Source organism: Drosophila rhopaloa, unplaced genomic scaffold (genome assembly GCF_018152115.1).
Source record: "Drosophila rhopaloa isolate 14029-0021.01 unplaced genomic scaffold, ASM1815211v1 contig_167, whole genome shotgun sequence".
Lineage (NCBI taxonomy): Eukaryota > Metazoa > Arthropoda > Insecta > Diptera > Drosophilidae > Drosophila > Drosophila rhopaloa.
In genome coordinates this window covers 3,466,980-3,526,333 of record NW_025335047.1, presented here as the reverse complement: position 1 = coordinate 3,526,333, position 59,354 = coordinate 3,466,980, and the positions used below count along the sequence as shown (strand labels likewise).

General features: G+C 40.9%; 4 protein-coding genes across 6 annotated transcripts; 2 read left to right on the top strand and 2 right to left on the bottom strand.

The window, feature by feature from the left end:
- Nucleotides 1–17,126: 17,126 nt before the first annotated feature.
- On the bottom strand, nt 17,127–36,169 carry LOC108047422 (la-related protein 1). 3 transcript variants are annotated; one of them, XM_017127584.2, is made up of 7 exons: nt 35,766–36,169; nt 33,232–34,219; nt 24,212–24,536; nt 23,479–23,546; nt 22,083–23,095; nt 19,623–21,754; nt 17,127–19,538 (listed from the first exon to the last, which is right to left on the bottom strand). In XM_017127584.2, the coding sequence occupies exons 2-7, from the start codon at nt 34,024–34,026 to the stop codon at nt 18,826–18,828; spliced, it is 5,046 nt and encodes a 1,681-aa protein (XP_016983073.1). In that variant the 5' UTR covers nt 34,027–34,219; nt 35,766–36,169; the 3' UTR covers nt 17,127–18,825. The 3 variants fall into 3 exon arrangements, with proteins under 3 accessions (XP_016983073.1, XP_016983074.1, XP_016983075.1); XM_017127585.2 differs by lacking the exon at nt 35,766–36,169 and adding an exon at nt 35,038–35,312; XM_017127586.2 differs by lacking the exons at nt 33,232–34,219; nt 35,766–36,169 and adding an exon at nt 29,918–30,071.
- Nucleotides 36,170–37,107: 938 nt separating this feature from the next.
- Nucleotides 37,108–40,161, bottom strand: LOC108047439 (glutamine--fructose-6-phosphate aminotransferase [isomerizing] 2). The gene is made up of 2 exons (XM_017127616.2): nt 38,237–40,161; nt 37,108–37,763 (listed from the first exon to the last, which is right to left on the bottom strand). Exons 1-2 carry the CDS (start codon nt 39,911–39,913, stop codon nt 37,389–37,391), a joined length of 2,052 nt encoding a protein of 683 aa, XP_016983105.2. The 5' UTR covers nt 39,914–40,161; the 3' UTR covers nt 37,108–37,388.
- Nucleotides 40,162–40,479: 318 nt separating this feature from the next.
- On the top strand, nt 40,480–45,897 carry LOC108047437 (peptidyl-prolyl cis-trans isomerase G). The gene is made up of 8 exons (XM_017127612.1): nt 40,480–40,877; nt 41,584–41,671; nt 42,370–42,399; nt 42,640–42,779; nt 42,836–42,980; nt 43,043–43,172; nt 43,400–43,594; nt 43,653–45,897. The coding sequence occupies exons 1-8, from the start codon at nt 40,574–40,576 to the stop codon at nt 45,735–45,737; spliced, it is 3,117 nt and encodes a 1,038-aa protein (XP_016983101.1). The 5' UTR covers nt 40,480–40,573; the 3' UTR covers nt 45,738–45,897.
- Nucleotides 45,898–53,310: 7,413 nt separating this feature from the next.
- On the top strand, nt 53,311–57,457 carry LOC108047412 (putative odorant receptor 98b). Its single transcript, XM_017127566.1, has 4 exons — nt 53,311–53,620; nt 56,191–56,377; nt 56,431–57,037; nt 57,407–57,457. Exons 1-4 carry the CDS (start codon nt 53,311–53,313, stop codon nt 57,455–57,457), a joined length of 1,155 nt encoding a protein of 384 aa, XP_016983055.1.
- The last annotated feature ends 1,897 nt before the right edge of the window (nt 57,458–59,354 follow it).

Here is a 59,354-nt window from a genome sequence, read left to right as displayed (position 1 = left end):
TGGCATATGAATTTGCGATTTTTCGACAATAACCAGCCAGCGGCAGTAAGCAAATCACCTGCTAACTCGCATGTATGACATGGGTTTTTGGCCTCCGGCAAATAAATATTAATGAAATGCATTTCATCAGCGATACCAAATTACAAAATGTGACTCCACTCGAAGCAGACCTAAGGCCAAGTTAATTCTTGACCGGACTTCACAAAATCTTAAATGCAATTACGTTTAGAATTTGTCGGATCTGCTTTTTGGTTTTGAGCTCCAAGACCAGTTAAGCTCAAGTTGACCCATTGTCAACTAATTGACAAATGAATGACTTGATTTGCTTGACAGCATTTGATTCTATGCTGCTGCCGAAATCGCAGCCAGGTCCTGAAGACTGAGTATGAGATTGTCCTGAGCCAGGACATGAGCATTTTACACTCATTAAGCTTAATTACATATTTTGCAGGGCCGGCTTGGGCATTCGAGGTTGAAGTGCCTGCAGATGGATGAAGACCATCTCAGTTGAGTGGAACAATGGAGCTCCTTTGTGTCTGACTAAATTCAAAACTTAATCAACCCTCTACACTTTTGCAGAGCGGCATGAACGCTTTGTCTAGAAATGAGTACGAACTTATAAAACCTGATAATCTTTATAATATTGTGGATTTCCCTGCCTAACAGTATCCTTAGTATCATTTTATTTACCTGTTCAGTTTCAAGACCAAACTATTTCTCGGAATTGAATTACTGCTCCCCATTTTCGTTGATGTGCATAAATTATAGTTTATCATTGATATAATTAAGTGTGACGGCATTAATTAAGTTTCGAATGATCAATTGTCTGGTTACAATATAGTACAACACCCATAATTTAACCCCTTTAATGTGTACCTCTTTAGGCATATAAAACCAAAAGATATAACAAATCATTAAACGTCCATTTTGCTTAACGTTTGGGAAACTCGAAAGATTCCAAAGGGAACCGCAGTTCTTTTCGGTTACCCCTTACTACCAATTTTTTTCTTTTTGGGTTCGATGTCAGGCAGTAGGATCGTAAAAACGATGCTCGTTAGAGGCAAAGTTTTATGCGTTTTATTACACGACCCGAGGAGGCATGTTGCGACCTCAATGTCGCCACATGGAACCAAGTTGAGTGTTGCCAAGTTGGCTATAATTTTAAGCAAAATCTGTTAGTATTTAGTGGTAAAAAGGCGACTTTTTAATAAAATGCTAGAATACGATTGTTAATTATACATTTATAAAGCAATAAAATAACTAAAAATAAAAGAATATATAACAAATTAATTTATATCTTTAATTTTTCAAAATAATATGTGTTAAACAAATATTTATTCTAACCAAGACACTACTCTTGATACACTTTTTAATTTTCTCAATGTTTTTGATGGGCTTACAAACTTTTTGCAATCTTTTTCGGCAGCACTGTGCAGAACCCCCAAAATCTCTCGACGCACGTAAAACCAAATCAGGCGAATGGACAAAACGTAAGGCTATAGCTAGTAGATTTTTATCCAGACCAAGCTGCATGATTGCATTTTATGTTTGTCTTAATTTTTTATGTCTACTTTGCGAGTGCGAGGCCATAAATAAAGCAACAATCAATTTTCATACGCACTCTTGTGCGACATCGCACGCAACTGGAGTCGTAAAAAGGCAGGGAAACCGAGAATTGTAATCGTATATTTTAACATAATATTATTGCACACCCAGATGCGAACAAAACTGGCATTTGCACACATCTCCCCCCACTTCGCTCCAGAGTTCCCTACGATCCAGCCCCCCCACTTAAACATCATTAAATATGAAAATTCATCTGCAATTTATCAATTATTTATTTATGGCAATGTTCCTTTTGCATTTTACGCATGTGTTAATGAATAATTTTCTCGTTTTCCCCGTTGCTTGGGCCTTTCCCTGCCCCCTTTTCACCATTGTGCGTGTCTGAATGTAAGTATGTGTCCTGTCCGGTTCTGTTCAATCAATTCGAATTCGCTTTTGCATTTTTATCGCACTTTGCCGGTATACAAAAAGTAATGGGAAAAATAGATAGTAATGCGACTATGAGATACCCGGCATATTGCATTGTTACAGTTAGTATTTTCAGCCCAAATTGTTGGCTTTTGCATAATATTTACCTAAGAGATGAACTTACTTCTAAAAAAAGAATCAGAAATTTATTTTAAAAAACTTTCTTTTGATAAACCGAATGAGAAATATATTTATGATAACAAATTTCAAGCAGTTGTGTTGATTGTAGAATAAATATTTCGTATAACTTAAAAGCTTTTTTTTGTTGCAAAAGTTATATTGAAGACTATGTATCTAAGTACTCGACAAACACCGTGGAAAGTTTAAAAATATGTGCATATATGAAAATCAAGCTGAGACCGAGTTCCCAGGCCCCATTTCTCAAATGTCGCACATTAATGCGCATGAAATTTTCGTTGTTGTTCGTTATTTTTATTGCACAAAAGAGCAGCAAATTGCATGCGGGCGATGTGTGAAGACAGCAGATGCCAACGAGTACAGTAAAACAAACCAAACTCGACCATTGTTATATCGTATTTCTGCACCTCTCCACCAGTCAGTCAGTGTATCTGTACTGGGGATGGGTCGTCAGCGCGGCATTTTTCAATCAAAATACACACAATTTGCAATTTAAATGTTGATTTCGTTAATGCGGCGAATAACTCAATGCAATGAACACATATGGGCGCTGCTTCGGGCTTTGGCACCGGCTTTGTTATTGAACTGAAATGAATAGTTTATGTAGAGTCCGCACTTGTGGGTCTGCGGGTGATTTTGGATGGCTTGGGTTTGAGTGCGGGTTTGGATAAGTGCCGCGAAATTCGCTGCCTGGCTGCGCTTTATAACGAAGATGAATTGTAAATTGCATAGCAAATGAAATCAATTTTAATGGACATTGCTTATGTATTCGACAAATGCTTATTAAGCATTCATTATAAGCGAACCGCACTTTTATGTGTGCACGCGCGCATCGGAGCCATAAATTGTGAGAAAAGTATGGCCAGTTAAGCGGCTTATCAATGTTTGCAGATGCGTTGGCAATGGTAATTGAGTGCTGTTAAATCCGTTTCAAATCCATGTCAACTCAAAATGAATTAAAGCAGGCCTTGATTAAGGTTTTCCATTTTTCCACAATTTATTTTACCTCAATACAAATCACACAAAACTTACTAATTATTAAAATGGTTTCAATTGAAATATTTAAGAGCCACATAGCTTAACTAGGAAACAATAAAGAAACAAGTCTTTGTTTTTTTCATTATTGTCAAATAAAAGGGTGAAATTTCGTAATAAGTGTTGTTTGTGATCTTTATATTTTATATAATGTTATTTAGGGTTCAACCCAATGTAAGTGAAATATAAATTAGTTAACATTTGCAGTGAACCTCTGATTCTACGCCTGCACTTGCATATTCGGAGCTACCTTCTTCTCCAGAATACTCCACCCTTCCGCAATTATTAGTCAGTCAGAGCCTTTCAGTGTTCCATCAGCCATCACAGACCATTTGAAAACTTGCTCAACACTTTCCGTCGCAACTGCGCAACTTGACGCGTGGGCAAGTGAGTGGGTGACTGGATGACTGGATGACGGGATGACTGAGTGGTGCAGCGAGTGGTGCAGTGGGTAAGCCGGGGAGTTGGCCAAAGCCAGGACCAGGGCCAGGCCATGTCTTCTGCGTCGGCAGCCATCAGCCAGTCAGGCAGCAAATGAGCAAAGGGAAAATTACATTTGGGACGCCGGCGTGTCGCCTCCATTGGCATGCAGCGCCAATGCACAATTTTTTTCCGCTCTCCCACTGCCAGCCATCGAGTGCAAATTAAACCGAGCAGCGCACGGGGTTAATTTCACATGCATTTCACTGGCAATCAGTGCGTGCTCCACTCAACGGGTAATGCTACACGGCGAGAAAAACTTGGACAGCCCAATTTTATTTCGGTGACTTATCAAAAGTGCATTTGGAAGATGAAGCGGATATTTGGTTTAAGAGGTTATTACAAATTATAAATTCTTTTTAAGACCCACTGGAAATATTTCTATCGATATAGACATGTTTACCCATATAATTTTAAAAAGTGCGTTTTGTTGATGTCAGACTTTAATATCGTATAATTAAGTTTGATTTATATTATTACATTTGGATCATCAATATGCTGACACAGGTTACCCATATTTACTACATTCAATAAAATCAAGATCATTTTATTCTCGATCTTATGCAAATTCATACCCTTTTTTCTGAAGATGAAGTCTTTTTTTGACTCATTTTAATTTTACTAACCTATTATTAATGTGAATACCAAACGAAAATAATGACGATAGATTTAAATAAAAAACACACATTTACTATTTTCTCATATAATAAATATGACAGCGAAATGAGAAGTATATTTAAGTCTAATATTTCGCCAAGTGTACGACTAGTATTGGTAGTGCCAACCCCGGGTGACGATGGTGGTGCTGTTGGTGGCACTTAGCCCAAGCTACTTACACTGCGCTTTGACTGCCTGATGACTGGGGGAGGGGTGAACGGTGATGGCGGGGTCGTGCTCTAATCCGAAACTCATTTCCCACCCCACGACACTCCCCCTTTTCTTTGGGCGGAAACGAAACTCTATCGGAGGACAGGGACTGAGGGCCCAAAGTGCAGTCCGCCCGAAGTTTCTTCCTGGCCCGTGGTTGAGATAATTGCGTGTAACAGGTGTGAAAGACGGAATTTACAATGGAGATAGTGCTCGAGAGAGCTTGAGAGGTTTCCAGCAGCTACACAAATTAACTTCAAGTTGTCGCATTTCTTTGGGAGGCTACACAGAGGGAAAACGATTCGAATTAGTAGCTCCAGATGTGATAATTGACAGGAATTGATGTTCTATGGAATTTACACTATTCTATTTGGAGGGATATGTTACTAAATATAAAAAATATGCCACAGAAATCACATATAAAAGTGTCTAAAAGTATGCAGTACAAAAGAAACTCCTTATTTCATAATGAATCCATCGAACTTTAGAGATGATAATGTATTGTTGCATACTTTTAGACACCTTTAAAAGTGATTTCAAAACTCTGTTGATTTCTGTCTCAAGCATAAGCACAATTCCAATAAAATAAAAACCATTATTTTCTCAGTGGAGAAAAGGGTGCGCAAAAGCCATCAGAAGGACCTCAAGTTTTGGAGGACAATCTTAATGGAAATTATTATTCATGCACGTTACGCGAAAAACGCTATCTGGACTCGCCCAGGATTCGTTCATCTACATATCTACAATTCATTTTGCAGCACCACCTCGAGGGCCGCAAATTCCGTTTGTGTCATGAGTTTTGCCTTTTAATTAACACCGCGCCGTACAACAACAACAAGGGGTTCCGGCCAAAGTCGTCGCAACTCAAAAAGTTCGTAGCTTATGCGTTTTTAGTGTCCTTTTGCCGACTGGCTGGTGTCCTGGCACTACATTCTCATTAGGCGCTAGGTGAAACGAAGAAAAATTGCTCTAGACTCTCCCTTTTGGCCCGCTTTTTCATTTCGTATCTTGTGGATACACGCAGTGCGCATGGTCCAATTAAATTATTGCCAGTGCTGTCGGCTAATAGAATAAGAAATCTTCTTTCTGCCAGCGCCACGCAAAAAGCATATGTTAATTTGCTGCCCGGGTGGAAGGCGGGGGGTGGGGAACGGGGGCGATAAGGTCCTGGGGCTCATTAGGATGCCCTTGCCACGACACTTGAAAGGGAATTTTTAATCCCAGCGTGTGAGTAATCTCCGTAGAAAACGGGCCTGGCAGTGGGACAAAGTTTGCCATTAGGTAAATGTGCATTGCCGCTCCAACAAATCGCAACAACTGTTAATGTTAATTATATTATATTTTCCCCAGCCCCCCAATCCTCTGCCCCCACCCCTCACACACACGTACACAAAGCAGCCTTGGACCGGTTAAAACTTTAGAGCCCTTTTAATGATCTTGCTGCCGAAGGTTCCAGTCAGAACAAATAAAAGGGCGCAAACTTTTCCAGCACCTGACCCGCAGGAAAATGGCAAGAAAGTGAAGACCACGTCATTGTGTTTAACCAGGTCACAAGACACAGAAAAAACTAAGGACTACAAAAAGTATTTTTTAGGCAAAAAAAATTAGTTATTTTGATATAAAAACATTTTAAAATAAATCATTTTTATAAAAAAATAAAATAAATAAATAAATAAATAAAAAATGGTAAGCATTATTTATTATGAACTTATTTCTCTAATATCTTTTTAAGATCTAGTTTTTTTTAATGAAAACATCCAATAGATCTAACAGAACTTCAATTTTTTTAGAAAAAGTTTCTATGCACCTCAGAAAAAAAATGTTCTACTCTTTCAAATTTATGTTCTCTTGAATTAGGATATTTTCAAACAATAAATTATATCGAAGAAGTTAGTATAACTAATGTGAAGAAGAGTTTTACTTATTTAGCTAAGGAGTTCCATTGAGATTTTCTTTTAAAATAACCTTTTCTAATTTCTGACTAAACTTTTTCTTTATATTTTTTACTGCAATGATAACGCAAGGCATTTAATCACAAGTTGGAACATGGGTCTTGAAGAAACCTTCGAGCTGCATCATTACGGATATGTTGTTTCGACTTGGTTACGCGCAACGAGAGGCGTGTCACGTTTGCATGCAACGTCGCGATGCAAATGAAACATAATGAAATTGTAAAAGTTAGTTCCAGCGAAAGATAAAATTTACATTTCTCAAGAAAAGGAAAGATCAGGGGGTGTTACCCCGTCACCGGGCGTTTGCCAAAACTTTGACATTTTTATGTGGTTTGCATTGCATTTGGTGCGATTTGCTTAGAAATTGGCTTTAGCGTTGCGTACTTGACATTTAAACGTGTGACAAACATTTCGTGGAACAAGTTTATCGAGGCCAGGGAAAAGGGAAACCAGAGGGCAGAGGTTGAAGGCAGCGAAACTTTTGTATTTGTAAATGCAAATACGCAGTGACAGTTTGAGATGCATTGGAGCATGTGGTGGACGGAAGCGAAGCGTGAACCTTCCGGAATATTTAGCGGAGACATCCACGGGAAATGAAGAACGTGTTCGGAATGAGTTGATCAAACAATGTTGGTTTTCCCAAAGTTTTTGACTTGCAAGCTAAAAATACTAGTACAAGATTAGGCGACTTATGCAAACAAATGGCGACTAATTGTAAATTGTAATACTCTTTGAAAAATAAAACTTGTCATATAACGAAATTGAAATTTTTCTAGGTACAACTTTATATGTCGATGATTATTAATAATCTTTAATTAACTTTTCCAAGTTTCCGAAAGAATTATTTTTTTTTGATTGATTAATTCATGTAAATTGCAATTCCAACCGAAAAGCTTAATAAAACTCGCAATAAATCCAAAGAGCGGCTGTTCGTTTGTGGAATTTACATAACAGATAGACTTTTATTGACTTTCCACGCCATTTGGCAAGTTAATACGGTTTCCTGAATTCCGTAAACTATATTCAAAATTAATAAGTTCCCGTGGAAGCGCTTATGGAAATGTTTGCATGCGAAGGAAAATGCGTATAATTTGTTAATTGCGAAAAATATAATAATATTTAACGCTTAACAGCAAGAGGATATGGCGGAATATGATTGAATGTGTCCGAATGCAAATTTAATACTTTTTAGTCGTGGGTCGTGGGTCGTGAATCGTGCATTGTGAATCTCCCGCCGATGGCGGCTACAGTGCTTAATATCCGTTTCAATTCCGAGGCTGCACTTTATTCAGTATTATGGCGCATAAATAAAATCACAGCAAGAGGCCAAAAATGTCGGATGTCGACACGGACCGAAAGTGACCTCAGAGAAACAGAGAGGGCAAGCGAAATACAGTGCGAAAAATTGTGCACATAATTTTTAGCAGTTGCACAATTTATTGTCGCATGCAATTAGGCAAACTCGTAAATTCTCCGAGACTGTCGCAACGCACAGGAAAATAAATAAAATTAAAGAACAGCTAACGGAAAAGCGGAGCACAAGAAATTTATTTAAAGGAAACTATAATTCATAATTTGCTGTGGGCAAGCCATGCTTTCTGCTGTTGCTGTTGCCGTTGGCCATTTGTGAGCAATTGCCGGGACGTGGCAAAGATTCACGAAAGGATTCTTAAGATCCGCCAGCAATAAACATCGCCCGATAAATAAATACACTCACGCCCCGAGTGCGAATATCAAGAGGCAAAATGTGTAAATATGCTTATTGTAAGCCCGAGCATGTTTGAAAATCTTAAAGTATTCAACTTTATATGGCGGCTGGGTGGTGAGTGGTGCCGAGAATGCAACACTCAGGGATTCAATTGGGGATCTAAGTCGGTGTGTTTGTGGGGCCAGTTTACCTCTTCAACGGCATCAGACGAGAATCGTGCATTAGCGAAACAGTTTTGTGGCATAAAGAAAACTCCCTCCACATATGTGTGTGGGCTGCTTGTATCAAAGCACCCGACGCAAACAACAAAACGGCCATTAGGTTGCACAATAAAAATGTTTAAAATACTATATGTGTGGGAGAATGCTGTTTGTGTATGGAGAAAATGAAGCCATGTTGAGCTCAAACTGAAGTGAAAAGACGAATGGTAAATGTTCTGCCGGTTTTTAATCCGCTGACTGTAATAATATTAAATTTAAACCTTATAAATGGTTCCAAGGCAATTAGATATATTTTGATTATATTATGAGAAAGGTTAATAAAGAAAAAAAATTACGAAAGATTATTAGTACTTCTTTGAGGATAACTACTTAAATAATAATAATGTAGCTATTAAATATTTATTTTAACAAAAACTAAATAAAGAATGTAACCTTTTCTTTAATCTCAAACGAAATATAGAGTGTTTTCCGAGTCCAGTGGACCCCAGTTTCACCTATTGTTGCCGACAACAATTCGTGGCATTTTGTTGTGCATAAATAGCCAGACTGTTTGCACTTTTAGACGCCCGGTACGTGTCTTGTGGCATGCCTCGCCGGCTTAAAGCCCGCCTCAAGCTGGCGAGTCAGGTCAGAGCGGCTTTAACGCGACCACGCTGCGTATACGCAACGAGCGACCAGGGGCCAAGTCGGGTCGTCTATTTTGCATTGCCGTCAATATAGACGCGCCATCGTTGAAAGCCTGCCATCGCAACTACACATTTATGACAGGCGGCTCTTTTTTTGCCATTAACCAAATGCGACGCTGATGAGCGGGACACAACAAGAAAAAAAAAAGGACAGAGACACTGCACTTGGAGGCAGCGCACTTAGCGGGAGTATACTGTCAGAAAAGGGGGATTTTAAATTGTGTTGTCATTGCATAACTTTCATATTTTATTCTGTACGAACTTTCTGTTATTAAAAATATGTCCCCAAACAAAAAAACAATTATAATAAAGTATGAAAGGATGGTAAATTACTCAATTTTGTATTATATTTATTGAACTTATAAGTTTAAATGATTATGTGCGCAATTAAAGATTCATTTGATATGTTCGCAATATATATAATAACTTAACTTGAATATAATATACCTTTATTTCTCGAAAATCCTACTTTTTAACCACAAACAACAAAGGAATATTAATAACCCATTTTCTTAATATTTTCTAGCTGTGCAAGAGGGCCAGAAGCGGCGGTAGAAGGACAACTAGAATGGCTGCACGGCTGGATGGCAGGCAAACCAATGAGTGTCCTTTGCTGGCAGGATGGCAGGATGGCAGGATGGCCGGATGGCTTGCTGGCATAGCAATTGAAGTCGAGTTTGAAGTAGCATCTCGTTGGGCTATCAACGCCATCATTGCCATCATCATCAACGCCAGGACGAAGCCGCTGTCGCCGTGGCAAAGGGCAAGCCGGGATGGATCCTTGTTGTTGCCAGTGGCTCTGCTGTTGCCTCTGCCGATGCAGCTGCTGTTTTTATTATTGTTATGGGCCCATAACTGTCAGCGCAATAAATTTTCCATTTTGCTCAAGCACCACTCTCATTACAAATGCATCGTTGTCGTTGTTGTTGCCATTGCTGTCCCTGCTGAAGGATATTTAAGGAGCTGGCTGACTGGCTGGCTGGCTATTTGCAGCGGGCGTGACAATGTCCTTCAGCCAAGGCCAAGGGTTAATTAGAATGCGCCAAATCAGCGCCATTAGCGCCTTCAATTTGCTGGCCCCGTCATAGTCAAGTCCAGATTCTGCCACGAACTTAGTTTTGTCACATTTTCGTAGATGAAAGGTGCTTTCCTGGCAGCAATTTTAATTTAATTGCAACCCGACAGCGGAAGTGGGCGGGGCAGGTGGTGGGCGAAAGGGTCCTGCCGGAAATGCTCGAAGCGTTGCAGCTTTTGTGTATTTAATTGCAGCGGCTGTTACTCTTATTTAAACCACAAACTAGGGATGAGCATACCACTTCAACAAAGATAAGCTCTTAAATTATTCGTATAAAAACAATCACAAACATAATAACTTTTTACAAAAATGAACAGGTAAAGAACGTTTTTAATGTTAAAACTTTGGAATAATAGTTTTATAGTTTTTGTTTAAAGATATATTTTCAATATATGTATATACTATAGCTTATTGTTCTTTTGGGCCCAATAAAAGTGTTGCCTTTTCGCCTGGAAAATTTTTGAGCCCCAGTCACGCTGCCATCTTCAAGAGGGTTTTTTAAACCCCGACTTCTTTATTTGTCCAGCTGCTTTTGATCCTGCTGCTGCAGTTGTTGTTGTTTTGCCGAAATTCTGCCATGTCCCGGTTGTTTGCTCTGGTTTTGGCCGCTGGTCAGCCGGCCAACCCACCTTTTATCTACCCATCCCTTTTCCACTGGCCGGCGGCATTTGGCATCCGAGGAAAACATGTTTGCTTGCACAGGTGCAAGTATGTGTGTGTATGTGTGTGTGATGGCGGCATGTTTTTTGGCCAAACACACACACAGATGGAGAAGCGGCACATCTAAAATTCATTGTTCATAAGACATGAACGCATTTTGCATGGCCCAACGCATTCCCGTGTCGCCTGCAGGTGTCTCTCCGGCCCCGCCCCCCGAATCCTCCGCCTTTCCTGCCGGAGTCTGTTGTACTTTTGCCGTATTCCGGCTGTGTGTTCACGGGGATGTGTGTGTGTGTATGTGTGGTAGTGTGTGTCTTTGCCCAGCGACTCATACAAAATGGCGTCATTTGGCTGCAGGCGCATTAATTAATGTTTTGAGCCGCAGCAACATCAGCATCAGCAAACAACAACATCACCGGTCCGGATAACAATTCAAAACAACGCCAGTGCACAAACACACACGAAAATGCACTTAAAAAAAACATTCAGAAATTAAATAGTTTTAGACAAGGCCTATTTAACAGATATTTATTTAAAATGCAGTCTTTCTTTTCGGCAGCAACAGCAAACTTAAAAGTTCCCTTAAGCCAAGTTTTCCTAAGTTGATTAAAAAATGAATGTTTAATTTATAGTCAAATCAAAAATTGGCAATTGCCAAATCACACAATAGGCAATTTATTTTAGGCAAAATTAAACACTAAGCAATGCATTTCTTAAGTTTCAAATATTTTTGTTTTTTAATATTTATTTATGATATTATTTATTGTCATTATAAACTTGAGGAAGTAAGGTCATTGTAATCTATTATACAATTTTGAATACTTCCTTATCAAATATCTTTAATATCCGAATTTTGTGAAAATTGTTTGGGTATAATAAATTCTAGTTTAGACCCAGCAAAACCTATATATATTAGCTGGATTTCGACGGTCAACATGAGAAACCTTGAAAGAATATCATAGAGCACAATTCAAGGGATCACGCTTAGCATCCTAATTGCCAGCTTAGCTGGGACAAGGAAGTGGCCACAACTCACTGAGGCGATTTCCATTAGATACATTATATAGAACACCCCACACACACACACACACGACGGCAGACTTTCAATTTAATTGCCACAGGTGAGCAGGGCAACCGATTGGAGTTGCCAATGTCTTCGACACTCAGTCAGGTCCTTGTGGTCCTACGTCCTTCGTCCCCTTTCCCATTCCCCCGATTGCAATCGCAAAATGCTGGCTCATGCCTGCGGAGCAAAGTCGCAGGATAAGACCCGACGAACGCACACAATATTTCTTCATCAACAGCTTAAGGCGGCGGGCAGGCAATAAATTTTGCGCTGTTAATTTGTCACATGATTTTAGTTGGCCAATTACAACTATCGGACAACAACAGTGCGCTCCTTTGACAGGACGCACACACAAAGGATGGCCACAATGCCAGCTTAACGGACTGGCCGGGAAAGGTCCTGGGGTCAGGGGTCAGAGAGTGTACAAAAATGCCAACGGGGCAGAAAAAAAACAAAAGGAATGGGGCGGAAAAAAACAGCAGACGACAGGAGCTAGTGGCTGTGCGTGTCTTGGTATTTATCTAATTGTCCCTTCCCACACACTCTTGGCAGGTCTTTAAGGACATTTTTGGCTCGCTCAATTCCTCGGCTAGATAAATGTTTGTGCGTTCATAAAAATGCGAATCTAATGCGCCGTTTGTATGAGTCTAATTGCACAATGTGTGGGTGGGCAATTGATCCTGGCCATCCTGACGTTTAATAAATATCCGACTAGTAGCAAGTACCGCTGACTCACTTCCGTTTCCTGTTTATTGGCCCAAAACTCAACGGACGACATTTTCAATACCCAAATTATGTGTTCGCTAGTGTTGTTCTTTTGGATATTTTCAGGTTTTAATATACAAAGTTCAGTGAGCTACCCGAATAAATTAATTCTTTAAATTTTGTTAACTAATTTTAAAAAATAAATTACTAAATCGTACAAGGAATAGGTTTTTACCTAAGTCAGATTCATATAAAATATGATATTTTGAAGCTCTCTAGATTGCCGATATGAAATATGAAGTTACATCTTCCCAATCACAGAAAATGTTTAATGATTTAAACATTTAGCCAATGATAAAAGTTTTGGATTTAAGGAGAAAATGCTAGTATATTCCCAAAACAATAACACCTTTTCTTCAGATTCAAACTGCTTTGTGTTCTCCGAATTGGCAACACTAATCGGACCTCGTCGCAATATGGTCGACAGGAGGCAGAACTTGCGTTAATGTCCTTAAATAAGAAATTCATATCATTAATTTGATTTTGGCCCCCAGTCGTTGGGCCCTCGACTCGCCCAGTGACAATTTGTCAAGTCCGGAGTGTGTGTGCCGGGTACTTGTGCAGTGCATTTCAAATGAAATGTAATTGCTGTGTAAGCCCTACCCATTAAGGTCCTGGCTAAAGTGCGTGGGCTACATAATGGCAATGCAAATAGTTTGAGTAGACCGAAACAGAGCGAAGCCGAGTCGGAATTAATGGAATTGCATTCCTGCAGCAGATCCTCGAATTTGCGGGCTATTCCTAAGCGGACAGCGAGCCAACTCAGCTAATTGGGCATGTGAAACATGGCACAAAGTATTTCACCAAGAAACAAGGAATCTTTAGAGTTCACAATTGTGTAACAAAAGAAATGGCTAGTGTCTTTAAGGTCTTAGTATAATATATTAGTAAAAAGTATTTACTAATATACTAAAGGTATATTATTATTTGATATATATACATATAACCATTTAAATGTCCCCATACTTTGTTTGTTATTAATGATAAAACGCAGATATCGCTTTAAATGCAATTAAGTCTTCCGTTCGAATGTCCAACTTTGTATCCAGAAACATTTGTTTATGAACAATTCGTGCATGCTACGCTTTCATTGAGTTCAAAGGAAAACAGTTGAAATTTATTGCCAGTCTGCAAATTCTATATATGTAAACTTTATTTACCTTTATTACCAACAGCGTTGGTGGATTTCACCAGGCATGGAAGACCCTAAAATATAATTAGTTTTTGGACAGTAGCTGGGACGCAACCGGAAACCATTTTATGAAATATTTTATTTAATTATTTCGAATATTGGAATTATTTTTTGCCCTGCTACGCCCATCTCCCACGGAGACGGTCCGTATTTATTCCGTGTTCCGGCCATTTCTGTTGTGGTGATCAAATTTTGACAGAGGTTTTGTGGGCTGCTGCCACGCCCCCTCGTTCCTGAATTCCCCGACCGGGTCGAACTAATTAGACGGGGCACCAAAGCGAAAATTTCGGTATTAAAATTGTTGAAAGCTCAAAATTATATTTATGGATCGCGGCAATAATTACGCTAAGCCAATGTGCAAATTGTTATGCCTGTGGTTTTCCCAGGCCCATCACATGTCGAATGTTTGTTCAGATTGTGGAAAGGGGTGTGCCCCCTAGTTGTGTAATCTTTATCATGATATAGTGTGTGGATAGGCAGACAGGTGGGAAATACTGACAATTTGTAACAGGTTTTATGGGAGGTTCGCCACAAAATTTCAAGTAAGCAAAATTAAAGAAATCAAAAAAACTGTCACTACCTTAAAATATGGTTCAGCTGATAAATAAATTATTTAGTAGAGAAAATGAGTAAATATGTTAATTTTAATGTTACGGCAAATAGGATTTGCTTTTGAAAATTGCATAAAACTCCTTGGACTCGCTTTTGGATGTTAGTTCAATCGCCCAATTAATACGAAGTCGTGTGGGCAGACGACGCTCAATGGAGTCGCTGATTATTAGAAGAAATGCCAATAAATTGCAGCATTGACGTGTGTCCCAATCCCCGGGATCCACCCATTTCTACGCCGGAAGCATGTGCGTGAGCTAAGTGCGGGCAAAGTTCAAAGGCGAGTCGCACGTTAAACGCCCATTAAATTTAGCTTCGATATGAATGCGATATGTGACCCCGACACGGACCCCTCCCCTTCCCGAGAAGGGGTCACATGTGATTAGACCTGGTCGCGGTCACGCCAGCCGAAAGCCCTTATCCCCATTGAGCCATAAATATTGGTAACACAATCTAAGCTCTGTCGGGGTCAGGACTTGCGCTTGAGGTGCGAAAAGTCGCACTGCCAGTCGGCAGTCGCCGCCAACACACACGCCATCTGCCGGCCCGCACCGCACCTCATTTCGTAACGCCCTCCGAGACCCCAACTTTTGCCCCCACTCCACTATCGTCTGCCTTAAATCGCTACAAAATTGGTTTTCAATTTTTAAACGCCTCTCCAGGCTATCGTCTGCGAGGTGCCAGGTCTAGGACCGCCAGTTCAGGTCCTTGCGTGCCTCTGCGTCTTGTCCTTTGTCGACATAAAGCCACCCAACCACCCCATTTAGTACACTCAGAATTGAAAAGTTATTGCCTCAGTAAAATAATTATTTGGGAGACTACTAATAGGATTTGAAATTTACACGTAATTTAAAAGATAGATCATAAGAAGTTTAACCAGCTTAAACTTAAGAATGTCGTTGAACAATATAAAATGATAAGTTAAAAAGCTTTAATAGAAAAAATTAAGAGATTTAAAAGTAATATTTATTAGTTATAATATTAGTTAATTGCATGCTACTTTAGGACTTAGTGATGACAATTATTAAATTCATATTTTCATATTTTATAGGAGATTTAATAGTAATCTTATTGTTAATTGCATGATACTTTGGGACTTAGTGATGCCATTATTATTAAATTCATATTTTATTGGATAATCAAATTAAATGCATACATTTGTTTTACTTAAGGACTTACTTAAAATGGTTCGATAGAGTATTAAGTGAAGACTGCCTTGCAATAATTTTTACCACTCTAAAGTAAAAATACTTATTATCAGTCAGGCTGTGAGCAATAACCAAATGTGGCATAATTAAATTTATGGGATCTTTTTTCAAATCATTTTTTAGTGTATCAACTCTGCAGTATGTCTGTGTGTCGCTCTTATGTTTTATACATGATTTTTCCACGCGCTCGCCCGGATTTTGTGGAGTAGTTTGCTCCGGTGTCGGGACCCGGGCCATAATTCAAGCAAGGCGTTAATCTGTGACACCCAATGCTCTGCAAAGCCAACAACATGTGTCGGGGATGGAGATCACAGCTGGTGTATGAGAAGATGTTTGTAGTTGGGGCCCTTGCATTTTGTCGTCGGGTGAAAAATGGCACACACACTTTAAAGGGTTAATTACTCAAGGGGTCAATCGATTCGGCTTTTTGATTCCAAAAGGCATTTTCGTTTTTGATTCGACTACGTCCCTTTTTTGACAATTTCTGCTTTGACAAAGGCTATCTTTTCTTGAATGATTGAACATCTAAATCTGAAGAATTCATCTTTTGGAGAAAGACACAACAGGATTTTATTTTTATATTTATATTTATTTTACTCATTTATTCGTAATTAAAAGGTCCAAATAAAACAACTATTTGTATTTAATTCAGGAAGAAATGGTGCCCAACAAAAATGTTCAATAACGCAGCGCCATCTGCATGAAAACGGCGGAAACACCCTCAATTTCCTTAAGTTTCCACAACCCACAAAAAAGACCAAGTGTTGGTTTTTTCAAGTTTTTTTTTATTCATTTTTTTGTTTTAGTTTTTCTACTCATTGTTTTTAACATTTTTTTGTGTTGGTAATTTTAAAAAAATTTTTTACTTTTTTTGTTTACGTTAGTTTAGAAATTTTTGTGGTTTTCCGTTTTACATATACATATCCATATATATGCATCGTATAATTAATTATTAATATAATAATAGTAGTAAATATTACTCTTTATGGTTTAAACTATCACGTTTTTCACAATAATCATTTCTTTCGTTTTGCTTAGTTTTCCTCTCGCATTTTCCATATTTAAGTAGCTTACAAAATTACTTTTAATAGAAATTCCATTATGTTCATTTCGTAGGTCTGTGTGTGTGTATCGTATCATATTCGTAGAGTTAAATTTAAATTATTCATATAAAAGTTGCAAACTTAAAGGGCACATAAAAGGTCAATAATCAAACGTGTGTTCTTGTGGTATCATAAACTAAAGTCAACACTTCATGTGAAAAACAAAATAGTTGTGGCAGAACTATGTATAATTACGCAACAGCCGATTGAATTGTCGTCGGACATCTCTCATTTTATAATATCTTAATATGGTTAAGCTCATACAGAAGCGTCTGGCCAATGTGGGTGTGATTGTGTTTATGTGTGGATAAAATTGATAAGGCGACATTTTAAAAAAGAAGCAGAGAAATATATTTACAGATATTTAATGATTACAAAATAATATTTAATGAAACGTTTTTTGCACTTTTCGTGTTTGTGTGGTGTGTGCTGTGTATGCTTGCTTAGGCTAGATGAGCGAAGCAAAATCGAGGAGCTTAAGGACCTTGAGAGAGTTTGGCAAACTGCTCGACATCAGCCGGCATCGAACAACTTCACCGTTCGCCCCTTATTTAGTTATAGTATGTTCAAATTGCAGTCACGCTTTCAAGTCTCTCTATATGTGTGTTTGGATATATGCAGATATATATAGTTAATATCCATATTAAGCTTAGATTTGATTTCTCACATATGTTTTAAATTTAGATCTATTCACTAAGCGAAACAAACTTCATTATCTCTTAATGCTTTTTTTTCGTTTGCAAATCATGCCTTTTGTTTTTTATAAAGTTTTAAACTTTTTTTGGACTTGACAATTTTTTGTGTGATTTTAATTTTTTTTTTTTGTTTTTCTAGCTTTTCTTTATAGTCGTAATTTTCTCAAATCAAAAAGTAACAAGTGCAAAAACTAAAGGTTAAAAATTAATGGTTTTTGACATGCTTCTAAATGCTTGGCGGGGTACGAAGTTTTAAGGTTTTCGGGGGTAGACCAATTCGAAAGATCGGATCGATATAGACGGGGGCAGTGCTGTGCGACAAGGGAAGCTTTGGACCCGAGTCCGAATCGGATTCCTATTTCTATTCTGCTGGCGATTGCGCTGGACTGGCTTGTGGTAAATGCTTAAATAACTAAAATTCGCTGGCACTTGAGCCCCGTTTGCCTCAATTGGGTTTAAGGATTACAAGTTCTCGCTGCCTCTTAAACAATTACATTTTACATTTGCGCTTAGGTCACACACAAAAAAATAATAATCATAATAATAGTTTAGTAATCATATTCATATAGACGCGTATTCTGGCTTCACTGTACCTTTGCATATATAGGCATTGGTATATATATATTTATGTATATATATTCTTTTGTAATTTACAAAATTTATTTGCATTAAGATCATTTGGTTTTTGTTGTGTATCAATTTCGTTTGATTTGTATTCAGTTTTCGTTAGGTAATATTTGCATAGGTTATATCGTTATCGTTATGGTTATTATCTTTAATCGTATAGTACAACAGTTCATGGCATTACGTCAACTTCAACGCTGCTCTAAGTAGGAAAATTTGCCTTGGTTTTCGTTTTGCATTAAAGAGTAAGGAGAATAATCAACAGAACAAAAAATGTAAGGGCAATCGTTTCGTTAACTTTCCAAGATCATGGCTGGTTGGCACTGGTACAAAGCAGACAGACCCCGCTGTGTGTTGTTGGTGTGTGTATGGTGGTGTGTTTTTGTGTGAGCATTGAGCATTTCGAAAGCAACCATTTTTCAGTTTTTTGTCGAGGGTATGCGAGAAACAAACATTTAGAATCGTAACTACTAAACCAACGCGCGCTAGGCAAATTGCAATAAACAAATTTCAAAAATTTCACTTAATTATGCTAAACGCTAACGACTGTTCCCACTTTACGCTTGACTCGAATACTACAAAAGAATAATAAGAATGAATAAACAAAAGAGTGTGGCGGGCAATCAAATGCGAGTGCCCCCATGAAAACTAAGTCGTAGATATTAACTTAAGCCTAATCCAAAAAGTGTTTCTGCATTATCGGGTAACTACTTCTGCGACGATGACGAACCCGATACCGTTACCGCTGGCGTTGCTGCCGCTGTTGATGTTGCTGCTGCTGCCGATGATGTTGCTGCTGATGCTGCTGCTGCTGCCGCTGATGTGGTGGCACGTGCTGTATTTGTCTGTGATCCTGCGCCAGGCTTCGGTTTCTGCTGCTGCTGTTGTCGCTTGTGTGGCGCCAGGCCTGTATTGCTGCCGCCACGTCGGAGTTCGTGCTGCGATCCCTGATTGCGATTGGCCACCTGCGGCTTGTTGCCCAGGGATCCGCTGCGAATGCGCACTGTACTGCTGCCAAAGGAGCCTGTGCGTCTGCGGTTCTGATTGTAGCCACCGTATCCCTGCTGATGCTGGTGGTGTTGCTGCTGCTGCTGTTGCTGTTGTTGTTGCTGTTGCTGCAGCAACCTGCCCACGTAGTCGCTGCGATTGGTGATGGTGGTGTTGAGGCGACGGCCACCGGCCGTAATAACAGCCGTGCCATCGCTCTCGGACACGCTGCGGTGTCGGTTAAGCTGGCGTCCGGGATTCAGACTACCCACTCCCTGCAGCATCTCATTGATTTCAGGCTCCACCACGCGGAAGTCTTCAATGTTCTTGAAGCTCTTCAGGTACTCGGCCAGCTTGGGCTGTACCTCCAATTTTTCGCCGTTCTTGTAGTACTTAAGGAAGGCCCAGAACTTTTCGAGACCGTACAGTTGACCTGGTGAAAGAATACAACATTAGTTATTGATCATATTCTCGGTCTCTCGGTATTTTAGTTTTTATAAATTCAATCGATTCTTACCTGTCTCATAGTCGTCAACCGTCTCGTCCTGGAAATCCTGATACACATTCGGCCTGAATTTCTTCTCCAGGCCGTATGAGAAGAACCGGAAGAGGCACTCCAGACCGTAGCGGAAACCATTGCCAGCATCCTCCAAGGCCAGTGTGCGGAACTCGTTGTACATGCTCTTGTTGAAGTTCTCGCGGAGGAAGAACGACCAGAAGCGGTACAGGGTGTTCATCTCCTGCGACTGACCGAAGCCCAAACGGCGGCGCTCCTTGAGGCAGCGCGAATGGTACTTGTGGTAGGCTTGTTGGGTGAAGTTGTTCTCCTTGAGTAGCGCATGCGATGGATGCTGGAATATGGGCAGCGACTGTGGCACCGAGGAGCCAAACGATCCGTAAGATGAGGTGGTGGGCGAAGTGCCCGCCGAGGAACCCATCGAGGTGGTACGCGGCCGGTGCTCCACGGTGTCGAGCAGCCATCCGACGTGAGCCTCCACTGGCGGATTGGAAGTGTGGCGAAGCTTCCTCTTCCTCGGCGTTCGGGGATCAATCGAGTGGGAGTTGGGAGCAGCATAAAAGCGGGCACGTCGGGATTTGAGAGTGTTGTTGAGCGTGGAGTTGAGGGTAGTATCACCCACAAGGGTTTCATCAAGATCCTGCTCCTCAAATGGCGGCGGTGGTGGCACCACCTGTTGCGGGAGCACAGATTTGTTTCGACTACCTGCCAGCTTCTCAAAGTCCGCCTGGGAAATCACATTGACAGTCTTGTAATCGGTCACTATGTTGGTGGTGGTCCACAGATCCTCTTCGTAGTTAACCAGCCCGTCGTTGATGATGTTCTCCAGATCCTGGGTGATTTTCGTGCGCGATGTAAAGTCGGCGGTGCGATCGTAGCCCTCGTGTTTTGGTGCCCGACCCACTTGGGCCACAATCAGCAGCTTGTTAATGTCACGGTCGGCAAACTCGTAGTCAGACTCGTCGTCGTCGGAGAAGTTTTCGGTGAAGTTGTTGACGCGTCCGGTTCCGGGGGGTAGGGGGTCCATAAGCTCCTCGTCAAACTGGAAGTCTAGTTCTTCCTTTTCGGCATGGCACTGAGCGGATGGCGGAGCAGCTGTTTTGGATGAGGATTTGGAGTGGGTTTTGGAGTAAGCAGCATTGCCAGATTTAATGTTGTTGTTCGTGGTGGTAGTGGCGGTGGAGGTGGTTGTGGTTTTGGTGGCATTGGTGGTTGCTTTGGTGGCTGAGGAAGCATTTTTGGTGGTTACACACACAGTGGCTGATGATGAGGCGTTGGATGGGGCGTTGTTGGACGTGGACTTGGACGAGGACGTGGACGAGGTGTTGTTCGTTTTGACATTATCGTTATTATTGTTGTTGAGCGTTTGTGAAAGCGGTGGCTGTTGTTGTTGTTGTGGTGTAGTAGCGTTTTCTTTGATAGCATTTGTTTTGGAGCGTCTCTTTACCTCTTTCCACATGCCCTCCGGCTCCGCCACCAAAGCAGCTGCTGCCCCAGCTCCCTTGCCCGCTGCAGCAGCAGACCTCTTGTCCGGCGTCGATGTGGACTTGGGCTTCACACTCTCCGCCAGTCCACTCAAATGTCCAGCCAGCTCGGCGGCACCGCCCTCCACTTGCTGGGTCAGCGCACTGATCGCGTTAACCGAGTTGAGGGCCGCAATGGACCTTTGCTGCTGCTGTTTTTCCTGCAGCATCTTGGGCACCTGGTTCTGCGACTTGCGCGGCACCGGTGGCGGCGGAATGCTGCTCAGCGGCTTCGTGGCCATCGCCGATGTGAGAATGGGCGGCGGCGAACCGACCTCAGTCTGCTCCTCCAGTTTCTCCTGATCTCCCTGCTTCTCCGACTGATCCTGCTCCAGCTGGTCGGCAGCATTAAGGTCCCCTTCCTGAGCCTCCGGCACATCGGTGATGGGCCAAGTGGTCGGTGTCGTCTTGGTGCGCACCTTGTAGCCCTCGAAGAGCTCCAGTTTATCCGATTCCTTGATGGCGTTCACTATCAAAGCCACATCGGTGGTCAGTGCGAGAACGCGATGGAACGAGGCGATCAGGGTGACTGGGATATAGCCCTCGGGGTCCATTTTGCGGCGCAAAAAGAAGTCGCCGGTAAGATTGTCGGCGCTGAAATAGTATTCACTATGGGGGATCGAGAGGAGAGAAAGTGCGGGTCAAAAAAAAGGTTCTTAAATACAACGCATATAATGCCTTAAGCTTTACAGATGGGAAAAATCAAATCGTATTTAAAAGGAAATAATGTAAATTTGTAAAATTATGTTCGATATTATTTAAACTTAGAATAATTTGTCTTAGCAGAAGTTGTGAATGTATTAATTTCTTTGAAAATATTTTTAAGTTACTTTTTTTAACTAATAATTCATTTAATTGTGAACTTTTTTAATTTAGTGCTAGTAATTATAATTCCAGCAAAAGGCATTAGATATATATCGTAATGGGCTGCACTTACACTTGCTTCTTGATGGCCTCCTTGATGCTGGTGGCGTCCATTTCGATGTAGGCAGCGGGCACGTTGCCAAAGTAGTGGGTGCCCATGAGCACATACGACGACTGCGAGGAGTCGGCGCCGGCGGCGTCCGCCGGCAGATAGTTGGCATACTCGCCCGAAGCTAGCAGATGGCGTGGTATGCGATGAGTCGGGCGACCTGGTCCCTGTCGGGAGAATCCGCCCCGGCCTTGCCGACCGCCGCGGTACGGCGTCCGGTAGCGACGCGTCCCGCGCGCTGCTGATCCAGCTCCCGCTCCCGCTGCTGCTGACCCGGCACCACCCGCTGCTCCAGAGCGCTGCTCATCGAGCGCAGCGGTGGTGGTGCTGCTGCTGCTACGCCAGGAATCCACGCGCTCGGACGCAGCAGTCGCTGAGCGTGCACCGTACGGATGCCGGCCAGCGTGTGGGTACCGCGACTCGCCTCCCGCTCCTCCAGCACCTGGCTGGCGGTCATGGTAGACGCGCGGCGGACGGCGCTGGTCGGCGCCATCGTCGCTGAGCCGCCGATTTGGCCGGCCGCCAATCGGCTTGGGGCGACTGGACTTAGCCAGATCGATGGGCAGCGGACGCCACTTGTGCTTGGGTAGCTTCTTGGTGATGGCAGGCCCGGCAGAGGTGCCAGCAGTTCCTGCAGCAGAATTGGCCGCTGGCTCAGCGTCTCGCTGGGCTTTGGCATCATGACTCGTGCTGGCAACAGGTGCAGTTGTGGCCTGGCTGCTGCTATTGTTGCTGCTGGTGGTGCTACTGGGATTTGGATTGCTTGTGTTGCTGCTGCTGCTGGTGGGTGCGACGTTAGACTCTGTGGCAACTTCACTTGAAGTGGTATTGCTGCTGGCTGCTACTGCGGCTGCTGATTTGGCTGGCTGCTGTTTTTTCGTTGGGTTGCGCTTGGGTTCGTTGCTGGTGGCTTTGCCACTGTTAGAAATTCCGCCAATTAGCGTCGGCCAGTCACCAACGTTGCTAAAGTCGCTGGCCTGTAAAATATATAGTTTAAATTATATACTGACTATCGATGTTGTTAGTCTTGATTAATGCTAAATCTAAAATGCGTATCTTACAACAAAAAACGCATAATAAAAAAGGGCCTGAAACTAACAATGATTTTGGTTACATTTATAAATTTATAGTCATTTCAATGCCTACTAGTGTTAAAGTCAAGAGAATATTTTAAAGAGCAGGAATTTAATTTGTAGCCGCCTTTTAAAATGTAGAAGCTTTTTAACTTAACTAGGATGCAAAAATATGATATATCTGCTGGCATGGAAACTTTAAACTTATTTGGTTTTGTAAGACATTAAATGTTGTATTTACAATTTCGTTGGCTTTATTTAAGTACCTAAATTAACTGATTTCTCACCTTTTGGTTGACCTTCTTTTTGTCCTTTACCACGACTTTGGCAAGCGCATCTGCCTGACTGGCATCAACTGTAAAATGAAACAAGCAGTTCTGGGGTAAGTATATTGAAGTACAAGAACAGTGTTTTAAAAATAAGAAATCAGGCCATGCCACGCCATATGCGTCGCCAAAAAATGAGATTCTCTCTCGGAGCATCAGGTCAACAGAGAACAGGGAAAAGCAAGAGAACGGGAGGCACGTGAGAAAACTGAGAGCAAGTGCAGGAGAGCTTAGTCACATGGTGGTCAGGTTCTCATCTTGTTGTATCAAAACAACTCCATGGGGGGTAGCAAAATATATATGTAGGAACTAACAAAAAAATGAATCCAAGAGGCAAAATTCCATTAAACTATACAGAACTAAAAATTGAAATAAATTTGTATGATATATTCTCACAAAAAGAATTGGGAAATAATGCCGAGTCTTGGTGTAAATTGGAAAAACTATATTGGCTCATGCTTTTATGAGCAAAATATATATATAAAATTTAAAACAAATGATAAATAATATTAAATATATATATCCTAAAGTAGTAGCTAGTTATTTATAGTCTGTCCATTGAAAATGATGGAATTGGACCAATAAAATTGTTGACTGGGGTCTAGTTATATTTAGTTGTGTCTTTTTTTTCTAGTTCACTTGAGATTAATTGAGTTTTATATTTGGAAAATTTTCCATCATCCACGGCACTCACCAGTTGTTGTTGTTGCTGTTTCAGTTGTTGCTGCTGCTGCTGCTGATGTTGTTGCTGTGACTACTGCGGATGATGTTGTTGCTGCTGCTGCTGTGCTTGCTGCTGCTGTTGTTGTCTGTGTAGTTGTTGTTGCTGCTACTGCTCCCTGTTGAGGTTGCGGTTGTTGTTGCTGCTGTTGTGTCTTTTTGTTGCTGGCGGTGTTCTGTGCGTTGTTGTTGCTGGCAGTCTGCTTGGTTTGTTGTTGCTGCTGTGTCTTGGGCTGCAAAACACGTTTGTCCAATGGAGAAGTACCTGCCTTCGGACTGCCGGATTGTTTTGCCGATATCTAGAAGTATAACCCAAAAGAAATGGTAATATGAGTTAAATTTCTTATAGGAGACTTCCACCTAAAACTGGGTAAAAATCAATGCAACTCCAACTTCCACTCCCTATGCGCAGTGTCCCTAACCCAGATTTAGTTCACGACAGGGGTGGCTATATATATTCGTTCTAGAGAGCGGTTACTTTTTCGATCTGGCCCTGGAAAATTACCTCGTTTTTGTACAAGAACTTTTAGTTTCTTAGCTTTTGATCACTTTTAATCAGTCTTTACACTGCGGGTTTCTCTTATCTTTGTTTGATTTGCTTTTCATATAACACTTTTGCTAAAATAGCAGTGCTTGTTGTTGCTGTTGCCGCTTTTATTTTTATTGGGGCTTTGGCTTTATTTAAACAAATGCCTGGTAATTCTAAACTGGCGATTGCGTCCGTTCTCTCGAAACGTTGGATGAGTTCTGTGCGATAGCGACAGTTTTTCGATTCGAACATGCCTCTTTATCGCTGCCTCGCCTCTTCTCTCTTTGTCCCTCTCCCTTTCTCTTCTACAGTTTTTGCTGTCCACGCGTTGGCTACGTGAGCAAAAACGAAGAAAACAACAAAGGCAGAGGAGGCGGGGGCATAAAGCACAATAACAACAACTGGTTTTACAGCGCAACATAAAAAAAGATACACAGTGAAGCTTTTAAATCGCATCTTAAAAAAATGCACTTCATTTAAAAAAAAGCAAGGTAGCGAACAATTTTACCATAGGTTTTTATTTATAAATTATATTTAAATTGCAGCTAAGTAACATTTTTTATAATTCAAATATCTTTTTATTTAAGTAGACTTCAAAAATGTATTTAAAATAATGCTCCTAAAGCTTTCATCTTTATATTCCATATTTTTAAGGTGGTTTCAATGTATACAATTGTATCTTTAAGATACAATTTGAAGAAGTACCACTGTGGACCCAGACCCAAAACAAAAACAAAACAGAAAACAGCCGATGCGCCGGTTCATGGATGCGTGAGAGAGAAAAAGAGAAGAGAGATTTACCGGCGAGAGAAACAGCGCAGGGCACCCTGTATCTGTATCTTTTTGTGTATGCAATGGATACAGGTTTTCGCTCAGTGTGCGTACGTGCGTTTATTTTATCGGTTTGTTTTTGTACGCATTTTCTATAAGCGTTGTTTTGATTCGCTGCGAAAGTTCACACACCCACAACCCATACAATATCGATCAAAACAGGTGATACGCATATCTCCAAATTAAACAAAAACCTAACGATTATAAACATAAACATTTGCCATCTCGCTCAGACATGAGGCTACTCTGTAAGGGAGCATAAAAAAGATCCAAAACAAAACAACATGTGATTTTCGGCACGTAGGCCATTCGAAAAAGAGCGGAAAATGGAGAGAGACGTGGTTGGAAAACTTCAAAACAAAAAGAGAGGATGTAAAAAGAGAGGAAGACTAAAGATGTATCTTAAATGCTCCAATAAAAAGATATTGTACAAGAAAAATGTACAGATAAAAAATAATTTCTGAAATTAAATTATTTATTTAACATAAAAAATAATGTTATAAATTATTATTTGTATTACTACTTTATTTTATTAGGGTTTATTTTTCAATATCATTAAGGAAAGATTATGTTTCGTCCTTCACACCTTATCAATCCATACATCAAATCATAAAGCTGATTTGGCTTATCATAACCAAAAACTTTATAATTTTCCTCATTTAATGTTCAAATTTACAATTTAATTTGAATAAGTAAAAAAGATATTATTGAGCTGTAGTTAAGCCTCAAAACAAATATTTTGGTTAGTGTATTTCGTTGTGTCACACTTATGCTATATATTTTAACACTTTCCATGCAGTTGATCACGTATTCATCTAAATTCTCAAGGAAAATTGCATGATGTGTGCGAATAAACTATCATCGATTGCAGTCATTAAGTCATTTCAAATAAATTTATAGGGAAAATGACCGTGACTCTATTAAGTTGGAAGGACAAGGAATTTTAGTTTCTTTATGACTCATATTGTAACTGTAAGGAATAAAAGTCGCGCATTAAATTACGAAAAATGCTTTTTCGCAAACAAAGGACATTTTTTCCCGTGAGTCATAAAGTAAATGTTAAGGTCTGTAGTTTTCCATTCAAAGAACTTATAAGAAGTATTTTCCCACAAACATTCGATGAACGTGTGCCACTGGCCAAGCACATGTTTTGAATTCTATATTTATACGGGCATGTTTCTTATCACTTTTAGACATTTTGAACCCCCACATAATTGCTGACGTACTTAGGTGTTTGTCATTAAATTTTGAGTACTATAATGCCTATGGGTAAGGTTTTCAAACAAAGATTAATGCCATTGAATAAGATGGATGGTTCAAGGTCATTGATAGTAAAAAACATGGTGCCTTAACTTGGTTTTAAGTCTAAACAATGATTCATAAAGAACTTGATTGTTAATTCTGTCCCTTTAAATAAAAAAAACAAAACAAACTTGAACTTGCCTATAAATAAAGTTTTAAGAATCCAAAGTTTTAAGGTTTTGTTTATTTTTTTAGCACTTTTCAAGAATATCTCTGGTTTTTTTGTAAATGCACCACTTCGAGCGATCGCCAAAAGACAACTGAGTCGCTTGCAATGCAAAATGACTATTTTAAATGGCATTAGAATCGGGCTAGCACGATAGCAACAACTGAAATCGTATAAAAATACGACAAAGAGAAGTAAAAATATAGGCAAACAGTGACCGAGAGCCGGGTAAACGTGCAAAAAGACCCACATTCAGCGATTCTGGCATTCTCCGCGTTCTCTAAGTCAACAGTCGAATCGCTCGTAATCAGTTTTGAGGTTATAGTGCAGGCGGGGTTGGGGTGGCATACCCCTTTTTGAGGTTGCGAGGCGACTCTATTTGCGTCTTAGCAAATTGTAAAATACGAGCAGAATGCAAAAACCGGTCAATAATGCCGGCCGCAAAAGACGTTATGTAAAATATTGTAAAAATAAATCCAAAATAAAACCAGAAAACGTGCTCAGCCAATCGAATGACCAGAAAAAAAGATAGCGATACGCGAGCAAAAAAATGTATATATGGAGAACAAGTACCCACAATCAGCTCAGCTTACATGAATAATAAGTATAATAATACAAAATAGATTGCTGAAGTCGAAATGCTAGACTATATAATACCCCGATCACCAAATTACCATAAGCCACAAATAATATATCATTCATATTATTTCATATCAGAAATGTATAACATATAACATTTCTTATATAGACCATTAAGGAGTACCATATCGTAAAATAGCATCTAATAAGATAAAACAAAACAAAAGTAAACTGATAACAGAAAATTCTAAAATAAAAATAATTGTTTTTGAAAACCCTAGACAGAATTTTTTTAAGAACACAGCATACCCTTTTTGCACTAACCAATTAATGGGTACTAAAAAGGTCGTCCAGCTTTAAACACAAACAAGTTAATGACTATAATACATTTTACTTTTTTTCTATTTATAGTTTTATTCGTGATTAAATTAAGCGATTAGACCAGCAGTCAATTGCTTTGTAAGGCGAGGTGAGGAGAGTCGTATTATTTGGATCCGTGGCGACGAACTCCATCGACACTCATCGCACAAACGCAATTATTGCTTTGAATTTATGGGGGGGTGTGTGCGAAAAGTTGTTTACGTTCAACACGGTCGAGCAACTTTATTTAATGCGTAGCAGGCTTAGGAACATAACTCTTATCGAGGCCCCAAGAGAGAGGTAAACAAGCCGAAAACAAATATGCATAATTCTGGAATTCGTCATTTATTTGTGAAAGTAAAACAGCTGCATCTTGCGGGTTTTCTATAATTTTTGAATTAATATTTGAGGTAGTCTCTATCACCTCATGGTTTTATAATCAGTCTCATTTGTCACGTCTCATTATCGCTTAAATATATAGAGTAAACCCCATAGATTACTTCGATCAGTAGCTTGAATAACTGAGTGACACTTATATAAAAACCGTTTTCACTGTGACCTTCACTGAACTTTCATATTCTACGTTGTAATTATCTGCGAATCCATTGAAATTGTTGAGCAAATAATTAGATGGGTCACTTTTTTTTAAAGCAAATAATGAGTTAAAACATCAACACGCAAATAACCGATAAGAATTTGAGGTAGCGCTTTACGACTGTCAAGATAAATAAGAAAATAAATAAATAAGTAAAGTAAAGGAACACATGGTAAACAGAAGTTTAAATATTCTTCAAAATTTGGGCTATGTTAACCAAATGTTGATACTTTATAAAGGATTATTATTTAATCTCTAAGAATAAACAAACTGTATCCAATAGGTTCCGAAGTAAATCTTATCAGTGATTAAATAATTTAATAGGTGTTACAACACTATTCAGATAAAGCTGTAATATTACATATTGGCTCAAATCCATTATACTTGGAGAGTTGAGATAATAAAACAAACAATGTTATGGCTAACCTTGTTTTGCTTGGGTAACATCTATTATATGATTACAAATAGAGTGAGATTTTCAATTTGTGAACCAATCAAGATCTTAAAAAAATCTCTTTACAGCACAGAAACGATAAATAAGTATATATGTTAATACATATTTTGTGATCTTCCTCTTGACGACAAGGAAAAATATCTTGAAAGATTTTCTCATGCACAAAGAAATGGGAATTCGTATGTATTTCTCTGGCTATGAGAGAACGAAGAAAAATCTGATATAAAGACACAGAACAGAGCCCATTGATAATAATAACAAAGATGACAGCAACAAGGGAAATATTCGGATTTTCCGAAAACAATGTGAATGGAAAAGTACTACGTTACTTTCAACAAATCTGATACCTTGATAAGAAGCTTATGAAGGGTGGGAGCTTATTTTCCCCGTCATAGCTTTCAACTTCACATATCGCTTTAGTTTGGAATACGAATGCAATGCAACGTGATATCTGACAAAAGAAAAAACCCACAACGAAACGCCAACGTAATTGAGACAAATTAATGTTATTAATCTCCGGTTGCAACTGAATGCCTAAAAATAGAACGTTGTATTGCAAAAACTCTGGGGTCAACATTAACAATGCAAATATCGAAGATCATTGCAGTGCAGTGTGTCTTACTGAAAATTAAAAATTATTTTTGATTCTTTCTTTAAGAATAACTAAACTTCAATATAAAAATGTTTATTTTCGATTTGTCTATACTTAATACTTATAAATTATTTAACCATTTTCTTGACATTTAGCCAATATTCACTGTACTTTGAATGACACATATTTAATTTCTCAATTGGCTTAAATGTCTCTTTTTCTTTGTACCCATAAACTTAAATTATAAGTTGTTAAGATGATTGCATATTTACTTTCGTTTTCATGTTTGTTATTGTTTTGTGCCGCTCAAAGAAGAAGAAAGAGGGAGAGAAAGCGCGAGAGAGAGTTCTTATCACTCTCTTTGCGAATCGGCCTTACGCTACGTAAGGCAAACGTTACGTTAACGGGAGAGAGAGAGAGATAGAGCGTAAGGCAGGGCGCTTTCCACTCGAGCCGCTATAAAATATCAACAAGTTTATCAAGTTTTACTTCCACGTCGGCGGTATACACGATTTTCAGCCTTCCGGCTGTATATTATTATTATTCTAATTTCGTTATTTTTTCTGGTTCATCGCCTCGCAACAGCACCGCACTGGCATTATTCACCACGTGGTGACTTCGATAACACGTGCCGTTCCAGCTGTTTACGTTTCAACTTTTGAATTTTGTTTCCCGATCATTCGAGCCCACTTGCTAATCGAAAGAAGCACTGGAAAATAGTGGGAGTGGGCTTTTTTTCATCCGCGAACTCTTCCAGGGCACACGTCAACGGCAACTGGCGTGGAAAAATAAATACAAATTTGAATGTGAATAGCTGCCCTGCAATTCTGCCGCTGCGCAGTTGCAGTGCTGCCGACGTCGCCGTTATGGTTAAAAAACAAGAATCGAAGCTAACCCATTTCAAGTCACACTTTTAACCCACTAATTAGGCTTGCAGCACATGCTGACCCTCATATCTCTAAGTTTATTTACATTTTAATAGGGAGCTAAAGACAAATAATAAAATGTTTATTAAACTTCTTTTTGGCAAACATTATTTTAAATTTAATCTAAATTTTTTGTTTACTCAAATCCAATCTGAACTTAAAACTATTTTGATGTGCACTAAATAAAATTACATTCAAATATAATTTATAGCTCAAACCATTAAAAAAATTCGCATAACTAAATTTGTAGTTTAAAGACATGTAATGTTAGTTTACCTAGAGTGTACTCTCTACATATGTAAATACGAGTACTGCGATAATATTTTGCATCAGAACCGGAAAACCAAATTTGAAACGGTTGACAAACTGAAGTTCTATTTCACAAGATTTCGAAAATTTGCACAAAGGCTAAATATATAATTTTTAAAAAGAAATAATTTTCAAAATATAAAATTTACAAATATTCATCAAAGTTATTTCAAAAATATTATCAAAGCTGACGAAAAATTAAAATAAAATTATTTTCTTGTTGAAAAAAGTAATGTTCCTTTATTTCCAATATAAAAGTGTTAAAAGTCTCCCAGATTCAGATCTTAACTGCCTAATCAGTACGATTTGCATATGCAAAGAATGTCAAAAGTGAGCGAGATGTTTGCATATCCATTTAAAGTAGCACAAAACGCTTTCGAAAGCGAGCCGAATTTAAAACTCCCGCTTGACAACAAGTAAAGTTAAACGTGTAAACTTTTGGCTTCTAGCTTTTTCCACAGAAAGAAAATTAGCCACACCTTTTAGTTGTATGTTTGTGTGATTTTTTTTTCTTTCGCCGTTTTTTGCTTTTCGTTCGCTGTTGATTTTGTTCCCTCTTTTGTGTTCGCTTTCGTTGTTTGGGGTCTGGGATGTGGGCGGTGGGAGGAAAAGGGGGATTGGATAGATAGACGACAAGCGGCTGACCTTGACATTTATTTTTAGTAGAGAAATATTTAACTTTTTCTCTCGTTTGTTGCGACACCCCAAACAGATGTGCCATTTTGGATATAGAAAAAAGTAATTGGAAATAGAGAAGAAAATACATGGGCATGCATAAAACAAAACGAATAAACAATAGAATAAATTAGAGTATTTTTGTTATCTTTATCTCAGCAACCAACCATATTAACATAACTTCCTATTTTGGAGCAAGTTATAAGTGTTCAAGGAAACCAAATAATTAAGACATTTTTAAATATTAATTCAACTTTAAAGAAATCTAAATTAATAAATATTTTTTCCTATTAAAATCATAAAAGTTTAAACAGATAAATGTAATCCATAAATCAAATATTATTTTTTGTCTTTCTAGAGTGTTTATATTCTCTCGAGAGTGTACTGTATTCAAGCAAGAGCAAATAATTGTTATCCAAAATATTGGCATAGAAAAGACCAAATTGTTTTTATTTGCAAAAACACAAAAACCTTTTGCTTTCAGAGAAACAAAAAATAAACCGCAGAAACGCCGGCAATTTTCGCTAGTATTGCGTAATAAAAAACAGCCAAGAGCAAATAAAAATAAGTACAATTAAATGTTTGGTTGTTTTGCTTCTCGTGTTTCGCTTTGTTTTGATGACAAATGTTTGCTTCTTGCCAGATATTATGCAATTGCAATTGTGTATCTATGAGATACAATTTTGTAATCGTCGCGCTGTTGTTGGTATTAGCATAACGATGATAACAGCAGGAAAAACCACAACAAAAAGTAGAAAACGTGTTTTCATTACGCCGCGTGTTTGTTGTCTTTTCGCCTTGCATTCGTGTTTATCACCCGCCCTGCTTTGCTCTCTGTCTTCGTGTCCCTCATTCTACGCACATTTGTTTACCAACAAGCAATCGCATACATGCAAACATATATGGGCATGTTTTTCCATCATTTTTTAAGACGCAATTTGGACACAACGAAATGAAGGGGAAACCAAAATACTAGTAACAACAAAAAACGTGCACTTAATTTGGGGATTCCTCAACAGCAATATCTCATCAGTTTTTACAGTGGATATTCGCTTTCTGTCGCAAATCAGTTATAGATTGATTATCAGTATCATTCCTCACATCATATCTTATTTTTCAAGATTATATTGGTAATCCTTATCTTGAATTTATTTGCCCTTATAAGCAAAGTATCTACACCTCAGTTCCCAGAACCCATTAAAAAAGGCCTGCACCTTTTTAGTTTCTGTAACATGCGCATTCATTTCTCAATAGATTCATTTTTTTTAAAGCCCTTTTCTTATTTGCATTTCCCTAGGTTTTTATTATTATATGAATTACTTGCTGTCAAACTCATTTAAAGTTATCTCCAATTTTAATTTTAAGGTTGCTTATGGATCTATTTTACTATATTTCTATTTCAACACATTACGGTGAACCATTTCAAACAAATAATTTGAATACAAGGAAATTGGAATGTTTACCCTTTCTGTAAATATAATCCATGTAAAATATGCATATTAAGAGGTCATTAAAATATGCTTATATAGTCTCCTAATTAATCGTCCTATCCCAATCTAAAATACCTTCTTGAAGCACAAACAAAATCGATATTCCCGATTAACAAAAGTTTGTCCTATCCCATTCACCCTTTAAGGATTTATGAATAATCAATAAAACGTAGTGTAATCACTCACCTTCCAGGCGTTGACCTTCGGAGGTGGTGCGGCAATGAATCGCTTGGGTGGCGGAGCCGCTCCTGCTGCCCCCTTCTCGCCCGCCTGCTGATCCCCGTCCCCGGACTTGGCCTCGTTGCCGCTGCTTCCTGCGCCTTCGATGCTGGCACTCGGTGAGGTGTCTTTGCGGTCCTTGTGTACTTTCGGTCCTCCTGGGACAGCAGGAGCAGCTGCTCCAGCATTGGATCCTGCGGCGCCAGCGGATCCCGGTGCAGATTTCCTGGGACTGCCGCCACGTGGAGCACGGGGCCTCACTGACTGCTTGCGGTCCGAATCGGAGGATCCGGCGACACGTCGGCCACCAGCCTGCTGGGATTTCTGACCATCGCCACGTCCTCCGGTCTGCGGTTGATCGCGCGGCTTCTCCTTGCGCGCCTTTTTGCGATCGCGGCGGTGGTGGGATAGTACCGGCACAAAGTCATTGTTGTCGTCCAGTTCCGAAGAGTTCTCGGCGGTGTTATCTCCGCCCGAGGCGGCGGCACGTTTCTCCCCAGTTTGGGCCAGGCTAACGCTGCTGGCAAGTGGGGATTCCCCGGCGGCTGCCTCGGCTGCGGCGGTCTCCTCGCTCCACGACTTCAAGCTCTTCAAATTGGGCTGGTTCTCTTTATTGTCCACGGTGGCGGTGCTGGCACCCTTCTTGGTCTCCAGGTTCTGCACCACATTGGCGTACGACGTGGTGGCGCTGCCCGAAGTGGCGACGACGGCCACGGGAGCGGCTCCTCCCGCGGACGATGGCGTCTCCTCCTTGCTGGACATGCTCCTCAGTTGTGGCTGCTACTCCTGCGGTTGCTGGACTGCGGTTTCTGCTCTCCAGAGTGGGCAGCAGATCTCCTGCTGCTCCTGCTCCGGCTTCGTCAGCGGCTGATCCTCGTTGTCGGGTCGGGGAAACTCTTGGCTGCTTCCTTGCCTGCTCAACGGGATGCGGGTGCTCGAGAGATCGGCTTCCAAGCTGCAAAGGTCGCCAACAGTGAAATCGGGTTAGTTATGCGTCACAGTCGAACTTTATTTACTCTAATCAGCATACAGTACACGGGTAGGTTTCTAAAGTTTTAGTTATGCAGATTCTCCTAGCCATAGTATATAAGAATATAGCCCTAGTAAGCATTTTCTTTGATATAAAAGTAAGTCAAAAACCCCACTAAGGGCGAATAAATGCATGTGAATGATAATACTGATAAGTATCTAATTTTGAAATAAAACATTTTTAAATAGTTTTCTATGTTTTTATAGTTTACGTAATCTAGTTATTAAAAAAATATATAAATTTAAAAAATGAAATAACACTCAGAGACATTTGTCATTGATAAAGAATAGCGATGATTATGTAGGCAGCAACTATTTTCTAGAAGCTATGTAAATAGTTAAAACTGTAGTGGCAATAGGAGCTTTTCTAATTTAATTTTAAGTAAGAAATTATAGAACTGCAGCCATTCCATTTAAGGATAGATTGACTTTATATGTAATACATATATATATAATATATCTATGCAAATGCGAGTGAGGACAACTGCTTGACTGTATTTAACAGCAAAAATTAAATAAAAAGTTTACAGAAAGTAAATTGTTGGAAGTTATGAAACTTTTAAGAACTCAAAATTTCCCTCATAGGCTGGTTTGACTGTATTTAGTTCGGTTTTTTCTATGCAATTGTGAGTTTAGAGAAGTAAAGGTGTTTCTTGCTCAATTAAAGCGATAAATATCAAGTTTGCTTGGCTTGCAACATTATTTATTTACTTAATGCAACTATTACAACACACGCACACATACACTGCACTTTGAACTTGTGTATTTCGTTATACGGGGATTATTTTTCTGGGACTGCGGAAGAGCCTCCCGAGGAGTGCGGCGATTTTTTAAGAACTGGCCATCGGAAAAAGCCTCTCCCCTTTTCCACGATTTTCGGCTCAACGAATTGGATTTACGGACACCGATTTGCACGATTATACTATATGGAAGCGGAGAAAATCCTCGCTAGCACGACCAATCGAGAATTGAGAGGTATTATATTATTATGCAGCAGCCACACAGCAGTACTCAAAAAGAAGAAGAAGAAGTGAGGTTAGATTTTTGCCCCACACAAGAGGAAGAGGAAGAGCGAAACGAATAAGAAGAAGAGGCAATACAACGCTAAGCGACCAGGGCTGCAAGAACAGAGCTGTCCACTTGCCAAGCTAGGCCTTACGTGGTCGTCTTACGTTTGTACGTTGAGAGATTTATGACAGGAAATTAAAGAGAGTGGGCCAGATATAATAAACAACAATTAAAGCGTAACCAATGTTGTTATAATATTGTTCTGTAAACAACAAATATTTAGTTTTTCCTTAGCCAAAGATTATGCAATAACAAATGCACTCGCTTAACGGCTGCATTGTTGTCGTTCCCGCCCTGGTTCGGTTTTAAAAAACAGCTGATTTGCGCCTGCAACTCGCCTTCAATTTCAACAAAAAGATGCACGCGGTCACACACACTAGTAGAGTTTACGTTTAAATACGCACCAGAAAATGATATGAAATCCAGAATTTACACACAAAATCCGTTCACTACGCACTTTCCGCTCCTCGCGTGTATGTGTGTGTGCGCGTACGTGTGTTGTTATTGTTGCTTTGCTTTTGCTTTTGCGGGATTCCTCGCACACACACTTTCGCACTCTCGTTGCTTCTCGCTCGCACTCACTCACGCGCTGGTGGGCAGAACGTTACGAATATTATTTATCGCGATTTTTATGCGATTGCACACACACTTGACTTGTTGTTGGTAGCACTGATCTTACGCCGTTTACTGAAGTTGTCAATTAACCGAATTTAATCAATTAATTGGAGCATTATACCGCCGAAAAGAAAATCAAAATCTCGGTTACCAGACATGTGGTTCTACGGGTCCAAAAGAAAAAGAGCAGGGTTGTTGTTCCATTCCTTCGCGTTGCGTTGCGATATATATCGGCTGCAGGGATGGATACGTTTTTTTTAGGGATGGATAAGAAATAGTTGAACGTTTTTTATATTGGTTGCCTTTTCAAAAACTGTATTAAAGAATTTTTGAGAGCAATCATTGCATATTTGCTTTACTTCATTTACCCGCTCGAAATTTAATAGAAAATTTAAATTTATTTCTTGCAAAATATCGATAAAGCCCCACCAATATATTGGGTCTTTAAATTTTTTTCAAGAGATCTATCTATTTAAGATACTCAAAAGTTAAGAAACAATTGCTATAAGAAAGGATGCTGATGATTTGTTTAGTTTAAGTATCTATGTAAAACGTGTTCGACGTAACGTAAGCCGAAATTGGTTACGTATTACAGAAAGAACACAACGTGGCTGAGCTTGTTTTAAAAATAACTGATATTTAATTTAAATTCTTTCAGCGTGCACTTATGAACTTATCATGAACATAACATAAACAACTAGTATTTACTGTATAAATTTGTAACGATTTATATTTTCAAAAATAAATCTATTATTATTATGGTCCAATTGTTATATTTTTTAAATATCAAATATTGTTCATTTTTTTGTTTTACAAATGACATGCATACAAAAAAGTTTTGAACGATAAGTATTAAAAGTAACCAGAATAGAAAATGGTGAAGCCAAAAAAATTATTGGTAAACGTTTTTTAAATCAAAATCCTTTTATTTTTATATTGTTGGAAATTAGATTTCCTTATTTGAAAAACAACTAATCTGAACTTTGATAAGCTTTAACTTATAATGACTAAAACCGATCCGAGTGGGTTTATAAATAGATTCCGCTTGAAAAATGCTGAAAAGTGCGACGCTCAATCTGAAATGAAGCAAATTAATCCCTGAACTTAATTTTATTTTATATTAAAAAAACATTTTTAAAGAAATATGGAAATATTTATATTTCAATTGCACATTCACAAAAAGTAATAGTTTCACAACACAAAATAGGGGTCAGTGGGGCTACAACATGCATGTGGCTAATAGATCCGGCTTTAGCCGTTTGGGGCACATGGGGTTAAATGGTGTAAGATCGGTTTTCAATCCGCGAGAATACCAAAAGATTTCAACTTAAGTCCTAGGGTGTATTTTGCTTTTCTTAGGCAGATACTAAAATGGAATTCTTGATGCGGTCCATGCCAAATGCTGGTGGTGCCTACTCCACGGTCACCGACTTGGCCAGATTCCTGGGGCAGTCCACGTCGCATCCTCGCAAAACGGCGATGTGGTAGGACAGCAGCTGGAGCGGGATAACCGTGAGCACGCCCTGCAGGCAGTCCACGGTCCTGGGAATCTGCAGCGATCGGGTGGAGAAGGCCATCGTCTCGGAGTCGCCCTCCTGGCAAATCAGGATGGGTCTGCCCTTGCGAGAGGTAACCTGCTGCAGGGCGTTCATGCACTTCGTGTAGACGGGATCCCGCAGGACGATCATCAGCACGGGCATCTCCTTGTCCACGAGGGCCAGGGGTCCGTGTTTCAGTTCTCCGGCAAGGATTCCCTCGCTGTGCATGTACGTCAGCTCCTTGACTTTCTGCAAGGCGGAAGATTTGGAATTAGATTGAATATTTAGTGGTCACAGGGAAAATATTTATCAGGAAATTAAGTTTGAATAACAATTTAATTAATACAATTGCTGGCAGCCAAGAGATCCGCATTATTTCAATTTAGCACTAAACATAATGTTAAATTAAAGTGCACACGGCAAATGTAGCAATAAAACTGCAATAAACAAGTTAATTGAATTGTTGACATCGGGGTTTTTTAAATTGCCTTTATGATAAAGATCTCATCAAATTATGTAGAGATTAAGGTATATTAAGATAAATAAAACACTTGTCAAAAGTGAGTTATGGAATTAACTGATAAAAACGGTACGGAAAAAGGTGCATTGTTAGTGGGTGTGGAATATTTTTGATACCCAACTAATTGTTTACAAACATTTAAGAAATCAATAAAAAAAATTCTTTTCTTTTTCTTTTATCCTTAAAAACTAGAATATCTTACCAGTGCTCCCTCCAAACAGGTGGCGAAGTTGAAGCCCCTGCCCATGATGAGCAGCGACTTGTGCTGGTACAGCTCCTTGGCAAGCTCCTGCACCTGTGAGTTCAGCTTCAAGACAGTTCGGATGTGCTCGTCCAGCTGGGACAGGCCATCGATGATCTCCAGCCGCCGCTGCTGCAGGGACAGACGGTCCTCCGACATGACCAAGGCGAACATAACCAGCGAGATGAACTGCGAGGTGTAGGCCTTGGTGGAGGCCACTCCGATCTCGGGACCGGCGTTGATGTGCACTCCACAGTGCGACTCCCGGCAGATGCTGCTGCCCACTGTGTTCGTGACGCCCACGATGAGGGCTCCTCTCTGCTTGCAATACCGCAGGGCCATCAGGGTATCCGCCGTCTCTCCCGATTGGGAGATGAAGAAGCACACGTCATCCCGAAAGATGGGTGTGTTCCTGTCCAGGAAGTCGGAGGCTAGTTCCACCATCACAGGCAGTTCGGTGAGTTCCTCCAGCAGCTGCCGGGTGGCCACTGCACTGTGGTAGGATGTGCCACACGCTATCAGCATCAAACGCCGGCAACGCTTGATCTCCGGTATGTACTCCTTGATTCCTCCCAGCACCACGCTCTGCGTATCGAACCTCATCCTTCCGCGCATGGTATTCACCACTGATTCCGGCTGCTCGAAGATCTCCTTGAGCATGAAGTAGTCGTAGTTGCCCTTCATGATCTGCTGGATCTCCATCTTGAGGGTGATGATCTCCCTGGCGTGCGGATCGTCAGAGGACTTGTTCAGGCGGTGAATGCTGAGCGTGCCATCGCTCTTCACGGCGGCCACATCATCATCTTCCAGGTAAATCACCCTGTTCGTGTGCTCTATGACGGCTGAGGCATCGGAGGCGAAGAAGTACTCCACTTCCTTGCGCTCCAGAGGCTGGAATTCCGCACTGCAATCGCCGGGGGGCAGGACTGGGAAGGCCTGCTGCTGCGGCTGACCATGTGGCCGGTGTGCCTTGGCGTACAGGATGGGTATGTGATCCGTGGCCAGCTTGGTTTTGGCTTTGATGCCCACCAGGAGCGGGGATCCCCTACGCGAGGCCACACACTCCCCTGGGAAATGCTTCGATTTGAAGGCGATGGCGAAGGCGCCCTCCAGTTGCTGGATAGCCTGCTCCACAAGTTCCCCGAAAGTATAGCCAGGATGCTGTTGCCACAGGTGGTGAACTAGTTTAGCTATCACCTCCGTATCGGTGTCCGACTCAAAGACATAGCCCCTCTTCACCAGCAGGGTCTTCACATCCTTGTAGTTTGTGATGATGCCGTTGTGGACCACTACGAAGCTGTTCTGCTCATCGGATCGCTGGGGATGCGAGTTGACCACGGAGGGCACACCGTGGGTGGCCCATCGCGTGTGGGCTATGCCTATGTGGGTGTCTATGGGCAGGGAGTAGTCCTGACCCAGACAAACCTCGGCCACCGCATCTTCCAGGACCTTCACTTTGCCAGTTCTTTTTATCAGGAGTATGGCCTGTTCTTCCCCGGAGTTCAAGGCATCGATGGCAATACCCGTGGAGTCGTAGCCACGGTATTCCAATCTTTTGAGGCCCTGCAGCAGGAGATCCAAGACATCCTGTCGCGATTTGGGCGTCAAATAATTCAAGTATGCGAATATGCCACACATTCTGAAATTCTGAGAAATACTCTAGTTCTCTGGTGATTTTCCACGTCGCAAGTGAACTTTCCGGTCAGCTGAGGCTGATTTTTCGGTCTGTCGCGGCTGCAATGCGATTGTCGTGTTTTTATCGCCGACAGTTGCTGGAATTTTTTTGTTTTTCTCTGATAAAACAAATTATTTGCTTTTTGGGCAAAAGAACACGTCTTCGTCTTGCTCTCCCGCTCGCACTCACACATGCGCCGGATTGCGCGCTCACTTACACATACACAGGCAGCATGTAAACATTGGCTGTGGTGTGACCGTACACGAGCGAGGGCTGGAAAGCGTTCGAAGGGCTCAGGAAATTCAAATACTAAATGTCATTTTTGAATGTACTTTACTTTCTTGAAATAAAACTGACTCAAAAGTCTTTAAATGTATTAATTATTTATTTTTAAAATTAAAATTTACCTAAAAATAAAATATATATTTATGGTACATAATAGAGCTCAGTATATTTAACGATTTTCGAGTTAGTAGTATGTTTAGTATTTATGTTTAATCCTCGCACGGTCTCACTGAACCCTTTGCATTCGAAACGAGTTGGCAACGCCAACATTGTGCAACGCGAAAACGGGAATAAATCACGTATTTAATTGCATTTAGCGGCAAAAAGCGGTGAAAAAAATGACGGTAAACAAGCGCGACGCGAGCGCATCGCGGTCGCGATGCTTTTTCGACATTTCGCTGGGCGGCTTGGCCGTAGGCCGCATTGTTTTCGAACTTTACGGCGATGTGGCGCCGAAGACGGCTGAGAACTTCCGGGCATTGTGCACGGGCGAAAAGGGATTTGGCCTGACCACCGGCAAGAAGCTCCACTACAAGGGGGTGATCTTCCACCGCGTGGTCAAGGACTTCATGGTGCAGGCGGGCGACTTCTCCGCGGGCAACGGCACCGGCGGCGAGTCCATTTACGGCGGAACTTTCGAGGGTGAGTTTGCCGGAACGGGCCCTCATATTGTATGTACATATTCATATGTACCGTTGCTTGTGGTTGGGAAAAAATCAATACAGTGGGAATCCGATAAGGTGAACACAGAAAAAGCATTTTATGCATGGTATGGGCACAATCGGAAAAGTATGACCGCACTAGATTTATTGCGTATAAATAATTATTTGTCGACCAGATCCGAGCTTTTTTTTTAGGAAATTCTTAAAGTTTTAGAGGTTTGGCTGTACTTATATGCATTGGTTGAGGTCGTCCTGAAAAAAAGCCAAACATTAATACATAATTCAGTGAAGAAAATCCTTCGGGTCTTCCTCTGATCTAACCGGTTCTTTAACTTTTAGCTTGTATCCAAGTGTCCACTGTTCATCCCCCTCTTTTTCAAGAATGGCTTGCCAATTAAAGTTATTTATTTAAATGCTACGCTCACAACAATCATACACTTAAATTTAACAAGGTTGGTTGAATGGAAACCTCAATCGAAAATGGGTTCTAATTTCTAATAGCCATTTAAATTATACAATTTTGATTGTAATTTGCATTGCATTAGGAATGGGTTCAAAAGGTAAGAATTCATCTACATAGAATTAGAATATAGGTAAGAATATAGGTAACCTCTACTTTTTTATGGAAATAACTTATTCATAACTAATTAACTAACGCAACTGACTCAATTTAAATCCTATTTCAGACGAATGCTTTGAGAAGAAGCACGATCGCCCGTTCCTGCTGTCGATGGCCAACCGGGGCAAGAACACCAACGGCTCGCAGTTCTTTATGTAAGTGCGCTCGTTCGAGAGCCGTAACCGGCAGAGTCCGGAATAACCCCGCCGTAAATTTAGTTTCAGTTCTGTTGCAGGCACCGATTATTCAGCTAAACTCTCTTCGCCTTCTAATTTATCTTTATATTTACCCGTCTGTTGTTGTTCATTAATCTATTGCCATTTAGCCGTAGCCCGTGGGTAGTAGAGCGTGCCTGCGTCCCACTGACCAGCGGCTGATGCACCACCACCACATCCACCAACCCAAATGCATTCGGTCTGTGGGCCCAGAAACCAAGGGAAAGACGGAGCCGGGCTGGCTTGGTTCTCACTCTCTCTGCTCCCGTGGTCTTTGGTCCTTGGTCTCTGTGTGTGTGTGTCTCTCTCTCTCCCGGCTCTTCCTGGATCTTTGCCGGGATCTGGATCTGGACCTCTAGTTGGTTCTGCTGGATCTTCCGTGTTGGCCATGGCCAACGGCAGCGGCTCTTGTGGTTGGTGGCTTGCCAAAATCCTGTGTGCCACCTACTTCACCTTGAAACCTTTTAAACTTTGTTGCACATGACATTGTCTCCACCAACCACCTCCACGACAACAACAACAAACGACAACAACTGAACCAACAACATCGATTTCAACTACAACTGCCTACTGCAGCCCAACAACCAGTTAGCCAAAGTGTAAAGAATATTTTTCTCTTCTTCTGTTTCTCATTGTAGTACAACACAGCCTGCGCCACATTTGGACAAGTAAGTACACTTAGAATAAACCAAGGGAAAGTACATATTGCTTGTAATCTTTTAACTAATAGTCATTATTTAATTACAAACAAAGTATCTTACTACTCTATCAAAACATGGGGTTTCTTCTTAAAGCTTTGAAATATAAATAAAAACATTTGTGTTAAATAATTGTAATGTTATGTACATTCCCTATTCTTTAATTCCTTATAGATCCAAATTATTAATTGTCATTTTTTCTTATCGCAGTATCCATGTTGTATTTGGGCAAGTTATATCCGGTCAGGAGTTGGTGCGACAATTGGAGGATCTGCCCATCGATCGGAACTCGCGGCCGTTGCAGGATGCGGCCATAGCCAACTGTGGGGAATTGGTTAGACAGGCAAAAGGTAAACATACTATATATTTCTTTTTTCCTGTTTTAATTAAATTTTTTATTGCTTAGCCAAAAAGGAGAAGAAGCGGAAGAGGCGCTCCACGGTCACGGATGATACAAACAGCGAGGACAGTGAGGCTGAGGTCAAGGCCGGGCGCAAGGACAAAAAGAAGAAGCGCAACCGCAAGGAGAGCAAGTCCAGCGACAGTGAAGAGTATGTCCCAATAGGAAATGATGTCCTAATTTATTTATAATTTTTTTTGATCTTATGTATAGCAATGATACAAGACGTGGCAATGGAAAGCATGACCAGAATCCGCCAGAGGATAATGACGAGGACCGCGAAGAGGGCGAGCTCCACCCACTTGTCACAATTACAAAGATAGATCCTAACGAGATACCAGAGGTGCGTCATTAACTCTTATTTATTACCTGGAATGCTTCATACCTTTTTAAACTTACAATATTAATGCACATTGCAAAGAATCACTGTTGCAGCTATTTCCATCTGTATTTCACTGGCATGACTTGAAAGGGCTTCCTTATCCTAACATGAACTGTTTAATTGTGTTTTTAATTTAACAAAATAATTACTTAGGGTTTATCCACATATTTAATAATTTTCTTATTCAGGTATCGAACAAATTTCTAATGCGCGGTGAGAGATCGAGGTCCCGAGATCGAGAGGATCGTGGTAGTCGAGGACAAGATCGCGATCGAGGCCGTGAACAGGATCGAGACCGAAATCGCAATAATTTTGGCTGGTCTAAGAAGCAGGCACCGCCGACATCGCGCAGCGGACGCATTGTCAAAGGTCGAGGCGTGTTCGTAAGTATAAGGCCCCTTGAAACATACTACAACACGACTAAAATTAAACCTTTTTCAGCGTTTTCGCACACCGTCGCGCAGTCGATCGCGGAGCAATACACCACCACATTGGAAGCATGCACAAAAGCGCACTATCAAACTTTCTGATCTGGAGCGCATGGAAGAGGAGAGCAAGATGCGCGAGGAGGAGGTAAAGCGCCGCGAGCATGAGCGAAAACGTCGCCACGAAGAGGCCACCAAGAATCCCAAGCAATCGTTTTTCGAGCTTTCGCATGCCAGCACTTACGGCGGCAAAGTGACGCCAGATAAATTCTCTCCAGAACATAAACCCAAGTCCAAGGAGACATCTGAACGCGGCAAGCCTAGGGATAAAGACAAGGAGAAGCCCAGCGAGAAGGAAAAGGCAAAGGATGTGACTCCCCAAAAACGCCGCAAATCGATGGACATGAATGCTTTGGACTACGAGCAGCAGACAGAGACCGAGGCCGAGTCCGAAGACGAGGAGCGAGAGCAGTTGAAGGTGAAACCACCCAGTAAGCTGGACATCAAAGCGGAGCCTTGGACCAGCAAGGATAGAAATACCAAGCGCGAAGATCGCAAGCTCGAGGAAAGAGCCAAGGCCAAACGCAGTCGCTCCCGAAGCCCTCGACGCCAATCGCCTCCTCGTCGTCAGCAGCGTTCACCGGCCCGACGTCCTGGCCAGAACCCCACGCAGAATCAGAATCAAAATCAGTTTAACCGCGGCAATCGCCGAAATCCGTTTGCGGACAGGGATCGTCGCCGTCGTTCGCGTTCACAGGATAATGAATACCGCAACCGCTTTCCTTTGTCCCCAGTCAGAGGAAGGGGCTCTCCTGGCGGAGATCGCCGGCGTCAGCAGCGTTCCCGTAGTCAGGGGCGTAGGCAGGAATCGCCCAATCACAAGCGTCAGGAGTCGTTGGGCCGAAGGCGCCAGGACTCGCAGGCTAGGAAGCGTCAGGACTCAACGGAAAGAAAGCGAGAGGACTCGCCGGTACGAAAGCGGCGGGATTCACCGGAAAGGAAGCGAGCGGATTCCAACGACAGAAAACGGGAGCCTTCTTCAAACAAAAAGCGTGAGGATTCGCCGCGAAGGAAGCGCAAAGATTCGGCCACAGTAAAGCGAGATGATTCGGTTGACAAAAAGACACAGGAATCTTCTAACAAAAAGCGAGAGGATTCTCCTGAAAGAAAGCGTGAGGATAGTCCGATCATTAAGCGAAAGGACTCCGACAGAAAGCGACAAGACTCTCCAGTGAAAAGACTAGAGTCGCCAACAAGGAAGCGTCAGGACTCGCAGGACAAAAAGCGAAACGATTCCCCTGTGAAAAAACAAGATTCACCGGGCAGGAAGCGTCCAGATGTCTCTGGTAAAAAGCGTCAGGATTCCACCGACAAAAAGCGGCTGGATTCTCCAGTCAAAAGACAAGACTCACCGGGCAGAAGGCGTAAGGATTCACCCGACAGAAAGCGCAGGGATTCACCTGACAGAAGGCGCAAAGATTCGCCTGCCAGAAGGCACCAGGACTCGTCCGGGAGAAGGCGACAGGAGTCGGCGGGCCGCAGGCGCCGTGACTCCTCCGGAAACAGACGCAGTCGCAGCCGCGGACGCCGGCACAGCTCGTCGCGTAGTCGCAGTCCATCAACTAGTCGCTCCCGCCGCCGCCGCTCGCGTAGTCCGCTGCCCAAGCTGACCTCCGCCCTGCCCATGGACGAGGATCGCGAGAAGGCGGCCCGCGAGAAGATGCAGAAGCGTGCGGAGGCCGCGCTGCTGATGAAGGAGCACATGCGCAAGGAGATCGCCAAGGCGGAGGAGCTGCGCCTGGAGAAGCAGCGCCAGGATGACCTCGAGGAGCGCCGCTTGGAGAAACAGCGCGAGGATGACCTGGAGAAGGAGCGCACCACCCGCGAGATCAACGAGCTCGAGCGCCTGAAGGCTGAGACCCTGAAGAAACTGCAGGACGAGTTAGGAGGGGGATCCGAGGCGGCCGCTGGAAGCGATGCCAAAACCGATGCCACCACCTCCCGCAGCAAACGCGAGTCCAGTGCTGAGGATCGCCATCGCGACAAGAAGCGCAAGCATAAAAAATCAAAGAAGGCGTCGACGCGCTCCGACTCCGACTAAAGTCAAACTAATCCTAGACAGTAGTTGAATACCTAACAGCGGCAAACCGAGTTTTTGTTCCACCAATTTCAGACATTTACACGAAATTGCAATGTAAAAATCGCGCTCCCCCCAACTTTTTGTAATTAAGACCGTTTAATAAAGGAAAACGTCACTGTAACTTCTACATTTTTACTTATTTATAATAGTGTCCCAGGTTCCGATTTAAAAAGCAATAAATCGTTGACTGGTGCTGGGACTGGATCTTTTATTATGTATTGACTGCAACATTATTTTGGTAAAAGCTAGGAACTACAAAAAAGTCACTGACGAAAATACAACTTTTGTTTTAAAATGCTGTTCGTCAAAGCTTACATTATTTGTTTAACATTTTATTTTATTAAAATAAGTTTATCAAGAGTGAATTGGATATACTGGGATTATATTGCTTTTATTTTGGTAACAAACAATACTCAAATTGTATCCTCAAGTTTCTTTTTTATTTTTGCTTTTTTGTGTCATACCAGTAAAATATTATTTTGTCTTATAGATGAATATATATTTTGTACATACTTTAATTTATAAATTCTTTTGCATCAAGTATTTTTGTTCTTTATTATATTATATCAAATATACAAGCAATTGACATTTTTCAGTATAAAATTCGGGTTATAAGGATCTAAATTTAGGTTTATTCAAAAAATAAACAACTTTTTAAGAAAGAAGCGGTTGAGCTGCAATAAAGAATTTAATTTTAAAAGCAACACTTAAATCTATATAAATTCTTAATCTATAAAAATAAATTTTATTCAATAAATTATTTCTTTATCCCCAAGCCCTGGAATTTGCGAGTCTCCGAAAAACATACAAAAGTCAAGGTGGTGAAATGGGATGGCCACTTATCAGAGACTTTAACCGTTTTATCAATGTTACATATAATCTGCTGGGCAGCACTTTAAATGTAGGATACTAGATGGCGCCACGTCTAAAAGAGTTAAATTCAATAGTTCTGTATGGGGTTTATAAACAATTTCTTTGCGAATTATTTTATTGCTTACCTTGGAAAATAAATGTTACTGATAACAACTAAAGCAAAGCAAATCAAACTGAAAAGAAGTGTAATTTTGTAAGCAAATTAATTAAAACAACGAACTCATACATATTTTTTATTTCCCAAAGGATTTGTTGGAGTGGAAGGTATTAACAGAGTTTTCCCAGTTGTTTGAACACACTAATTGCCGAGTGAACTAGTACCACGCCTTACGACCTTTGACCAAATGGCCCTCTGTTTGCCCAATATTCTTATATTTTATATGCATTTCTTTAAGGCCTAAGACGACCCTTTGGTTCCGAGAGACAAACAATGGCGAGAAGAAAAATAATAAAACTGCAAGGGCAACTTTCGGGCTGTTGTGGCTGTCGTCGCAGGTTGTAGGTTTTTCTTGTTGTTGGTTGTCGGCTGTAGGTTGCAAGTTGCCGGTGTGGTTGGTGTTGCTCTTGGGTGGTGGTTGTTGCCTGGTTGCTGGTTGCAAGTGCCACTGACAAACACAGCTGTCGAGTGCCGTGCTTAAATGGCAAGTAAACTGCAGCCGAGCGTTTGCTTTGCTAATTTCCCAGGCCTTTCCCGCCTCCGAAGGCGCTCCTCTCCAATTGTGTGGGGGTGTGGAGTGGGCGGCAACGTGGGCGTGGCTGTGCACTTGCTGCTTATTATTTGCACTCGGCAAGGCCAACAGCATAATAAATTGGGGCGACAGGAGGAGGCGTTTGGTGTCGGACCGAATCGGAAAATCTTTTATTCATGAATGCCGCCCCCTGCCACCAACTGCGTCCATAAAAATTGCACAATTTGAAGCGCTTTTCACCCTCCCCCAACCCCCAACCCCCTCTCCCCACGAGCCGCTTAGTCTGAGACGTATGTCCAAAAAAATAAAAAAAAAAAAACGAGGCGAGCAAGAAAAGAATTTACGCGCCTTGGGCGGCTCTCTCAAGGATTTCGGCAATGGCTCTCTTGGAGTCCTGCCTCCTGCAACCTCCCCCTCAAACCACCAAAAAAGCAAAAAAATGCCACCCACTTTTGGCTGCAGGCGATAGTTGCATAAATCATAAAAGCCGCACTTGTTGTTGTCCTTGCCGCGCACTCCCCCCCCCACTCCCTCACCTCCATCTCCTCAACCTGCCCTCGCATCCTTAGCAGGACTTTACGACACTTAAGCAGCGCAAGTGGGCGGTGAGAGTGTCTCCAAATGTCTGAATTTGATTGCACGGCCACAACAGCGGCTTGAGAAGTGCCACTCCCCCTCCCGACCATCCCGCCCATCTGCCCACACATTTCTCCACTGCCAAAGGGTTCAGCTCCCATCGCGAAAAACTTCGCGCATTTATTTATGAAGGTCTAAAGGTCTCCTAAAATCCTCCTCCGCCCACCGATTTTGGTCTTCAAATTCTGTTACTCGAATATTTGCGAGTAAGAGCAGCGATAAGTGGGTAAAATGTTCTGGTGAAGTGGATATAAATAGCAACAGGTTTGTTTCGGAAAACAAAGCCAGTGGATTATTTTCCAATATCAAGTTAGAAACTTGGCTTTTAGTGGATTGAATTTAATATAGATACAATCCACTTTGGATCATAACCTTATCAGTCGGGGAATGTTTACAATCTTGCAGTTCAAAAGCCAATCAAAATATATTATATATTTTTTATATTTTTTTTAGCTTTGATATATATTTCATAAAAAATCCAAAAATTTCAAGTCAACCTAGAATTTATAGTTTAGATCCACAGCACCACAAAAAAAAGACCTTATACAAAGATTGCAGTCATAAAGGTGAATAAATATATTTATCTACTTACATTGTATTATATTTACATTACTAAAAGATCTGTTAAAGTGTTATAACTTTATTGTTAATAAACATATTTTAAAATTAGCAATATCCTTAGACACCGTTTAATGGGATGCAAGGGCTTGATTGGCTGGATCACAAAATCGCGGCCACCTGCAACCATCGACAACTTGCCCCAAACATACCTCACTCCGGCGTTTTCAGGGGGTCAGGGGTCAGGCGGGCCACGCACTTAATTTATGACTCGCCGTGCAATAATTCAAAGTCATAGGCCTCCAGAGACCATTCAGGGAACACTCGACCACTCATTCGCTCAAGGGGCTTTTGGAGGGGGCTTCTGCGGAATGGAGAGCGGCTCTGGCGCCAACACCTCACTGCGGAGGCTAAGGAATTTTTAATTAAAATATTAAAGCATTGGCTGGAAGGTGTTTTTAATCTTGAGAATTGTTTTAATTGTTATTTAGGATTTGTTGTTGATGGCCGTGGTGGCTGTTGTTCTTCTTGTCGCTGCTGGTGTTGTTTGTGGTACAATTTATGTGCGCCTAATTAGAACAGACACTGCGGCGGTGTCAGGGGTTCTGGCTTCGCTGTTTTTTTTGCTCCCCACCCAGTTTTTTACAACGCCGCTTCATAATTACCATATTTTCAAATTACCATTGGCCAAGTGCGTCCGGGGCCATGGCCATGGCCGCCATTTGCCTCGGGCCCGCGGCCATAAAAGCTAATTGTATGCGTGCGTGGCTCAAACGGACGGGGGAAAGGTAAGTCCTTGGCATGTTGTTGCTCGGTGATTTATATTTAATTGTTGTCATTATGGTCATCAAAACCGTGTGAAGCCCTGCGAGAATCCGCATGGGTGGGCATAGTGTCCTGGGAGATGATGGAGTGCCCCAGCTGCTGTTGCTGCTGCTGCCGGGAATTCTTCTAGTGTTTCCTGGGTCAACACGCTGACAGATGTCTAATTGCTGGCCAAGTTTTCTCTGGTGATAAGAACGTTAAGAGTTTTCCCCAGACTTTTCTCTTGCGGTTTTCCAAAGAGTAGTGGTCCGGGAAATTATGGAAATGAAACGGAATCATCCCGGCGCATGCCCTATTTCCATTTCATTCCCAAACGCCTCGAGTTATCCATCGTTTTTGGGGCTTCGTTTCAGTCGTGGCCCGTTGATGGCTCCATTTGGTTGGCCGGCTGAGAATGAGGGGGATTATGGCAGCCACAGCGTAAATGAAATCGAGTTTGAGCCGAATATTCGATATGGATATTCATTAAATTAAATTCAATTAAATTCGGCTTTGATTGGGTCTTGGCCGAATTATTCTCACACGAAGCTGTCACTGGAGTGACACAAACATAATTGAATAGTTGTGGATTTGATTATGCAATTGTGCCTCAAGTGGGCATACGGAAAGTCAATTTGCCGCTGGCCGTTGGTTCATCAGCATTCGGCCGCTGGCAGAGCAATAAATATTTTTAATTATTCATAAAATAAAGCGAACACTTATTTGCCTGATTAATACAATTTTCCATGTCCGATGCGAAGCGCCTGGCTCTTTTGCTTTGCATTGACACAAATTAAATTAAACTCTTTTTTATCAAGCTTTTTTCGTCGGCATCTGGATGCGAAAATGTTGAAACCATCAGCATGAACAGCACGAGCTATATTCATTAGTTGCATTAATTCAATATGAAACTCCTTTCTCATTTGTTTTGATGTCCCTGCTGCATTCCACCTCAATCAACCAGTAAGCGATTGTATTTTAAATTGATTATTAATTTAAATGCATTTTATACCTTTTCACGCGTATGCTTACTCTATCAAAGGATCTACAAATGCATTGCGCAATTTCGACAGAGGGGTTTAGTCATAATTTAAAATGAAAGAAAATATGATTTACAATTCAATATGGTTAAAAACGTTTTTTTTACTTAAATAAATCGTTATTTATTAAACTAAATCATTTTTTAAATGCCTCACAAATTTTTTACTCTGTTATTAAACACATTTAAATAAAATATTAGAAAGTTATTATTTTAAAATGGTTTTCATAGATTTTAAAAATGGTTTATACTTATAATTGAAAAATCATATTAAGAATTTACTTTACAAATACGTTTTCCTTCGTTTTCCTACTTCGAAGAGTATTCCATCTAAAGACTTGATTTCTTTTTTAAAACACAATTTTTAATTGACTTACAGCATAGTTGTGGCCGTAGTTGTTACAATTATTTACAAGCGTTTGTTATTAATGAAACATGACAATCGGTGAAATGACTGGCGTTAATGTAATTTCCGTATTTCAACAGTTGCATCAGCTTTCGCAAATTAGCCCAGCAAAAAGAGTAGTAAACAAGAAGAATGAAAAAATAAACCATTTACAATCGGGTTTGAGGCAATGGCCTGTTTTCCCACGAAAATGGGTTTTCGGCGGAGGGAGAAAAACAAATTACTTGAGGTTTGTGTTTGTTTTGCAAAAATATTTTCCCATTTGCGTCGTTTCGGGGCCTAGACAAAAGCGCCTCGAGATCGAAATAGGGCTTCGTCATTTGCAAATTCGACAGTTTCCTTCGAGCGTATCAAATCATGGCATAAACAGAAAAACACAACCGCACTCGCAGGTAGTGAAAGTCGAGGGCCTCTCGAAATTGACGGCAGTCAGGCCCACGTAAGTATCTAAATTGGTGCCCCATCCCCCCCCAATCACATCCAACCAGAAATATTCCAATAAATATGAGACTTGAAATAAAATATCTCTCATTAAATGATGACAGGAGCAAATATGAAAACATGCTCCAGGCGAAAAATCATCCACCAGCGCACGGATACAATTACCAGCCGCGATGCGAAGATACTCGGGGAAAAGGACCTGGCTGGGGCATTAATTACAACTGTCTAAGTACGATTCTGGATGCCCGAGAACCCAACAAAGCAGGAATGATATACAGAACGGGATCGAGGAGGAGGAGGCCCAGCAAAGTACTTGAGCTAAACAAATATTTAAGTTGATTGGGCGGGTGCGGCGGTGCGAGCGCAAATGCAAAAAGTTTCCACTCAAGGAGTTCACCAAATTCGCATAAATTCAATGCGTGCCAGGGCAGCCGTGAACTTTTTAATGTATTTTAAAACACTTTCCACTAAACATTTTAAGCAAACTGCTTGCCAAGGCTTTCGTTTTAGTCTCAGTCTCAGTCGCAGTCGCAGTCGTAGTCGCAGTAGTCCCCCTGCCAAGTTGACTTCCTGCGAGAGCGGCAAAGTTTTCGCTCCTCCGGAGTTGCAGGCAAAATCCCACGGAGGCTGAAATCAAGTATTTCATTTTGGATTCAACTGCTGTCCGGGCAGTGCAACAACTAAATGGGAAAGTATTTCAACTGGGGCGGCTACAAGCAGGTTGCGGGATACTCTTTTGTGACGGGAAACCCTTTCATTCATTTTTTTTACCTCAAAACAAATGAACTGATAAGTGCCTCAAACTGAACAATAGTTATCAAGTGACTTCGACTCAAGTATTATAATTCTTTGGAGTTCTTAAGTCGAATATTTCACGCCTCCTTAAAAGGAAATTCGAGTTTCGTCGAGAGGCAACACCATGGCAACGCAGTAGTGGAGCAGCATCAACGTGGTAATAACAATGCCGGGAATAAGAAAAAGTTCTTCAACACTTTTCGGCCACCACCCCCAAGGTTTCCCTTCTGTCAGCTGCCAGCTGAGTTTCGAGCAAGTTTTCCTTGCTGAAAATATATAAACTCCATTTCGTGGGCTTGGTCAGTGTGTCAATGTTTGTTTTATGTGCCTAGGCCAAAGTTGTTCTTTCCCCAGGGAAAAGTCGCCTTCTCCGTTCAGTGTTTCCAATCTGCAGGTGGAAATTTTTAATTAATTACTTAGCTGGCCTCGAAACTGTGTCGCTTAATAATTGAGTAAATAGAATCAGAGGTTTACCTCTCTGGCATTCACACATCAAATTAATAATGCTGTCGCTGCAAAGTCTGTGGCATTTGTCGTCAACTCAATTTCTGTGTACTTTATGACTGCACTTAGACACCGGACTTAAGCTGCCAGTTATTGCCGAGCATGTAATTGCATTAATTTATTTCGGGTTCTAAATTATCCGACCAAACGATGGCCAAACTTTGCCAGCCAGCTGGCTGTGATCTCTGACCACGACAACAACACCGATACGATTGCCCGGTAAAAGTCTCGGGCTTAACAGTAATTAAAACCCTGAAATGTTAGACGAATCCGAAGGCAGCATACAATTTTCAAATGGAGAACTAGAGCACTGGAGAAGTGGTAAAGAGTGGAACTCAAGGAGCGAGGCAAGCAAAAGTTTTCACATTAGAAATGCAGCTAGGATTTGTTTTAGTTTTTGCTTAGCAATGCTGCCAAATATTTGCAGTGGCTCAGAGATTTGTTTGCGGCACCACAGGCCGAGCTGCTTGACGGCTGCAATTGGAATTTGCTTTTAATTGTTTTTAATTAAGTATAATTTATTGTGCAAACATCACAAGGGCCTGCATCTGCAGAATCAAAATTCCCCACAGAGAAAGACACTTTGCCACAACCGCCACTTCATTCCCAGGGAAAAAGGTGATAGGTCGGCCACTCGAATTTAAATAATAAATCCCATGGCCGGCTACTCGCTTTAATGGGTTATTGATTTTGCTTACCCGGTAATGAGCACGAATTTCCAGCGAGCCGTCCTCCTCAGACTTCCTATTAAGGGATTCATTAACTTCTGCACTTCTCACCCGGTTCGACATGCTGACGGACAAGTTTCTCCGGCTGCAGTCAATTTTCTTTCGCCTGCTGGGACTGGAATTGTTGCAGGACCAGGACGTGAGTCATCGATATCCCCGGCGAACCATCTGCTGCATCCTCTCGGTGGCCACCTTCCTGCCCCTGACCATCGCCTTTGGCATGCGGAACATCCAAAACGTGGAGCAGCTGACCGACTCGCTCTGCTCAGTCCTTGTCGACTTGCTGGCCCTCAGCAAGATCGGGTTTTTCCTTTGGCTGTACAAGGACTTTAGGTCCCTAATACAGCGGTTCCACATTGTCCTGCAGAGGGGTGAGTTCATAACGTTAACAAATTTAAATCTATTCCAAAGTGACATACCTTTAAAGACTTTGATTGTTTAAAAATCTGCATTCAAAATTTTCATTTTAGCGCTGATCAAATTTTTGACCCATTTTCATGTTAGTTATTTCCAAGTTTCCGATGACTTGTATTGAGGTCACCCCCAATTGGACCTCCAGAATCCATAACTTTACCAAATTTAATCCGATTTTAAAGTGGCATACCTCTTACGACTCGTGGATTGATTCTCTAAAAATCTGCATTCAAAATTTTCATTTTAACGTTGATCAAATTTTTGACCCATTTTCATGTTAATTATTTTCAAGTTTCCGATGACTTGCATTGAGGTCACCCCCAAGTGGACTTCCAGAGTCCATAACTTTACCAAATTTAATCCGATTTTAAAGTGGCATACCTCTTACGACTCGTGGATTGATTCTCTAAAAATCTGCATTCAAAATTTTCATTTTAGCGCTGATCAAATTTTTGACCCATTTTCATGTTAGTTATTTCCAAGTTTCCGATGACTTGTATTGAGGTCACCCCCAATTGGACTTCCAGAATCCATAACTTTACCAAATTTAATCAGATTTCAAAGTGGCATACCTCTTACGACTCGTGGATTGATTCTCTAAAAATCTGCATTCAAAATTTTCATTTTAGCGCTGATCAAATTTTTGACCCATTTTCATGTTAATTATTTTCAAGTTTCCGATGACTTGCATTGAGGTCACCCCCAAGTGGACTTCCAGAGTCCATAACTTTACCAAATTTAATCCGATTTTAAAGTGGCATACCTCTTACGACTCGTGGATTGATTTTCTAAAAATTTGCATTCAAAATTTTCATTTTAACGTTGATCAAATTTTTGACCCATTTTCATGTTAATTATTTTCAAGTTTCCGATGACTTGCATTGAGGTCACCCCCAAGTGGACTTCCAGAGTCCATAACTTTACCAAATTTAATCCGATTTTAAAGTGGCATACCTCTTACGACTCGTGGATTGATTTTCTAAAAATCTGCATTCAAAATTTTCATTTTAACGTTGATCAAATTTTTGACCCATTTTCATGTTAGTTATTTCCAAGTTTCCGATGACTTGTATTGAGGTCACCCCCAAGTGGACTTCCAGAGTCCATAACTTTACCAAATTTAATCCGATTTTAAAGTGGCATACCTCTTACGACTCGTGAATTGATTCTCTAAAAATCTGCATTCAAAATTTTATTTTTAACGTTTCAAATTTTTGACCCATTTTCATGTTAGTTATTTCCAAGTTTCCGATGACTTGCATTGAGGTCACCCCCAAGTGGACTTCCAGAGTCCATAACTTTACCAAATTTAATCCGATTTTAAAGTGGCATACCTCTTACGACTCGTGGATTGATTCTCTAAAAATCTGCATTCAAAATTTTATTTTTAACGTTGATCAAATTTTTGACCCATTTTCATGTTAGTTATTTCCAAGTTTCCGATGACTTGCATTGAGGTCACCCCCAAGTGGACTTCCAGAGTCCATAACTTTACCAAATTTAATCCGATTTCAACGTGGCATACCTCTTACGACTCGTGGATTGATTCTCTAAAAATCTGCATTCAAAATTTTCATTTTAACGTTGATCAAATTTTTGACCCATTTTCATGTTAGTTATTTCCAAGTTTCCGATGACTTGTATTGAGGTCACCCCCAAGTGGACTTCCAGAGTCCATAACTTTACCAAATTTAATCCGATTTTAAAGTGGCATACCTCTTACGACTCGTGAATTGATTCTCTAAAAATCTGCATTCAAAATTTTATTTTTAACGTTTCAAATTTTTGACCCATTTTCATGTTAGTTATTTCCAAGTTTCCGATGACTTGCATTGAGGTCACCCCCAAGTGGACTTCCAGAGTCCATAACTTTACCAAATTTAATCCGATTTTAAAGTGGCATACCTCTTACGACTCGTGGATTGATTCTCTAAAAATCTGCATTCAAAATTTTATTTTTAACGTTGATCAAATTTTTGACCCATTTTCATGTTAGTTATTTCCAAGTTTCCGATGACTTGCATTGAGGTCACCCCCAAGTGGACTTCCAGAGTCCATAACTTTACCAAATTTAATCCGATTTCAACGTGGCATACCTCTTACGACTCGTGGATTGATTCTCTAAAAATCTGCATTCAAAATTTTCATTTTAACGTTGATCAAATTTTTGACCCATTTTCATGTTAGTTATTTCCAAGTTTCCGATGACTTGTATTGAGGTCACCCCCAAGTGGACTTCCAGAGTCCATAACTTTACCAAATTTAATCCGATTTTAAAGTGGCATACCTCTTACGACTCGTGAATTGATTCTCTAAAAATCTGCATTCAAAATTTTATTTTTAACGTTGATCAAATTTTTGACCCATTTTCATGTTAGTTATTTCCAAGTTTCCGATGACTTGCATTGAGGTCACCCCCAAGTGGACTTCCAGAGTCCATAACTTTACCAAATTTAATCCGATTTCAAAATTTTTTCGATGACTTGTAAATTGTTATAAATCTTTCTCAAAATCTAAATATCTTTAGAAAATCAGTACAGTGTGGGCGAAGTCATCGTATCGAAACAAAACCGACGGGATCAGTTTATCAGCGCCCTGTACAGCAACTGTTTTGTGGCGGCTGGTCTTTCCGCCTGTCTGATGTCTCCTCTGTCCATGTTGGCCAGCTACCATCGAAATGGTCAACTGCAGCCGGATTTGCCCTTTCCCAGCGTGTAGGAAAAATAAACTAAAACAAACCCACACTAATTCTCCACTTTTTCGGCAGATATCCCTGGGACAACTCTCATTTCCTCACCTACTTGGTATCCTATTTGTGGAATGTGTGTGCTGCTTTGGGCGTGACTCTGCCCACCGTTTGCGTGGATACTCTATTCTGCTCGCTGACCCACAATCTCAGCGCTCTCTTCCAGATTGCCCGCCACAAAATGTTGCACTTCAAAGGCAGAAGTCCTGGAGAGACCCATGAAAACCTGACGCATGTCTTTCAATTATATGATGACTGTTTGGACCTGGGTCAATCGTTAAATGGCTACTTTAGGCCGTTGATTTTCGCCCAGTTTGTGGCGGCCTCCTTGCACCTTTGTGTATTGTGCTATCAGCTATCGGCCAATCTATTGCAGCCTGCACTGCTTTTCTACGCCGCTTTCACAGCAGCCATTCTCGGTCAGGTTTCCATCTACTGTTTCTGCGGATCGAGCGTGAACACTGAGAGTCAGCGATTTGGTCAGGCCATCTACGAAAGCGACTGGATTAATCTTCTGCAGGAGGACGCCCAGCTTGTGAGGTCCTTAAAGATCGCCATGATGCGGGCGAGCAGAGGATGCCCCATTGATGGTTACTTCTTCGAGGCCAATCGGCAGACACTTGTCATGGTATGATTAGATATACAGCACAGAATTTAAGATCTAATATTAAACCTAATAAATTATATTTTAGTAGATTTATTCAAAGCGATAAATAATATCAAGCATATTACATTTAAACGATAAGCTATATTCTAACAGATTTAAATTGAAGGATACATTTTATCTTAGAACTTAAAATGTATAATATATATTTTGATATAAAGTATTAGTTCTGTCCAGACTATTTAAGAATAAGATTTGAATACTAAAGCCAAGTTCCCAGAGAGTCAATGCGATTATAGAAAACCAACTCTTTAGTACTTCGAATATTATTTTAACTTTTCTTTCTTCTAACTAACTTATTTATTTAATTAATTCACTTTTTCTCACCCACAGATTGTGCGCAGTGCCATTTCGTATGTAACGCTGCTCAGATCGCTGGCCTAGCTGCCCAAAGGGCCTTTTCATTATTCAGAGAGATGTTCTGGTTTGTTTAAGTCCGGAAATATTTACAATTATGCTTTAAGCCGGTGTTGTTACAGCCAGTTGGCTAATTAAGCCATGTTAATGGCAATAACTGCTATGGAAAACCAGTGCGGCTCCTGTTAATGCCTTTTGCATTATTGGCCTTGCTTTCAACCCCATCAGGACATTGAACGCACGTATACGTAATATTTGCTCTTGTTCGCTGCCCGTTGCTATAATTTGCTTTTGCAGTTGTTGTTTTGTTTTTGGTTTTTGCTGTTTTTTTTTTTGTTTTTTGTCATCCTCGCACAACATTGCGGTTGTCTGCACGTGCCCGCCCAACGATTATGTATAAAAGTGTGACATGGTCAAAGGATTTGGCCGATTTAACTTTGTTTTGTCCCCGATAGACGGGCGGGGGGGCTTTTCCTCTGCCCTCCCCCCTTACTCGTCGAACATGTGATCCCGTGTGTATGTGGGTGTGCTGCACGTGAGTGCGGTTTGGAAAAAGCCAATTGCAGTGGCCGGGATTTCAGCGCATCCGCAAGCGCCGCTTTAGTCATATACTGCACACAACACGGCGGCTTAAGTTTAGCCGATTTTGTAATTTGTTTGTAGCCACAATGCGTTTGCTAACGGGCTCTACTCTACACATAACAAAATGTTTTTGACAAAAATAATCCTACACTCACAAACTGGAAGGGTTACCAAACTATTAAAAATATGGTAATGAAAGTTGGTGTTGGTATCCCAAAAAATGTCCAAGTTAAAATAAAGAAAGGATGGTGACTTTGTTGACAACTTTATTTAGATTGCAGTTAAATTGAAAAAATCTGAAATTATATTTTTGACTCGTAATTAAATCAGTATTTAAATAAAGAGTACTAACTTTAAGTCAAAAATAAATAAATGGGAACTCTCTAAAAAATACACAATTGAATACCAAAATATTTTCCTGATTTTAAAATTAGGTGAACAATATTCTCACTTCGTAATCAAAATCTAACGAATTGTTATAAATTGTTATATTTAGATTGATAAAAATACCATGTATAACCACTTTTGTTTATTATCAACATATGTTCTATAAGTTCGCTCAAATGCGTTGACATAATTTTTAAATCTTTACCTTGAAATGTTGATGTATAAGATTGTAATAAAGAGAATTTTCTTTATTTTTCTTGTTAAAATAACGCACGAAATAATAATTTTGTTCCTGTGTAATTACAGCAGGGTCAAGCGGGCAACTGTAATGAGTGTATCAGCCATCTGGTTTATGATTCATTTGCTGATTATGCGGCATAGTCTGTGAACTTTCCCTCGATTGACAAAACTGTGTGTAATTGCTGGTGTTGGCCCTTTCCCCTGGGCAACCTCGGGTCGAGTGGGGCCCAAAGTTGGCCAGCCAAACAGGCAGACAAACAAAATCAAAGACAGTCAACACTTTTGGCAGTAGCGAAAGTGGCGAAAAATACACCCCAAGGGCATTGGACTATCACTGGCGATGTGGGTTCGTCCATGTCCTTTCTGCAGTCGGCGATGTCTGTGTTTTTCCTCCTTTCTCTGTTTGATTCTCCGGCTGTGTCCTTTGGCGTGTCGTGTGGCGCTTTGTGGCCCATTGAGGCAAATAGTTTCGGTTTAGTCCAATAATGATGCTATTGCAACAGAGCTTTTCCCGACTTTCTTCCACTCTCATTCCGAATGGGTGTGGGTGTGTGTGTGTGTGTGCTCCAGTGGGTGGGCTTTGGCCCACTTTCATTCAATTGACGCTCTCCAAGTTGAAATGCCATAATAAATTCAATTGTGAGGCCCACGGCGCCTGTCGCTTTGTGTCAGCCCAGATCGGTTACTGCCGCTTTCTCCACTTTTGTCCACGCCC

Excerpts from the sequence above, each read along its gene's own strand:
- LOC108047422 (XM_017127584.2), bottom strand. The coding sequence starts at position 34,026 with ATGTCCAGCAAGGAGGAGACGCCATCGTCCGCGGGAGGAGCCGCTCCC. Across the intron at positions 24,537-33,231 it reads CGAAGGTCAACGCCTGGAAG|ATATCGGCAAAACAATCCGG; the intron begins GTGAGTGATTAC and ends TTATACTTCTAG. Across the intron at positions 23,096-23,478 it reads AAAAGAAGGTCAACCAAAAG|GCCAGCGACTTTAGCAACGT; the intron begins GTGAGAAATCAG and ends TATATTTTACAG.
- LOC108047437 (XM_017127612.1), top strand. The coding sequence starts at position 40,574 with ATGACGGTAAACAAGCGCGACGCGAGCGCATCGCGGTCGCGATGCTTT. Across the intron at positions 41,672-42,369 it reads AACGGCTCGCAGTTCTTTAT|TACAACACAGCCTGCGCCAC; the intron begins GTAAGTGCGCTC and ends TTCTCATTGTAG. Across the intron at positions 42,981-43,042 it reads AAGTCCAGCGACAGTGAAGA|CAATGATACAAGACGTGGCA; the intron begins GTATGTCCCAAT and ends TCTTATGTATAG.
- LOC108047412 (XM_017127566.1), top strand. The coding sequence starts at position 53,311 with ATGCTGACGGACAAGTTTCTCCGGCTGCAGTCAATTTTCTTTCGCCTG. Across the intron at positions 56,378-56,430 it reads GATTTGCCCTTTCCCAGCGT|ATATCCCTGGGACAACTCTC; the intron begins GTAGGAAAAATA and ends CTTTTTCGGCAG. Across the intron at positions 57,038-57,406 it reads ATCGGCAGACACTTGTCATG|ATTGTGCGCAGTGCCATTTC; the intron begins GTATGATTAGAT and ends TCTCACCCACAG.
- LOC108047439 (XM_017127616.2), bottom strand. The coding sequence starts at position 39,913 with ATGTGTGGCATATTCGCATACTTGAATTATTTGACGCCCAAATCGCGA. Across the intron at positions 37,764-38,236 it reads CCTGTTTGGAGGGAGCACTG|AAAGTCAAGGAGCTGACGTA; the intron begins GTAAGATATTCT and ends TCCGCCTTGCAG.